The sequence below is a fragment of the Microcaecilia unicolor genome, chromosome 3 (genome assembly GCF_901765095.1).
Source record: "Microcaecilia unicolor chromosome 3, aMicUni1.1, whole genome shotgun sequence".
In the NCBI taxonomy this organism is placed as follows: Eukaryota; Metazoa; Chordata; class Amphibia; order Gymnophiona; family Siphonopidae; genus Microcaecilia; species Microcaecilia unicolor.
In genome coordinates, this window is record NC_044033.1 from 240,189,153 (window position 1) to 240,252,576 (window position 63,424).

Here is a 63,424-nt window from a genome sequence, read left to right on the forward strand (position 1 = left end):
GCAGCTAAGAAAGCAATTAGAATGTTAGGTATTATTAGGAAAGGAATGGAAAACAAAAATGAGGATGTTATAATGCCTTTGTATCGCTCCATGGTGCGACCGCACCTCGAATATTGGGTTCAATTCTGGTTGCCGCATCTCAAAAAAGATATAGTGGAATTAGAAAAGGTGCAGAGAAGAACAACGAAAATGATAAAGGGGATGGGACAACTTCCCTATGAGGAAAGGCTAAAGTGGCTAGGGCTCTTCAGCTTGGAGAAAAGGCGGCTGAGGGGGGAGATATGATAGAGGTCTATAAAATAATAGTGGAGTTGAACGGGTAGATGTGAAGCGTCTGTTTTCGCTTTCCAAAAATACTAAGACTAGGGGGCATGCGATGAAACTACAATGTAGTAAATTTAAAACGAATTGGAGAAAATATTTCTTCACTCAACGTGTAATTAAACTCTGGAATTCATTGCCAGAGAATGTGGTAAAGGCGGTTAGTTTAGCAGAGTTTTAAAAAGTGTTTATTTACACCTTATATGTATGTAAACAAATTGGCGACCGCGGAAGGACGCGGCTGCCGTTGTTCTGATTTAGTTTTTGGATTGGTAATCGTGTGACTTTCTTTCCTATGATCTCCAGAAATGGCCAGCCTGGATTGAGTAGGTTATAGACTGTCAATCAGCTGAACCGTGAGTATATCTTGAGGCAGTCTTTTGAAAATTTGCTTTTTTATTTTTATTCTTGTATCTTTCATTATCTATATTATTGTTTGCTGTGTATTTTGCTAGCTTAGGCATTGTTTGTTATTACATCATGAGACCTTTTCAGTCTAAGAAGGAACCATCCCCTCAACCCGCTGCAGAGGGTCAGGGAGAAACATCTATCACTCCTTATGTTTTGTATGTAGGTAGCCAAAAGAATTGCTCACCCCTTGTGCATGTTAAGGATACTTTTCCCTTTGAGGCACCCGTTATTCAAAAGGTTTGTGAGAAATGGGCAGGATATGCAACTAAGGACCCATTCCTGGCATGGCCAGGCACGGGCTCATTTGCTCGTCCCCAACTATTGTCAGTTCAAAAGTACATTCAACAGCACAAAAAGGGTAAATCCCTTCAGAAACATCTGCATGTTCTTAATCTCTTTATGGTAACGGCAGATTTGTTTCATTCTGACAAAATGAAAATGGATACACAGGCACGTGAAATTGCTCGTATGAGGGCGGATGAGGAGGCTCAGAAGCAACCCCCGCCATATCAGACTTCGCTAGGTCCTCACCTAACTTGTCCTAATTTAAATAGGGATCCTAAAGACCCTAAACCTGCGTTAGGATACTGTTCTATTTTTGGTGACCCTCCTCCCCAAGAGTTTCTTCAGGATTCGGTAGATCCAATGCCCTCATTTACACCTCATTCCACACCTAAGTCTACTTCCACTTCCCTATACCCGTCCACACAACTTTTAGAGAATTTCCGGTATGAAGCGCCCGACACTGAGAAACCTGCTTATAGTGTTTCAGGAGTTTTAAATATTCAGCCCTTGGACAGCCAAGGAAGCCCCTCCAAGAATCCCTTTGTTACCCCTTGCAAGGGCGCGGAAGGCACGACCAGTGTTCCCGCCACCCCTACTGCTACAATCTCTCAAACGCCCTCATCTTCTCTATCTCTTTATTCTCCTCTTTTACAACATATACAGAAAATCTATGTTGAAAAACATACAGAGCTTTATGGTTACAAGTGGTGGGATGAAGTCGTGGCTCAAATAGCTGCCCATGGGATTCAACTACCCTTTTTGTCAAATGGTCCAAATACTCTTTCAGATTTATTTGAAGTGGAAGGCATTCTTAGAACTAACCTATGTCAGGCCCCCGGTTTTAAGTTTTACATAGAGGGTCTTACAATGGCCAAAGATTGTTTACAGCATAACCCCCTTCAGATAACTGCCCCCATTTTAATAAAACACGATAATACCAGCGCTCCATTGGACACTTATAAGCCCTACACTCCCATTGACATTAGTACTATCATTACCAAATTGCCCAGTATCCAGAAAGGTAGCCGCATCTGGCTGGAAGCGGTTGACCAGAACACTTTGGGTACTAGGCTAGCAATTGGTGATTTTAAAGCTTTGTGTGCAGCTTCGGGAATTAGTCTCCCACAATTGGGGCAACAGGCTGAAATGCAGATGCTTACATTTCCTGATGCGGATGGTCACCCATTTGAAGGGCGCGCACGCACCGGGTTAAGTAATGCCCTAAATGTGCTTTATCCTATACCAGTAGATTTTTCTTCCATTACGTCCCTTAAATGGGATCATAAAGAACCATTCACCACACATTTAAGTAAATGTTTGTCATTATACAAGGCTCAGACAGGACAGGATGGTGATATACAGCCCGGATGCGCTGTTTTCATGCATCTTTTCTACCACACATTACCCACAAATATGAGATCCAATCTAGATGGTGTAGTTGCTCTCATGACAAAGCCATGGCCTGAGATTCGTGCTACTTTACTACATTTCAGCACAATTCACTGTAAGGTTGTTGAGGGCCCACAAAAAGACCAACAGAAACTGGCAACAAAATTACTTACTCTGCAGATCAAAGATCTAGAACAGAAGCACCTCGCTGATCCCGGTCAAGATCAGAAGGTCGCCAAAACACAGGAAACTATGCAAGACAACATTTCTGATCAAATTTTTTGGGTTTCTCCTACTCCCATAGTCCCCCGAGGTAGAGGTATGCGTTGAGGTCAAGTAACTAGGGGTCGCCCATATGGCCGCCCCTCACCCGATCGTAGACAGGTACAATGTTGGAATTGTGGCCTGTTTGGACATTTCGCTTCAGAATGCCGTAAGCCCCCACAACAGCAGTATAATTATCCAAATGTATCTCCTGATCAACAACAGCCCCCTCGCAATACACGTCCACCAGCTTTTCCTACCTGGCAGCCTCCGGCTGGCCAAGATCAAGGGCCAGCGGACCAGGGTATATATTGACTATCACAGCAGCAGCAGGGTCCTACTATCTTTTTAGGTAAAGCCGAACCATATATCACATTGGCTGTAGGTCCTAAGCAAGTTCCTATTAAATTTTTATTGGACACCGGAGCCACTACATCTGTCCTTAGCTATCGGCCTGATGGAATTCAGGTTTCTAAATCTGAAAGTGCTACCATTGGTTTTGATGGCCAATCCCGTAAAAGTATAATGACCACTGAGACGTCAGTAATTCTAAATTTACAGAATCATGAATCTCGCCAAGCCTTTACTGAATTCATTCTCGCCCCGCACTGCCCTGTAAATTTGTGTGGTAGAGATTTACTACAACAGTTAAATTTGAACTTGTCTTTTACTCCACCTTCCCTTCTTACAATGGTCCAGCAAATCGCAGATCCCCTTGACACTTTGCCCCAATCAATATGGAGTACTGACCAAAACCCTTATGGTCTTGCAAAGAATGCTTCAGCACATCACATTATATTAAAGGACCCTGAACAGGGAGGTCCTACTGTAGCGCCATACCCTGTCCACCGTTCTTTAATGGAGAAAGCACAACATCATATTCACAATCTACTTTTTCACCAAATTATTGAACCTTCTTTGTCACCCTATAATACGCCACTTTTTCCGGTGCCCAAGAATGAGACAGATGTTCGTATAGTACATGACTTACGAGCACTTAACGATTTGATTAAACCTTCTTTTCCGGTTTGCGCAAACCCTGCCACCCTTCTGCAAAGTCAACCTATACATGCTTTTCATTCTGTCATAGATTTATCTAATGCATTCTTTTCTATCCCTTTACATGAGGATTCTCGTGATCTTACCTCCTTTGTTTTTCAAAATCAAGCATACCGCTGGACGCGTATGCCTCAGGGTTTTACCGACAGCCCTACTGTCTTTTCCAAACAGCTCATGTCTGATCTCGCTGACTTCATTTCACTTTTACCTTCAAATGTTTCCCTGTTTGTCTATGTTGATGACATTCTATTATCTGCGCCAACTCGAGAATTGTGTATCAAATATACACTAGATCTTTTTCTTTTACTGTATTCTCTCGGGTATAAGTGCAACAGATCTAAATGTCAACTAGCCTCTCCAGTAGTTACTTTCCTCGGTCAACAAATTGGCAAAGATAGACACATGTTAGACAAAGAACTGTTAACTAATGTACAGGCTGTCACAATGCCCACTTGTCTCAAATCCCTACGATCCATTCTTGGTTTACTAAACTATTGCAGACATTGGATACCAAATTATTCAGCACAAATTATGCCTCTTTACTCTTATCTCCAAGTACCTGCCGGTTCCTGTTCACATACCCCAATTGTTCTTACCCCAGAACACCAATCTCTGTTATCCTCCATCATTGCCAATATTTCTGCTTGTGATCCCTTATCCACTGTTAATCCGTCTCAGCCCGTGCATGTCTGGGTTACTGACCATACAGATACTTGGGCTGCTTTCATAAATCAAGAAAATGATCTGACTTTCCCAGTATGCTTTTTGTCAGGGACTTTCTCAGCAATTAAAAGGGGTTTTCCACCCTTTTCCAAACATCTAGTTGCGGTTTGTGCAGCAATTTCCAAATGGAGATCTATTATGCCACATTCATCCATCATTCTTCACACCCAACATTCAGTTCATCATATGATGTCTGCTAGTCAGGCCGCACTCACTAGTACCCGGTACGGAAAATATCAGGCTATTTTACTAGGTCAAGATATTACAACGAAACCAGTAACAGAGCAACAGTCCAAACAATTAGCATTGTTGTTTCCCCCCTCAGTACTCTTAACTCATCCCGACTCTAAGCCACCGTGGCTCACTTTACAGTTTACCCCGGTGGAGGGAGGAGTTATATGGTTTACAGATGGTGCCAGCCATGAAGGTATTTCTGCACTTGCAGCATTACAAGTCAACACTGATTTAAAAATAATACAGAAACACCAACTATTGTGTCCACACCAGCACACAGCACAGCATCAGAATTACTAGCAGTTATAACCGCCATACAACACACGCCGCGGCAAACTTCAGCTACAATTTATTCTGACAGTTCTTATGTTATTAGCTCATTGCAGTACCATCTCCTGAAATGGCAACGTAGAGGTTTTATTACATCTAATGGTAAAACATTACAGCACCTCCGTTATTGGGAATTGCTTTTTGATCTACTTCAGGCCCGTGAGGCTTTAGGGGTTAAGACAGCTTTTATTTGGGTCCCCGCACATACAGGTGCTAACAGTTTTGAAGCCCGTGGTAATCATCTTGCTGATACAGTGGCTACGGAAGTTGTTAGTTCCCAGGCTATTCCCTTATGCATGGTTGTTACACGCACTGGTAAAAGTACTGCCCAGACTATTCTACCCCCCACACCAGTGGAGCAAGCAATCTGGAAAAATACAGGGTGTATCTCTACTTCTACCGGATGGATACATCCTTCCGGCAAAGCTTGTTTGTCCACAGCTGAAGCTATTACTAAACTTACTGCAATACATAGTGAGCACCATGACTCTATTTCAGCTTTGGTTGATTCTTTATCTTTACTGTATTGGAACCCCAATCTTAGGGAACTGGCGGAATCTATTGTTAAAACATGTCTTTCTTGTGCTGTGACCATTCCCCGTAGAGGTCCAGCCATACCCAAGGGATGTTTGCCTACTCCAACAGGACCAGGTATTGAATGGCATATTGACTTTACTGATATGATCCACCCCATACAAGGTAAATGCTATATCCTTTTATGGGTCGATGCTTTCTCAAGATGGGTGGAAGCATTTCCCTGTACTAAGGAGACAGCCCATGTGGTTGTACAATCTTTAATTCGACATATCATGCCAGCACATGGTTGTCCACATAAAATTGTTTCAGATAATGGTTCAAATTTTAACAATGTACTTATGCAGGAATTGCAGACTATCTTGAATATCACTCACCGCAAGGTGTCAGTATATAGCCCGACCTCTAATGGTCTGGTTGAACGATACAATGGTATACTGAAAACTAAATTGAGAACATTGTTGCATGACTTGGAGTCTGTGGCTCCACATAATAAGTACAATTGGTATGATTTACTTCTAGTGGCTTTAATGTCTATACGTAGCTCGCCACTGAGTAAATTAAAAATTTCACCTTTTCAATTGCAAACAGGCAGACATATGAGAACGCCTGTTGTTACTCCGTTGCATACGCCTCAAGTCTACTGGCAGCAATTGCAACCTGTTATGGAACTGGTTCAGTCTTTAGCTAAACCAACTCAGAAAGAGTCTTGTTGGGACAGAGGTGATGATCTTTCTCTTTCCTTTTCCATAGGACAGCAGGTCTTAAGAAAAAACTTCACTCACAAAACCTGGAAGGATCCAGTTTATGTGGGACCATACACTATCACTGATTTAACTCGCACAGCAGCAAAGTTGTCAGATCATACCACCTGGATACATTTATCTGATTTACGCAAGGCTCCTGATCCAGGACCACCTGAGCAAGTTGAAACCATCATTGTACCCCCAGAAGGCATTGGTTAACAACATTATCAGTACAAAAAAATTATGAAGGTTTTTGTAATCTGTCTGCTGGTAGGACTTACTTATGGACTCAATACATATGTTGAAAGAATTCAACATGCCTTAAAGACTCTTAATCTGACTAACTGTATTATTTGCACTCCGCTTGTCACTTCTGTAACTACCATTCCGGCACATGTCCACCCTTATTCTATGATTAAGTTGCAAGGTATTCATAACTGTTTTAGTGATGGTACCTGCCACTTAGGTCAGGGTCATGAGCAAAGGCAATATTGGATCAATGTTACTGCACAACGCCTGCCTTCCTTATTTGTTCATACTACTCCTGCATTAAACTATTGGTGTCTGATAAATTCTAGTTCGCTTCAGGGTGAGAAACCTAATGTTTTATGTAATTACACTTATGACATACTATCCCAGAATTGGACTGTATTACAGGGATCCTATGTCATAAATCAGACTGCAACGTCTGTGGCCTGTGCTAACAAACCAACTTGTAACCGGACAATGACTACCTCTTATGTTACCTCTACTAACCTTACTCTCACTAATTTGACTTTCTTCTTTTCATTATGTCAATTTAATGCCTCTTCCACGCAAGCCATTACTACTGTGCCTACTGCTTGTTCTTCAGATAAGGAACCAAATAATCCTATTTTTCCTTTTTCTCAAAAATTTGCTTTATATCATAACCTAACTTCTCTACGGTCTTTACGGTTAGGGAACTATTTGTTATGTGATAATATCCTGTACACTTATCTTCCATCATTTTATAAGTTCTGCACTCTTGTTCAATTAAATTTATTTGATTTGATCATTCCATTAAATGCCACATCACATGGTTCTAATAGTCAGAAACGACGTAAAAGAGATGTTTCCAGTACCTCCTTTAGTAATTTAACAGGAGATGATCAAGCTTTACAATTAGCATTAGATTATATTAACAGTACATATCCTATGACCAAGAAACGTCTAGATGCCTTATCAGCCACTGGATGGATTCCATTTGCAGGATCTGCCATTGCAGCTGAAATGGGTATGTCAATCAGACGCTTACAATCACTATTACATGTTGTAACACATGAATTAGACATAGCTATAACAGCAATTCAAGAGGAAATTGATGATACAGCAAGATATGCAATGCACACACGCATGGCAGTTGATTTTATGTTAGCACAATCTGGAGGAGTATGCAGAATAGTGAATGATACATCATGTTGTTCAGTTATTAGAAATCAATCAATAATAGTGAAAAATGCAATGCAGCGCATTCTTTCTCTAGCAAGAACTCAAGTAAGTGATTATGAAGGAATATTAGACACGTCATGGTGGGATACCATAAAAAATTGGTTTGGAGGATTAGGTCCATGGTTAAGAGGGATTGTGACTGGATGTATTGTTTTCATATGTGTTGCAGGACTCTTATTATGTTGTTTGCCTTGTTTGCTTAGCTGCTGCAGACGAGCATGTCAAAATTCATTGAAGATGACCATGGTAACTCAGATACAAAATGTAATGCCTGCTGAAACCAGTGACTATGAACCAAACTGTCCTGGGTTACTGATGACTCCCGAAAGTTCTATGGTTTGATAGAAAATGTTTGTCATTGCCATGACGGCCTGAGGTGTTACCTATTTATAGGATGATGCCCAGTCTAACAGTGATGAAAACTATAACCATGAAATTTTGGTGAACCTTGCTTTACAAGGTTCAAGGGAGGATTTGTTAAATATAATGAGGAAAAAAGAAAGTTCCTATGGTCAGTGGAATGCAAGCATTAAGGTAAAAAAGCTATAAGTCATAAACCTGTGAAAATAATAAGGGAGTCATAGAATCAGCCTTGAGCTGGGTAACCTTGTGTGAAGCAGAGAAAGTCTGTGCAAGGAGGCAGAAAGAATGTTTCTGGCATTTGTAGATAAGGAAGAAAAGAAAGAACAGGCAGGCTTCAAAGGAAAGGGTTGCTGACGTGCAGGTATTGGGTGCAGCACGAATGTAAGTGTATATAAACTGAGGAGAATATATGTATCTTAAGCAAGGCAAACATATATCTTTGTATTACTGCTGAGCAAACATATATCTCTGTAGTTTAGCAGAGTTTTAAAAAGGGTTTGGACGGCTTCCTAAAGGAAAAGTCCATAGACCATTATTAAATGGACTAGGGGAAAATCCACTATTTCTGGGATATGCAGTATAAAATGTTTTGTACTTTTTGGGAATCTTGCCAGGTATTTGTAACTTGGATTGGCCACTGTTGGAAACAGGAAGCTGGGCTTGATGGACCTTTGGTCTTTCCCAGTATGGCAATACTTATGTACTTATGTAAATGTAAAGTTTTGAGGGAAATTAAGTCTGCTTGTTTCTGTGTGGTTTAGTGTCCACATCCTGTTTCCTTAGTGACAGGAAAAAAATGTAAAACACTCCAAGATGTAATGAGCATAAAAGTTAAATTTCATTATATTGTGATTTTTATTCTGATTTGTGAGCTGAAATAAGGTATAGAACCTCTTACATAGGTATGACTATGCTCTGACACTGTAAATAATTGGAAATGTTGAATAGTGTCCTAACAGATGGAAAGTTGCAATAAGGGACAAATTAATTGACCAGACCAAAAATAACTGACTATTTCTGCTTCTGCATTATGCAATAGGATGGTGCACAAAAACCAAGGGTCCTGAACGCTTTTCCCAGGCTTTGAGGGATTTATAAGGACCCAGTCCCTCCATTCTGGTACAGTATGTAGATGATTTACTCGTGTTTGCTGATAGTTCACTGTGCTACATCCCTGGGCTCTGTACACTACCTTACGCCTAACTATTACCCGCTTTCTTATATAATACAGGATAATTATCTACGCTTTCCCATTGATCATAGGTCGCTTATGCATCCATTCTTTTATGCACTCCCTAGCCACACGGCTGTTATCTCTGAATGCATTCTATATCCTATTAACCCCCGTTCCTTCGCCTTCAACGTAGCACTGGTAATCTATTCCTTTGACATACCTTTCCTTTTTTTTGTCCGAGCACCCTACTATGGCCTCTTATTGATCACTATCTGTTTTCAATCTTTTTGTGTTTCACTCTCCTTATACTTTATTAAAGTGGGTTCGTTTCTTTTACTATTTTTTTCTTCACACACATTTCAAGAGTGTATTTTGTTTCCCAGTATTTTACAATTTGCTAATCATTCGCTATCATATTGTGTATTCAAGCGAACAAGGGATTACTTTAAGTATGGTGTTCAGGATGTGGTAACAGCGGTTAGCATATCTGGGTTTAAAAGGCTCAATGTGGCTTACATAGTACCGTGAAGTCCAGTAGAGGAACAAATACAAGGTGATGTTGTGGTCACTAAGGTAGATATGCTTCAGGTACAATTAGGGTCGAAGATAGGGAAGGTTATAAAGTGTCCGGTTCGATCTTTGGTGTTGCTGTGTTGCAGAGTTTGAGCCTTTATGTTGGGTTGGTGAGGTATGCCTTATTGAACAGGTTGGTTTTTAGTGATTTCCTGAAGTTTAGATGGTCGTAGATTGTTTTCACAGCTTTTGGCAATGCGTTCCATAGACATGTGCTTATGCATAGGTTGCTTTGTATTTGAGTCCTTTGCAGTTTGGGTAGTGGAGGTTTAGGTATGTTCGTGATGATCCGGTTCTGTTTCTGGTTGGTAGATCAATGAGGTCCGTCATGTATCCTGGGACTTCACCGTAGATAATCTTGTGGACCAGGGTGCAGATTTTGAAAGTAATACGTTCTTTGATTGGTAGCCAGTGCAGTTTTTCTCAGAGGGGTTTGGCACTTTCAAATCGTGATATACCGAATATCACCCTGGCTGCTGTGTTTTGGGCGGTCTGGAGTTTCTTTATGAGTTGTTCTTCACATCCCGTATAGATTCCATTGCAGTAGTCTACATGGCTTAGAACCATTGATTGTATTAGGTTACAGAAAATTTCCCTCGGGAAGAAAGGTTTTGCACGTTTAAGTTTCCACATTGAATGGGACATTTTCTTAGTAGTGGAGTTGGCTCTCAAGTGTAAGATTGTGGTTAATTGTGACGCCGAGTATTTTTAGGCTATCTGAAAAAGGAAGAATGTGGTCTGGGATGTTTATGGTTGTGGGCTTGTAGTTATTGTGTTGGCTTGAGAGGATGAGGCAGTGGGTTTTTTCAGTGTTCAGTTTCAGTTGAAATGAGTTTGCCCAAGAGTTCATGGTGTTCAGGCCGAGCTTGATTTCATTGGTAATATCTGTCAGATCGTGTCTGAAGGGAATGTAGATTGTGACATTGTCTGCATAGATGAACGGGTTGAGGCCTTGATTGGATAAGGACTTGCTCAGTGGGATCATCATTATGTTGAAGAGTGTTGGTGATAATGGTGATCCTTGAGGTACTACGCAGTCTGCTTTCCACGGTGATGATATGTTTGTCTTTGATTTTACTTGGTATATTCTGGTGGTTAGGAAACCCTTGATCCAGCTAAGTATATTTCCGCCAATCCCAAAGTGGTTTAGGAGCCATAGTAGTATATTGTGATTTACCATGTTGAATGCGCTTCACATGCTGAATTGGAGGAGAAGAATGTTTTTACTTGTGGCTATTTCATGTTTGAATTTGGCCAGGAGAGTGATTACTACAGTTTCAGTACTATGGAGGGGGCGGAATCCTGATTGTGATTCATGTAATATTGAGAACTTGTCCATGTAGTCAGTGAGCTGTTTGATCACCAGGCTCTCCATCAGTTTGACTACTAGTGGGATAGATGCAACTGGGCGGTAGTTGGTGAGATCATTCGTTTTTTTTCTTTGTGTCTTTTGGTATTGGGGTGAGTAGGATGTTGCCATGTTCCTCAGGGAAGACACCTTGTTGGAGCATGTAATTTAGGTAGGATGTAAGGTCTACTATAAAGAGATTGGGGGCGGATTTGAGTAGATGGCTGGGGCAGATGTCCAGTTTGCAGTGGGTATTGGAGAATCCATGAATCCCTTGGGTAACTGATTCAGCGATGAGGAGAGCAAATTTTGACCAGGTGCGATCTGCTGGGCATTCTCCCGAGGTTGAGTCCAATCCATTGATGAAGATTTTGATATCGGTGTTGTGCTGAGGAAGTGTGTTGCGTAATTTTATTATTTTTTCATTGAAGTATTTAGCAAGTTTATCTGCAGATGGGATATCCGTGTTGGTTGTGGTGACTGGGGTGGTGTCAAGTAACTTGTTCACAAGTTGAAATAGTTTCTTCAGGTCTTTATAATTTGGTCCTATTTTGGTTTTGTAATAAGTCCTTTTGGTCTGTCTTACAGCATATTTGTATTTTCTTTGTATTTGTTTCCATGCGTTGAATGTGTGTTCATCTTTTATCTTATTCCATGCTCGTTTTAGTTTCCTGGTTTGTGTTTTGAGTTTTTTTAGTTCGTCATTGAACCATGGGATCGAGCTATGTCTTCTTGTTATTCTTGTTCTTAAGGGTGCTATTTCGTCTAGTACGCTTCTGCATCTTTCGTCCCAGTCAGAGAGGTAGTGTATGGAGTCCGGTCGTGCTTTCCATTCATTGTCATATAACTGTTGCCAGAATACTTTTGGGTCTATTTGGCCTCTTGTGCTGTAAGTTGTTTGTTCTTGTGTACGGTATGATCTCTTTTTCCGCCATTGTAGGGATAGGTTTAGTTTGTAATGATCGGTCCAAGGAGTTTCTGATCATTTGATATCTGTTATTAGTATGTTTTGGTTTGTGGACAATTTGGATAGCTTGAAGGTGTGGCCATTTGAGATCCCATGAGTGGAGGAATTCCTTGCATTTTCGTGCGTTGGTAGAGTTTGAGTCTTCTAGGTGGAGGTTTATGTCACCTAGTATTAGTATGTTGGAGTTGGTTACGCAAGTGTTAGAGATGAAGTCCATGAAGCTAGACTGGTTTTCATTCCAATTACCGGGTGGTCTGTAGAACAGGACGCAGTTCAGGTGATCGAGCAGGGATTTGTTGTGGATTCTGATTGAGGCAATTTCAAGTTGGGTTGTTATAGACTCGGCAGTGGATTCAATGGTGAATTGGGAGTGATAAATTAGTGCTATGCCTCCACCTCTCTTTTCCTTTCTGGTACAATGAATGATTTTATAACCTGGGGGGCAAAGGTCAAGGACTATGGGATCCTTTTGATCGTGGATCCAGGTTTCATTGATGAAAAAAGTTGAGGTTTTCTGATGTGATCCAGTCTGTTATTGTTGTTGTTTTGTTTACTACGGATCTGGCGTTAATGTAGCCCACTTAAATGTTTTGGTGTGGGGCTTCTATAATTGGTGATGTGTGGATTATTGTCGTTTCTTAGTTAGTGTATGTTTATTGTACCCATTCTTTTCGTTTTGTTGATGTTGACCACATTTAGGTATTCTTCCTTTATTTTGGTGATTGTTGGTTTGATGAGGTGTGAGTGTCTGATCAGTCTATGGTGATTCTGTAGGATGGGTATGATATTGTTTTCTGCTAGCGGAAGGGATAGTGTTAGGTGAATCAAGGATAGGGAGTGAATTGTTAGGAATAATTTGACTGTATTCATATTGGTGTCAGTTTGGAGGTAGATAGAATACTCACAATCAGATGATCAGGGGTGATGTCCAAGGGTGTAAAGGCTCCGTGGATCTGGGCGCAGTGCTGCTGGTTGGAGGGAAAGACTGGGAAGTTTTAGGAGAGTTCTGTTGGTGAATGGAGGGGTAAGTTAATCACACTAGTTGCAGTGTCTCTCTGGTGCTAGGGAAGCCTGCAGAGCGGGCTGTCCTGGTCATCCACAGATGGTTCTCTTGTGGATCTTCTGCTGTGGTGTTTATGGGGTCCCACCTGCGATCTCTCCCCTCTCAGCAGCAGTCCCAACACAGATGGTTTGCCTGCAATAACCCTCTCCTCAGAACATGGGCAGGCCTCCTCCGACTCAGCCGCTGGCTGGTGTATGGGGGTACAGGTCCGAATGGGCCTGGTCCCTGCGCTCCCTCGTGGCGTGGTTCGCCTGCTGACACTGCAACCTGCCTTGCTCTCCTGCCCTCCACTGTCTTTGCCACCGCGTGTGAAACATTTATCACATTCTGAACACTTAAATGGTTTCTGGTTTCTCTCCTGTATGAATCCTTTCATGCTGTTTGAAATCAGACATCCTTTTGAAATATTTATTACATTCCAAACACTTAAATGGTTTCTCTGCTGTATGAATCCTTTCATGCCGTTTCAGCCCAGACATGGTTTTGAAACATTTATCACATTCTGAACATTTAAATGGTTTATCTTCTGTATGAATTCTTTCGTGGACTTTCAGGTGGGCGTTGCTGCTGAAATTTTTATCACATTCTGTACATTGAAATGGTTTCACTCCTGTATGAACCCTTTTGTGCTGTTTGAGCTCAGGCATACTTTTGAAACATTTATCACATTCTGTACATTTAAATGGTTTCTCTCCTCTATGGGTCAACTTGTGAATATTTAAGAGTTCTTTCCTTGTGAAACATTTATCACATTCTGTACATTTAAATGGTTTCAATCCTCTATGGCTCAACTTGTGAATATTTAAGAGTTCTTTCCTTGTGAAACATTTATCACATTCTGTACATTTAAATGGTTTCAATCCTCTATGGCTCAACTTGTGAATATTTAAGAGTTCTTTCCTTGTGAAACATTTATCACATTCTGAACATTTAAATGGTTTCTCTCCTGTATGAATCCTTTGATGCTCTTTGAGCTTAGACATTCTTGGGAACGTTTTATCACATTCTGAACATTTAAATAGCTTCTCTCCTTTATGAGTCATTTTGTACCTTTTCATCTGGAACATGCTCTTCAAACACTTAACACATTCTGAACACTTAAATGGTATCAATCTTGTATGAGTCCTTTCATGAAGTAATCTAAAGTGGTCTGGGGTTCACCAAAACTGGTTTCTTACAACGTTTTCACGAAACATACATTAGAAACCTAACTATATATAAATATCGTATAGAATCCTCTCCTTATAAATGCAAAATGATGTATAAATAACGTTCTTTTAGTGCTCAGATTGCAGTGTATATATTGCAGCTATGAAACAGCTTATAACATATCACTGGGACCCACCATCATAGCACTACCCTCCCTCCTTTCCAATAATAGTTAAGAATCAACAAAAGATGGTACTTAGCTTCAGATGTATGTTAGATCCCTGTGAATAATGAGGCTGCTTTGACACTAGCAATCTTGCTTCATTTTTTGTCTTTTTCTTCTACTGCTATCGGTGCAAATGTGTATATTAGTGTTCATGTGCTTAGTGATTTAAAAAGTTCATGTTCTCAACATGCTGCATGTTTTGCCAAACTGGCTTCTTCAGGAGAACAGAAATCTAAAATGAAATCAACCATAATCATATTATACATCATTGCTATAATCTTGTTCCTTCAATAAACATATTATGCTTCTATACTTTCTTAAAATTATGTTTGCCATGGCTACTCACAGGAAGGCAACAGCCCGCAATCCCATCATTTAAATGGTTTCTCTTCTGTATGAATTCTTTCGTGGACTTTCAGGTGAGCCTTGCTTCTGAAACATTTATCGCATTCTGAACATTTAAATGGTTTCACTCCTGTATGAACCCTTTCATGCTGTTTGAGCTTAGGCATGCTTTTGAAACATTTACCACATTCTGTACATTTAAATGGTTTCACTCCTGTATGAATCATTTCATGCTGTTCAAGCTCAGACATCCTTTTGAAACATTTATCACATTCAGAACAGTTAAATGGTTTCTTTCCTGTATGCCTCCTTTGATGCACATCCAGTTTGGTTTTCCTTCCTAGATATTTATCACATTTGGAACACTTAAATTGTTTGTGTACTGTGTGAGCTACTTGCAGGCTCCTTTTCTGACTGACACTATCACATTTGCAATATTTAAATGGCTTGTTTCCTGTGTGAGTTATTTCATACAATTGCACATAGTGTTTGCTTTTTAAACATTTATCACAATGAAAACATTTAAATAGCTTATGTCCCACACGAACCATTTTATGCAATTCTATGCTCCTTTTCTCACCGACAGAATTTTCACATTCAGAACTTTTAAATGGTTTTTCACAGTGTCCAGATAGGTTCGTTTTATTAGTACCTTCACAGTCATTAATTTCAGTCCTAAGACTGCTTCTGTGGCTTCTCTTTTCTCTGTCTAATTTTTCTCCTGGCTGAGCTCCTGCTTTCACACTGCTCAGTATCATGCTACTGATACCTCCCTGACAGTCAGCTGAAGGATCAATGTAGCCTCTGGAGGGGTCTCTGTGTTTCCATTCCTTTTTCTGCTGTTCATTGCACTTTCTCACTCTTTCCCTCTTATTCCTAAATCCATCATCTGTTGAATAAAAAAATAAGAGTATGATCCTTAATTTTACAGCTATGGAAAACAACATACTTAAACAAAGGAGGCTGCGTTCCTACTCTGGGACAGATGTAGACCCGGGGAAAGGGACGGAAAGGAGGGAGCTTTGTCAGGAGGGTGGGAGGGGGCTCAGGGGGTTCAAAAAATAATTATTTTTAAAGTGATGTGGGTGCCAGCCCAATACTCAGTAGCTCATGTCCTGTGAGAGCCAGCTGCTAAATGCAAATCCCTGGGCTCCTCCGAAATGCCACCCCCTGTACTGCCCCTGACCTGTCCACTTTTTCTGTGAGCAGAGGCAATATTCAGTGGTACTGCCTGCTTTAGTGCCAATTAATTTGGGGGGGTCAGGCAGTTCCAGGGGATTTAAATGGACAGGAGCCTCTGCTGCCCATTTCAGTTGCTTTCAAGATTGTAATTGTGAACCACCAAAGCCCAAACTCACTGCAAACATAAATGTCTTGAATGACATATCCCCCAATCTGTGTGTAAATGCCAATATTCTGACCATGCAATATTCTGAAAATATCCTCTTAACTTTCATAGGGAGACATTTGGTCTTCCCTGATCATTTTTCTTCCATTAGTTCCTCCAGAACAGTTCAGATGAGGGGGTTTTGCACTCCTACCAGCAGCTGAAGAGCATTTTCTGTAATCAAAACACTAGGTTAGTTCTGAACTGCTCTGAAGGAACTACAGAAAAGAAACCTAAGATCACGTCTCCTTCCTTAGCGTTCCTCCAGAGCAGTTCAGATGAGTGACAAATACCATACCAGTGACCTTCACAAGGGTGGGACAGTAAAATCCATGGACTACACTCTCTATCCAAAGACTGCATCCTGTCTTGCCTGCAAATCCAAATTATAATGCCTTAAAAATACAAAAGAATGCCCAGGACGCCTTACAAATTTCTAGAGGTGCCACCAGACCACTCCCTGCTCAGGAAGGAGCTTGTCCCCTCGTATCATGCACGTTTAGCACTTCTGACATGAGGCAACCTCTAAGGCAGCTGTTCCCAAACTGTGGGTCATTTGCAAAATCCTCATTTGGGTTAAGAAGCAGTTAGCACAACATTTGCATTCTCCTGTTTCCCACTACCATCACTGCCGGGCAGCTGCCTCTCAAGGTTGGCGGCAGCAGTGGTGAAAATAGCAGCAACCCACAGGGGTCCCTCTCCCTGCACTCAAGACTGATATTTCTGCTGGTCCTTCCCACAACTCTCAGCTTCACATGTAAGATGAGAGACCCACGTGGCCTGGTGAGTTGTTACGCTGCTCCTGCCGACTACAGAGGAAAACAGGTTGAGTGTTGAGCGGGATTGAGAGAAAAATGCATTAGTGAGAAGCAGAAACAAAGAGGAAGGGCTGCAGAACAGGGGGACAGAGAAAGAGAGTAAGAAGAGGCTGGATGGCAAAGGAGACAGAGAGAGTGAGACAGACAGAGAGAGAGGGTGAAGAGAGAGAGAGAGAGTGAAGAGGATCCATGGCAGTGGGGGAGGAGGAAGGGGAAATCCCGGTAGGGCAGTCCACAAATCTACATTTGCCTAGGGCCCGATATAATGTTAATCCGGCCCTGGTGGAATACCCAGGACAGCAAACAATTGAAGGGTGGAAGACTGTAGGTTGTGGTTTGGAATGGGATGTCCCATAAGAGGCCTGACTACTGCGGATCCTAAATTTCTGAGTGTTATTATCTTGTCAGATTCAATTGCTCTTCCTTTGCCTGGGGTTAGGTATCCTAATAACTTCAGGATTAGTTAATAGTGTGTGTTATCTTTAACTCACTCCCTTGACAGGTACTTAAGATATTTTACCATCATTCCGGGTGTTTTGCATAATACATCGTGTCTGAATTCATTTTTCATTGCTGCCAATTAGAGAATGACACAGGGAAAAATTTCTCCCCGTCCCCATGGGTTCTGTCTCCGTCATCACAGGCCCCATCTCCATTCCCGTCCCGCAAGGCCCTGTCCCCGTCTCGTGGGCTCTGTTCTCATCTGCAGAAGCCTCAAACACTTATCTAATATAATAATTCGCACCTCCAACGTTCTGAAGCTGACTCCGTGACAGTGTGGCAGTGAAGCCATGCAGTGTTCATAGGGTTCATAATCGCACTCCTGATCACTGCCCCACCCTCTGAGGGCAGGGAAGGCTGCATGGTAACGCGACATCAGAAGGAGAAGGGACCAACCATACGGAATCGCACTCACATAGCGCCCCTCCGAGTTCCACGCCCCCCCGCCTCCCTCCCTCGAAGTGCAAACAGGACCTGTCCTCCGGCAGCCCCTCGCCATCCTGCATGCTGGCTCTAATTTAAAAATTGTTACCTCGGTGTCCGGCATCAGCATTGAAGGTGAGCGGCACTACTGACTGCCTTCCCATCTGTCTGAGCTCTGCCTCTGGTCCCACCCTTCCGGAAACAGGAAATGAGGGCGGGACCAGAGGCAGAGCTCAGACAGATGGGAAGGCAGTCTGTAGCGCTGCTCACCTTCAATGCTGAAGCCGGACACCGAGGAAACAATTTTTCAATTAGAGCCGGCACGCAGGAAGGCGAGGGGCTGCCAGAGGCCAGGTCCTGCTTGCACTTCAAGGGAGGGAGGCGCAGGAGCGTTGAACTCGTAGGAGATGGGGGGCATGGAACTCGGAGGGCAGTGGAGGGAGGGAGGGCGAGAGGGAGGGGAGCGTGGAACCTTGCTAGCGCCCGTTTCATTCCTCTACGAAATGGGCCTCTTTTACTAATGATTTTATATTTAAATGTTTTCATTAAAGTATAAAAAGGAATAATATCCTGTGCAACTGTGGTTTATAAATCACAAATAGAAAACAATAATAACAACGAGCAACTACAATAACCCCACCATCACCACCTTCTACCCTTCCAACCCCAACAATAGCTGACTTCTGCTACCCCAAGGTGTCCTAATTCACCTTGTTAAAATGTTCAGGGGTACAAAATACAACCCATTCTGCGTGCCCTAGAGGGGAGAAATCTGCCCTATGAAGCAATGTTATGATTTTTTAATCTGTGGATGAATAAGAAGTTATCAACAATTTCAAGTTGTCCTGTCTTCCACAGTCCCTTCCTGCAATAGAAGATGTCTTCTTAGAAGATGTGCTGGTAGCAGGATCTACAGGATCCCACATGCAAATTTTGCTAGCTCTGGTCAGCATGTTTGCTTGTTTTTCCAAAAAATAAAAATATTGTTGTCTGCATCAATCAAACATAAATAACAGTCCACTTCATTACAAGGCTTCAAAGCAGAAAGTAACACGGGGACAAAGTTTGTCTCCGTCCTCACGGGCTCTCTCCCCATCCCCGTCCCGTGGGCTCTGTCCCCGTCCCCGCGGTTACTGCGGGTCCCTATCCCTGTGTCATTAACTACTGCCAATATTGTCCAATAAACAGCTTTTCTATTTTTATTAACTTCTGAGCCTTATGTCCGATCCTCTTAGTGTTTATGTTTTAGGACTGCGAGTGGGAAGTCTTGGTCTAATTCCCAGAGTACTAATTTACCATTATTTCTTTATTTTTGCTTCTCACTTGTTGCTGTTCCTCTCTTGGGGTTTGGCAAAACGTGATTTGTCCCCTAGTCAGTCAGATTTTCAGGAAATCCACAATGAATATTCATGAGAGAGATTTGCATGCACTGCCTCCACTGCATGCAAACCTCTCCAATGAACATTCATTGTGCATATCCTGAAAACCTGACTGGCTGGGGTACCTCCAGGACCAGGCTTGGGAACACTGGCACAGAGTGTTTATCTGGACTCCACAAGGCAGTTTTATAAAGATAAGAAACAAAATAAAAAAACTTGCCTGTTACAGGACAGTGAACCTGTTCAGATGTCTTTGATTCAGGAGGATCCATGAAGTGGAGATCTTCTTCTTGTTTAATGTTCAGTGAGAACACAGATGTTACAATTGGGAAGCCTGTGATAAGAAAATAAGGGTATTCAGCGAGCCCTGATAAAATCTGTTTTCTAATATAAGATTAAGTTTCCACATCTTTGATGTTGATGATCCATCTCCTGTGATCTGAAAATGCAAAGCCCTTTAACTCCAAAACATTCACTTACTTGTTCTGGGGTTCTTCATGTTTTCTTTTCCCTCCAGTTCAGTGTTGCACAAAATATTTCTAGGGGGTTCAAAAACGAACTGAATCTCCCCACTTTTGTACACCTTACACTATCTGCTTTATTTAAATTAATGTTGCTGGTTTTTAAAATACTAGGGATGGCCCCAGCAATGTTATCACTTTATATACTCCTTGAAGAGATTTGCATTCTTTGGATGACGTTCAATTTCAACTTCCACCAAGAAATGACATGTGTTCACGTGATACAAGAAAGAGAACGATTCCAGGACAGGGTCCAGTTAGACTGAACTTGTCACCAACTCAATTACGACGTCAACCTTTTTATAAGATCTTTGGAAATGCACTGGTGACTCAACATGCTTCGATTGAACGCAGACCCACATACAATGCAAACAGCTTGTGGACCTCAACTTATCGTTCAGCCTCTTCAGGGCTTATTGAGTTAAATTGGCAATTAACAAACAATAAACCGTCAGCTCTTCCCGTTCATGTGCAGAATATACTAAAGCATAGCACTAAGAAATGTCTTCTAAAAGTAAACAAAAAAAAATGGACAATCAAAGAAAAACTAAATGCACTGGATATGCTAAAGCCGAGCCTTACTCATGCAAATGTGTCTTGTAAGCTTGGTGTTAGAGAAGCAATTCTTCATGGCTGGATCAAGAAAGAGTCCAAGCTAAGGGAATCCATCTTGGATTTCGACGAGAGTGAGGGTTTGCAAAGGAAGAGATTAAAACTCAGCACAGACAATGATTTGGATAAGGCTGTGTTCACATGGTTCACACAGGAAAGGGCAGAAGGAATGCCAACTTCTAAGGCAAAGTCTCTGAAACAAAACCTTGACAGTGAGCAAGGAATTTCAAGGTATTTCAAAGCAAGCAATATAGATGGTTATGGTGTTTTAAACGTCGTCATGGGATTTGGCAACTTGCCATATCAGGTGAAATTCATCCAGCTGACATATTTCCTGCTAATGACTGTGCAGATAAACTATGCACCTTAATAATTTAAAATGGATATTCTCCAGAGCTAATCAAGCTATAATGCAGATGAAACGGGGTTCTGTTAATCGAAAGCTCTCAGACAAAACACTTGCCTACAAAACTGATGAACAAAAGGCAGAGGGCTTCAAGGAGATTAAGGATTATGTAACACTGCTTTTTTGTATGAAAAAAAGGGGTTCACACACACTGAAACTACTCTGCATTGGGAAGTCAAAATCCCTGCACTGCTTTCACCATAACAATATAAACACGCAAGTATTCAAAAACAACAACAGCAAAAATGCTTGGATGACGTTGGACATATTTCAAGAATGGTATCATAAGCATTTTGTGCCATCTGTTTGGGCTCATACAAGGCACATTAAACTTGAGCCAAAGGCAGTACTCCTTCTCGACAACTGTCCTGCGCGTTCTCCGGTGGAAACACTAACCAGCAAAAATGGAAAAATCAAGGTAAGCTGTCTTCCCAAGAACACCACCTCCAAAATACAACCGCTGGACCAGGGAATCATTTCTACTTTTCAGATGAAGTAGAATATTTGCAAAGGTTACTAAAGGCAATCTGATTACTGGGTTAGATTCAAAGGGCTTCCTTGAAGCAGTTTCCTTAGAATCCAAACTATATAGAGAGGAAAGGTCCCAATTAACTTTCTTTCTGAGACATTCTGAGAGAAGAGGACATTTCTCTGGGTAAGTGATGTGATTTTGCTCTGTGCTTGGTAACTTAAAGACCGGGTCTATAAGAGGAAATGTATGTTATTCATAAACACAGAATTAAAAAGAAAAAAAAAAAAGAAGCAAACTTTGTTAACTATTCTCCATACCCTTTAACCCATAGTTTTAAAATTTGAATTTTCCGCAAACAGCATTAACAGACAGACTCTAGAAGGCACAACAGGGCCTAGTTCAGTCCTTATTCCCAACCCCTACCCAGCTCCCACCCACCCTAGCTCAACATTTATAGTCAATTATTCTAATTAGGACAAGAGGAGGGGAGAGAATAGGACATGACATACCTCCTTTCTGTGGTTTTTGCAAGTACATTCAAAGTGGTTTACATAGTATATACAGGTACTTATTTGTATCTGGGACAATGGGGGGTTAAATGGAGGAGCTGCAGTGGGAATCGAACCCAGTTCCCCAGGATCTAAGTCTGTTGCACTAAGAGTTTATATTAGAGTACTGATAGAATTGAAAAATGAACTTGCAGAACTATTATTAGTAATATGTAATTTATCTTTAAACTCAAGCATAGTACCGGAAGATTGGAAGGAGGCCACTGTAATGAAATTTTAAAAAATGTTCCAGAGGAGATCTGGAAAATTATAGACCAGTGAGCCTGACGTCAGTGAAGGCCAAAATGATAGAGACTATTATAAAGAACATAATTACAGAGCATATTCAAAAGCATGGATTAATGAAACAAAGCCAACATGGATTTAGTTAAGGAAAATCTTGCCTCACCAATCTATTACATTTCTTTGAAGGGGTGAACAAACATGTGGATACAGGTGAGCTGGTCGATATTGTGTACCTGGATTTTCAAAACATTGTACAAGCCCACCTTTAAATGCTCCTGTAAACGACTTGAAAACTGTGCTGCCTACTAATACTACAGCATACTGAACGCTCCTTCAAATGATCTCAATGCTGTGCTAGATCAATAACACTGTAGCAATCTGATTTAAATGCCGTGCATGCTCAATAATACTGTAGCAATCTGATGCAAATACTGTGCTTGCTTAATAATATTGTAGCAGCCTGATTTAAATGCTGGGTTTACTTAATAACATCTTAGCAGACTGGTGAAAACAAAAATCTCCCTTTAAATGTTCTAAAACTTCCTTAAATGCTGTAAATCGTTATGTTGCTAGCACTGTTTCTATGCATGGCAGCGTAGTAGATGCCTAAACACTGTTTATACGCTTGGCAGCTATTAGATGTTTAAATGCCTATATCTGATGCAAAACGCTGTAAGGCCGCTAATGCCTCCGCCTACTCTGAGCTAAGTGCACTGTTTACCGAATATAATACACTGTTTCGAATATAATGCTTTACTGACCTAGATTCTGCCTCACACACAAACTAACGTGCATACAAACACTGATATGAACACCAGTAAAATACTCCTAACCATTAACTGCCTCACCCTACTCCTGCATGCACCTACAACCCCAGACACAGACAACCTCACAATTCACAAACCACAAACAAATCACGAACATAACATGTAGACCCAAAAAGACAAAGAAGACCACGAAAAACCTAGCATCCACGGACCCCAGCAAAGAATAGGAAAGAAAGAACGTTCCAAACCATTACATCAAGGAGAAAGACAACTAATAAATATTACCACAAACCCGAACCCAAAAGAACACCAACAAATACAAAAAGGTTACACTAATGCCAGATCAGTAATCAAGAAAACCACAACACTGACCGACTGGATCACGGATGACCACCTTGATTTCCTACTCATTAGCGAAACCTGGATCCATGATTCCAAAGACCCAATAATCTTAGAACTATGTCCACCAGGATACAAAATTACCCATTGGACAAGAGAAGGAAAAAGAGGAGGAGGCATAGCCATAATCTATAAATCACAATTTACAGTTACTACAACAGCAGAATCAATCCTACCCCAACTTGAAATAGCCTCAGTTAGAATTAACCACCCCGATCTACTTGATCAACTAAAACTAATCATTTTCTACAGGCCCCCGGGCAATTGGCAAGATTCACAAACACACTTTATGGACTTCATATCAAACACTTGCGTGTCTTCGCAGAACCTCCTCATAGCAGGGGACATCAACCTTCACCTTGAAGACACTAACATAAAGAACGTAAACGATTGCAAGGAATTTATCCAACTATGGGAACTCCACTGGCCTAATATGCAACCTACCCACAAAAAAGGACACACACTAGACATTATAACTTACAAATTTTCATCAGAGCCCATTTTCACTATCACAGACACGAAATGGACAATTACACCATGGTCAGACCACTACAAAGCAAATACCTCCCTCTACTGGAAAACAAAAGGGTCACAATGAAAACAAGAAAAAAGAACCTACACTACAAGAGGCAAAATAGACCCACTAATATTCTGGCAAGAACTATACACTGACGAATGGGTAACTCCTACAGACTCACCCCAATTTCTACAAGAATGGGACAACAGATGCACAGCAATACTAGACAATATAGCACCGCTCCAAACTAGATCCTCAAAAAGAAAAAACTCAATACCATGGTTTAACGAAGAAATGAAAGCCTTAAAAACACAGGTCAGAAAACTGGAAAGAATATGGAGCAAGAAAAAAGATGAACTCACTCTTAACGACTGGAAACAGTTGCAAAGAAAATACAAAATCAGACAAACCAAAAAAATGTACTACAAAACCATAATAGGACCAAACTACAAGGATACACATAAGCTATTCTCACTCGTGAACTAACTCCTAAACACTACACCGGTTACCTCTAACAATACAGACACCCCATCCGCAACCAACTTAGCGAAATATTTCAATGAAAAAATTATAAAACTCAGATGCATGTTACGTTCTAATCCCACCGATTACACAAGCATCCTTGAATGCCTAGATCCAAAACCAGGGGAATACCCAACAGATCGTTCTTGGACCAAATTCGACAAAATTTCAGTAGATGAACTCTCACAATGGCTTAAAAAATATGGCAAGTCTCAATGCAAACTAGACATTTGCCATGTTAGCCTAATAAGAGCCGCCCCCAAACAATTCAAGAAAGACCTTACGGACCAAGTAAACCACAGACTCCAAAACGGTTTATTCCCCACGAATAAAGGAAACATCCTACTCACTCCTCTGCCAAAAGACGCTAAGAAAAGCACAATGGACCTAACTAATTATCGACCAGTTGCATCTATTCCGCTCAACCCAAAATAATGGAGGGAATAGTTATGAAACAATTCACTGATTATCTAACCAAACACTCAATTCTACATGAGTCACAATCAGGATTTTGATCAAATCACAGCACCGAAACTTTACTAGTGGCGGCAATGAACTCATTCAAAAAACAATTGCAACCGGGAAGAACATACTCGTACTACAATTTGACATGTCATGCGCCTTCGACATAGTTGATCATGGCATATTACTTCATATACTAGAATACTTCGGAGTCGGAGGCCCAGTCCTCAAGTGGTTCGAGGGATTCCTCACCACCAGATCCTACCAAGTAATAACAGACGCCGAAAGATCACTTCCATGGACACCAGAATGCGGAGTCCCTCAAGGATCCCCCCTCTCACCAACTATCTTCAACCTAATGATGACACCTCTAGCTAAACTATTAGCCGATCAAAACTTCAATCCTTACATACACGCAGACGATGTCACGATCTACATCACGTTCAAACATAATCTAAACGAAATCACTAACGAGATCAACCAAAGCTTCAGAACCATGCACAGCTGGGCAGATTCATTCCAGCTAAAACTCAACACAGAAAAAACCCAATGCCTAGTACTCACTTCTCAATACAACACTAACAATTATTCCACTATAACCACACCATACTGCACCCTTCCTATATCAGAAAACTTGAAGATTCTTGGAATCATCGACCAAAACCTCACACTCGATACCCACGTGAAGAACATGATGTGGAAACTCAAAAGAGTTAAGCCTTTCTTTCCGAGAAACATTTTCCGCACCTTGGTACAATCTATGGTAATTAGTCACCTGGACTACTGTAACACTCTGTACGCTGGCTGCAAAGAACAGACTATTAAGAAACTCCAAACAGCCCAAAATACCGCAGCTAGACTCATATTTGGAAAGACCAAATACGAAAGTGCGAAACCCTTAAGAGAGAAACTTCACTGGCTACCACTCAAAGAACGGATCGAATTCAAGATCTGCACGATCGTACACAAGATCATTCACACAGACGCCCCGTTGAACATGCTTAACCTTGTGGACCTACCGCCCAAAAACGCCAAGAGATCAGCCCGCAAATTCCTCAATCTTAACTTCCCCAGTTGTAAAGGACTTAAATATAAGCAAGCATACGCCACTACCTTCTCCTACAGAAGAACACAGATATGGAATGGGTTACCCCCAGTCCTAAAAACTATGGACAATCTAACCAAATTTCGCAAATCTTTAAAGACGCATCTCTTCAATAGAGCCTACAAAAAGAACCCTTAAAGTCACAAGTCACCACTCAACCCACCCTAAACAGCTAAATAAAATACATCTCCTAAGCTATCCTATCTAACACCATCTTTTCTAACACCATCTTTTCTAATTCCTCATCCATCTTCTGCTTACTCTTGATTGTATCCAAGATCGTGTCATGACCTTGTCATAACAACACTCTGTAAGCAGGGCCGTGCCTAGGGTCTCCGGCGCCCCCCTGCAGTTGACTCTCCGGCGCCCCCCCCCCCGAAAACGAGCGCTACACTACCCGCGCTCTTCTCCCCAGATCCTTTTTTTTTTTGTTTAAATTTACCTCTCCGGCGCTTGCAGCGTAGGCAGCGTTAGTAAGAAGGAGGCGGCGCTCCCCCGCCCCGACGTGTCTTGCCTTCGCTGTGTCCCGCCTTCTTCTGACGTCAGAAATGACGTCAGAAGAAGGCGGAACCGAGCGAAGGGAAGACACGTCGGGGCGGCCGGGGGAGCGCCGCCTCCTTCTCACTTACGCTGCCGCGCGCCGGAGAGGTAAATTTAAACAAAAAAAAAAAGGATCTGGGGAGAAGAGGGCGAGGTAAGCACGGTGCGGCGGGGCGCCCTCCTGCCATGCTTACCTCGCTTACCGCATCGGCACGGCCCTGTCTGTAAGCCACATTGAGCCTGCAAATAGGTGGGAAAATGTGGGGTACAAATGCAATAAATAATAATAATAATAATAAAAGGTATTTGACAAAGTACCTCATGAAAGACTCCAGAGGAAATTGGAGAGTCATGGGATAGGAGATAGTGTTCTATTTTGGATTAAAAACTGGTTAAAATATAGAAAACAGAGAGTAGGGTTAAATGGTCAGTATTCTCAGTGGAGAAGGGAAAAGAGTGGGGTTAGCAAGGGGTCTGTGCTGGGACCGCTGCTTTTTAACATATTTATAAATGATCTAGAGATGGGAGTAACTAGTGAGGTAATTAAATTTGCTGATGACACAAAGAGGGGAATAATCGAAAGGGACGCCCACGTTTTTCTGAGGACATCCTCGCAGGATGTCCCCGTGAAGGGGTGGGGAAACCCGTATTATCGAAACAGGATGGACGTCCATCTTTTGTTTCGATAATATGGTCGGGGACGCCCATATCTTGAAATTTAGGTCGTCCTCAGAGATGGTTGTCCTTAGACTTGGTCATTTCTGATTTTCGGTTATAATGGAAACTGAGGACGCCCATCTCAGAAATGACCAAATCCAAGCCATTTAGTCATGGGAGGAGCTAGCATTCGTAGTGCACTGGTCCCCCTGACATGCCAGGACACCAATCGGGCACCCTAGGGGGCACTGCAGTGGCCTTCAAAAATTGCTCCCAGGTGCATAGCTCCCTTACCTTGTGTGCTGAGCCCCCAAAAATCCACTACCCACAACTGTACACCACAACCATAGCCCTTATGGGTGAAGCAGGCACCTAGATGTGGGTACAGTGGGTTTCTGGTGGGTTTTGGAGGGCTCACATTTACCACCACAAGTTTAAGAGGTGGGGGGGGATGGGCCTGGGTCTGCCTGTCTGAAGTGCACTGCACCCACTAAAACTGCTCCAGGGACCTGCATACTGCTGCGATGGACCCAAGTATGATATTTGAGGCTGGCATAGAGGCTGGCAAAAAATATTTTTAAAGATTTTTTTTAGGGTGAGAGGGGGTTAGTGACCACTGGGGGAGTAAAGGGAGGTCATCCCCAATTCCCTCCGGTAGTTATCTGGTCAGTTTGGTCACTTTTCATGACTTGGTCGTAACAAAAAAGGACCAAGTAAAGTCGTCCACATGCTTGTCAGGGACGCCCTTCTTTTTTTCGATTATGGGTCGAGGATGCCCATGTGTTAGGCATGCCCAAGTCCCGCCTTCGCTACGCCTCCAACATGCCCCCGGGGACTTTGGTCATCCCTGTGACGGAAAGCAGTTGGGGACACCCAAAATCGGCTTTCAATTATGCCGATTTGGGCGACCCTGGGAGAAGGACGCCAATCTTGTGATTTGTGTCGAAAGATGGGCGTCCTTCTCTTTCGAAAATAAGCCTTAAAGTTATTCAAAGTCGTTAAATCATGGGAGGATTGTGAAACATTACAAGAGGACCTTACGAGATTGGGAGACTGGGCGTCCAAATGGCAGATGACATTTAATGTGAGCAAGTGCAAAGTGAGGCATTTGGGAAAGAGGAACCCGAACTATAGTTTCATAATGCAAGGTTCCACATTAGGGAGTCACCTACCAAGAAAGGGATCTAGGTGTCATTGTTGATACGTTGAAACCCTTTGTTCAGTGTGTGGCGGCAGCTAAGAAAGAATGTTAAGCATTATTAGGAAAGGAATGGAAAACAAAAATGTTATAATGCTTTTGTATCGCTCCATAGTGCGACCGCACCTAGAATACTGTGTTCATTCTGGTCACCACATCTCAAAAAAGATATAGTGGAATTAGAAAAGATACAGAGAAAGGTGATAAAAATGACAAAGGGGATGGGACGACTTCCCTATGAAGAAAGGCTAAGGTGACTTGCCAGCTCATTTTTTAAAGTGATCGCCGGCCATCTTCCGACACAAATCGGGAGATGGCCGGCGATCTCGCAACGACGGCCAAATCGGTATAATCGAAAGCCGCTATTTTGACACCATCGCCGCTTTTCCATCACAGAGCCAGCGAAAGTTGAAGGGGGCGTGTTGGCAGCGACGCAAAGGCGGGACATGGGCGGGGTTACGAAATGGACAGCTTTAGCCCATAATGGAAAAAAAAAAGGGGACGATGAAGAGCATTTGGCCACTTTTACTTGGTCCCTTTTTTTTCAGGTCCAAGCTTCAAAAAGCTTCAAAAAGATTACCTCCCCGTACTCCCCCGGTGGTCACTAACCCCCTCCCACCAAAAAAAAAAACCCTTTAAACACTTTTTTTCCCAGCCTGTATGCCAGCCTCAAATGCCGTACCCACCTCCATGACAGCAGAATGTGTTCTGTCCTCCGACAGCCTTTTCCTGCTTGTGATGTGGCTCTGGGGTGAATGTGACACCTTTTCTGTTATTTGCACTGCAGAGTCACATCAGCAATGCATTGTGGTGGGTGTAGGTATTGGTAGTTGGTAGGCTCTACTCCCCTGGTGCTTTCCCCCTGCTTACTGGGTCAGAGTGTGCCCTGTTTTGTTTCCTGTTGTAGTCCATGCGGTAGTGGCCATTTTTGTAAGCCAGTTTTAGTTCCCTTTCCTGTGTTACACACGTTAGAGAACGTAGTTCTTACCTTGAATGGTGCTGAAAGAGGGCATTGTACACCATTGTGCCAGCTCTGACCTACTGCTAATCTTAGTACCAGGGGACTCTTTGCCAGTGGGGCACAACCTCTGATCTGCAGTTAACTGTGAGTAAACATGGTTATTTCACGAAAGGACTTTTTCAGAGAGATTAGTCTTCAGGTATGAACTGGTGTGCCAAAGTTATATAGCAGCAATAAGTCCTAGAGGCTGTATGCAGGTCCCTGGAGCAGTTTTAGTGGGTGCAGTACATTTGTGGGTAGTGGGTTTTGGGGGGGGGGGGGGGTTGGGGGGGCTCAGCTCCCAAAGTAAGGGAGCTATGCACTTGGGAGCTTTTCTGAAGTCCACCGCAGTGACCCCTAGGGAGCCCGGTTGATGTCCTGGCATGTCAGGGGGGCCAGTGCACTAAAAATGCTGGCTCCTCCCATGGCCAAATGTCTTGAATTTGGCCAGGGTTTGAGATGGCCGACATAACTTTCCATTATCGCTAAAAAACGAACCCGGCCATCTAAACCCCCGCCAAATCCAAGGCATTTGGCTGGCCGGAACCGTATTATCGAAACAAAAGATGGTCGGCCATCTTTTTCGGAAATACGGGTCTGGCCAGCTGTTTGCGGCGCCGCCAAAATACATCACCGGCCATGTATTTCGCCGGTGCCGTTCGATTATTCCCCTCTTGGGCTCTTCAGGTTGGAGAAAAGATGGCTGAGGGGAGATATGATAGAGGTCTATAAAATAATGACTGGAATGGAATGGGTAGACGTGAATCGTTTGTTTACTCTTTCCAAAAATACTAGGACTAGGGGCATGCAATGAAGCTACAACGTAGTAAATTTAAACAAATTGGAGAAAATATTTCTTCACTCAAAGTGTAATTAAACTCTGAAATGCCTCTTTGATCAGGAACCAGTTCAGGTCTGAAAACACAGCTGAAATCACTTCAGAACATCCTTCAAATTGGATTTTTTTTCCATATCATAAGGTCAGTTTGTATAGATTTTCTTTAGAAATGCCAATGCATCTGAACCTTGCAGATGTTTTTGTAACTAAAGTTCCAGCTTCTCCTGAAGCAATAGTATAACCAATAAAGATTAATATTAAGATATATCCCAAACTATTGATGAGATGGATTTGAATGTATGTGTAAAGAGAGAAACTTATTTATATTTAGGTAATGACTAAGAGGGGCATAATGGAACAGAAACGCCTATCTCCATGGGCGTTTATCTCCGAGAACGGGTCCGTGAAGGGGCGGGGCGGATCGTATTTTTTAAAAGAAAAAGACGCCCATGTTTTATTCGTCAAGGTGTGAGCTGGGCGTTTTTGCTTTTCAGCGATAATGGAATATGAAATCGCCCAGCTCAAAAACGAATAAATCCAAGGCATTTGTTCGTGGGAGGGGCCAGGATTCATAGTGCACTGGTCCCCCTCACATGCCAGGACACCAACCGGGCACCCTAGGGGGCACTTTTACAAAAACCAAATAAAAGGTAAAAGAGCTCCCAGGTGCATAGCACCCTTCCCTTGGGTGTTGAGCCCCCCAAATCCCCCTCAAAACCCACTGCCCACAAGTCTACATCATTACTATAGCCCTAAGAGGTGAAGGGGGGCACCTACATGTGGGTACAGTGGGTTTGGGGGGGTTGGACGACTAGTAGCATTAAGCAGCACAATTGTAACAGGTAGGGGGGGGATGGGCCTGGGTCCACCTGCCTGACGTCCACTGCACCCCCTAACAACTGCTCCAGGGACCTGCATACTGCTGCTTGGGAGGAGGGTATGACATTTGAGGGTGAAAGTAAAAAGTTGTGAAACATCATTTGTTGTGGTGGGAGGGGGTTAGTGACCACTGGGGGAGTCAGGGGAGGTCATCCCCGACTCCCTCTGGGGGTCATCTGGTCATTTAGGGCACTTTTGGGGGCCTTATTCGTCAAAAAACAGGGTCCAGGAAAAGTGTCCTAAATTCTAGCTCAAAACTGTTCCATTATCGGCGAAGGGCGCCCATCTCTGTTCGCCCGATAACCACGCCCCAGTTCCGCCTTCGACACGCCTTCGATACGCCCCCGTCAACTTTGTCCGCATCCGCGACGGAGTGCAGTTGAAAGCGTCCAAAGTTCGGCTTTCGATTATACCGCTTTATTTGTTTTTGTGAGAAGAACGCCCATCTCCCGATTTAGGTCGGAACTTGGGCGTTATTCTCGTTCGATTATAAGCTGGTAAATATACCAAGGCATTTTCTTAAGGTATAACCACACTTGAAACTTCAACTAGTTATTTCCAAAACTGAGTAAGAAATCATCTCCCTCCCCCCCCCCCCCTTTTACAAAAACGTGATAGCAGGGCTGTGTCAGAATTACCACACCAGCAGTCGCTAGCTCGGCTTCGTATAAGTGGGCCCATATATGCGATGATCTGAATTTTCCACTCAGAATGAGGAAAGGATACATAATTCAAACATACTAACTCAAATGATATGGCCATTCCTTAAACACTTCTTCACAAAAGGGTAGTAAATTCGTGGAACGGCCTCCTGGTGGAGATGAACACTGTATCTGAATTCCAGAAAGCTTGGGACAAGTATATAGGATCTGTAAGGGATGGAAAGGGAGAGCAGATGGCATGGATGGGCAGGCAGACTGGGTTTGCAGGTGATCTTTTGATACCAGGGGCGGACTGAGAGTGCTCTGGGCCCCCCCCCCCCCCCCCACTCATGCCCACACACACACGCAGATGCTACCACTGCACCCCCACACACACATAACACCGCCACTCCTGCAGCCATTACCTTGAAGGGGTGGTCTAGTAGCTTGTTCGGGGCAGAGATACCAAGGGTGGCCCATCCCAATGCTGAAGATTGAAGGCTAAATGAGTGAGATTTTTCTCACAGGTCCCTGCCAAGTCTTAAACCAGCTCTAGCATATGTACATTCTTAAAACTGACATATTCTAATTAATAAATAGTAAATAATTGCTTTTTTATTCAAAAATTTATTATACATACTTAAAGAGATTGACAAACATCACAAAATCTACATCAATGCGGAGAAGAGCAAACCAAACATTAATCTAAGGAACACAACAACATAACCTCTCTCCAGCAGCAGGCATATTATGAATTTATACAAAACCCTACAAAAGTCACTTGGGACCTGAATGACCAAATCTACCATTCCATAAAAGCACCAACGAGGACCTTCCTAGGAAAAGGCAGCATTGGAAATATCACAGTGAGGCCAGAGCATCAATACACTTATCAGGAAAATTGAACAAGCAGGATTACTACTACTACAGGTCCCCACAATCAACATGGTCACACCTACAGACACAAATACAGGATAAGTGACCACAAACTAAGGGGCATTTCACTAAATATTAGCGAGTACTAATGGAATTCGCTGTGCTAAATGCTGCATGTCCTATTTTATACCTATGGGCCACAGGGCACTTAATGCACACTAATTTTTAGTAAAAGGACCCCTAAGAGTAGAAATATGTAAACAACAATTAGCGTGAAAGCTCAAGACGCCAGACTCTACATGCAGCACAACACCAGAGAAATAGAAAATGTTGCATTTCCTCATGTACAGTGCAAAATATAAAGATAATTCCCAAAACTGACACATTGCAGTCAATAAATGGAAAATAAAATTATTTTTCTACCTTTATGGTTCCAGTATCTGCTCCTTCTTATCTCTTAAATCACTGTCCAGAGCCTCTTGTCCATTTGTCATGTTTTTCTCTCCTCCTATCTTCTTAATTTCTTCCACGCATTGATTTTTTCATTCTCTGCATGTCACCCTAATATTCCTTTCCACCCTTCTCCATGCCCAGCATGACCCCCCCCCCCATTTCCCCTCCCACATTCCTCCATGCCCAGCACATCCCACGATCTCCGCTTCCACCATGTCCCCCTGATCTCCCTTACCACCCCCTCCATACCTAGGCCAGAATGTTCCCCAGTCTCTCCTCCCCCATTCCTCTGTGCCCAGCACTCCCTTCAAACTCCCCTTCCACCATATGCAGCAAAAGATTATTAGAAATAATGGACTGCCTATGCGTGGTCCATCTGTAAAAACTCTAAAGCTGTTCCCTATTTCCATTCTTAATTCTGATGTTAAAATTATAGCTAAGGTCCTAGCGAATCGACTAGCGAAAGTCCTTCCTGATCTAATCCGTTCCCCAAAGATAAGATAAAGATAACGTTTGCCATATGGTTAACTTGCTGCATGTGGCTAACAAGTTAAAAACCCCCTTGTGTCTTTTAGGATTAGATGCCAAAAAGGCATTTGACCGGGTTCATTGGCCTTTCATGATTAATGTTATGTAGCAATTGGGATTTGGATATTATTTCTGCGCCCTCGGTTTTCTAAGTTGTCCACTTTGTATTGCAGATCTTCATAATACTCAAAAAGCTTAAATAATTGTAATTCAGCCCCGCTCAGCTGCTCATCCGTACACGCCTCCAAGTCCACCACACGCCCGCCCAACTCTCGCAGATCAATGCACAGGATATCCATGCACTCTAGAATTTCCTCTTTGGAGGATTTGATCTCCTCCTGAATCTCTGTTAAGCATTTGGTTATGTCTTTTGAAAGGCCCCGTTTAGAAGAAGCTTTACCTGCCTCATTAAGGAACATAGTGGAGTCAGAGTCTGAGTGCGAGGCACGAGCCGACGACAACACATGGCGCCACGGGGCCTTGGCAGCTTGCCTTACCGGTTGGCGCTCGCTCTCCTTCCGAGCTGTTGACATAGCTTCCATACGACCAGAAAAGCCCTCACTCAAATCAAAAACGTTGCCCCGATGAAAAGATTTTTCAAATTAGGGGTGGGTGGTTGCTGATATTGCTTAAAGAAGGCAGGGACGCGTCGGAGCTACAGACTCAGGCAGCCATTCAGGTCCTAAGTGTCCAAATTGTTATGTTTCTGCTAGCAGGTAGAGAAGAGGCTGGAACCCACTCTGCTATGGGCTGGGGAGGGGCTGGAAACCTCTCTGCTAGGGTAGCTGGGTGGGACTTGCTTGCTATTGGTCAGCTGAGTAGTAGCTGACATCTGCAGCTCAGTCAGTAGCCAGGATCTATTTTTACCTGCAGTTTCTGGTAAATTGCTGTAAGCCTCTTATCTTATCCCTGCTGGTTGTCAGCAATTGTTCTGTGTTCAGTTTTGTGTTTGTTTTCCCAGGGTGTGGTTAATTGGCTTCCCTCTGCAGCTGGGCTGTGGTCTATGGTTGACAGTCAGGTCAGTGTGTGTCTTTTCAACTTGTTTGTTTTAAGTTCTGTCTGTTGTGGTTCCACCTCTTTCTCTGGGGTTAGTGTGCTGTGTTAACCCTTTGGTTTCTGTGTCTGGCTGTGTGGGTTTTGTGCCCAGAAGTCTTTGCTCTGGCCAGTACTCCTTTTGCTTATAGTGCTGGGTTCTGTCTGGTCTGTCCTGCCTGTCAGTTTGGTTCAGCTTTACCTGTTACTACTGCTGCTTCCTGTTGGCCCTAAGTCCTGCCGGCCGCTTGCACCCAGGGGCTCAACTCCTGGGGAATGGTGGCCAAGTGCAGGTGAAGTCTGGGGAAGCTGTTCCGGTATCTTTGTTCCTGTTTTTCCCCGGGGAGTACCTGTTGTTGCCAGTCCGTTCCTGTGGCCCCGCTTCCGCTATCTGGGTGCAACCTAGCCTGTTAGTGCAGGCCGTGCGTATCCTGAAGTTCTCTACCTTTGAAGAGTTCTGCACCTCTCCTCGGGAGATGGAGTCCTGGGTGAGTACCCTGTGGGCTATTTCTTTTATGAGTTGTGGTTCGGTCTACCTCAGGCCTCTCCTAGATTTCCTTTCTGTCTGTGGCCTGGGCTCAAGGGCTCACAAGCTGGGTACGAGTGACACAAATGTTTGATGTTTTACACCATCTCCTGTGATCTAAAAATGCAAAGCCCATTAAATCCAAAACATTTACTTACTGTTGGAGTCATTTGGATTTTCTTTTCCCTCCCACTTAGATTGTTGAGTGAAATATTTCTCATCTTCATTTTTAATCTTGAATACAACATCAGGATTAACAATTGAATAACCTGCCAATAAAAAGTAGGAAAATTACTGGAGCGGTTCCGTCTCTGATGGAGCAGTGTGTGATGTGTGCATGGAGGTGTGTGTATATGTGTATATACAGAGATCTTGGGGTGTGTGTATTTGTCTGGCAAAGCTTGGAGAGAAGAGGCAGCAGTGGCCTGACACTTGGTTAGATTATATCATAGAGTTTTCCTGGTACAGAGATTTCTCTTCATAGTCCTCCTAGGTGGAAGCATTGCAGGTGCCAATCTTCTGGTTATCATTTGGAGAGGTTATATGTTGTACACTATAGTTGACTCGTGTGCAGCTGATATGTCATGGCCTTATGCAGAAGTCTCGGAAGAAATCTTTGAGGTAAATCCTAAATCTTACTGCACAGATTGTGTGTTTTTAGGTTTCATTGGACATTCAGGCAAACACTTCACTGGTAAATGCTGTCAAGTGATGGATGTAATCATCTGTGCAATAGAGGGTTGCACTGAGCTTCAGCACAAAATGCTTTAATGCAAGTGCAGAACGTTACTCTTGATACAGTAAACTAATGACAAGTAAACTACTGATGTACTAGAAAATGTGCAATGATAGAAAAACAGCACAAATTACGGATTGACTTTGGAATACAAAAAATGGTTCCATGTCGGGAACGGTATAGGAATTCAGAAGAAGTGTTTGCTCTCACGTTGTCAAGCATTTAACACTGGATTGCAAATTGGACTGTTTTTGAGTGATTACCCAGAACCTAACAACAGTAAGACATTTGATTACTGGAGGAGAATTTAAAAGTGCAGGTCATTTATATATTTAAATCATTTTTATTGGCAGAAACAGAATTACAACAGTTCCCAATGAAAAGGCAAGCGCATTATTCCAACCGTTGATCTAAGATCACTAGACAGTTTCCCCCCCTCCTCCCCCCACCCTCCCCCCCTCTATTATCCACCCCGCAACAATACTAGAATTCCAACACTTTATGGCGTAACTTAGTATACACTAAATGTGAAGCATTACATTACCCAACATGGTAAGTACATCAAACAAGCTCAGCTTTAGCCGTTTATTCCCTCCCCACCCCCCATCCACCCCCTCTCTGCCTACCTCCTCCCGCTCCAAAGTATGGCTCAGCAATTTAATATGTGGCTTTTTCCCTTATGTGGTAGGGTATTCCACTTGGGTTCCCATCTGGCCTTGAATCGAAGACCAGGAACACTATCCCATTGACGAAATCCACATCTGTCCACCCTCATTTGCTGTATCATTTGAATTCTCCACATTTGAAGAGAGGGGCACAACGGGGAGAGCCAGGCCCTCAAAATGGTAGCGATGCCAAAATAATTGGCCATTCCTAGAAATCCCTTAAAACCCACCGGAGGATCCGAGGTAAACTTAAATTGGTGAAAAAGAAGCAGCGGGTCATACACCAACGAACAGTCCCACATTTCATCCACCCTCTTTAGTAGGTTCTGCCAGAAGCGACGCACCAAGGGACAGTGCCAAAACATATGCCCCAAGGAGGCCATTCCGGCTCCACATTTCAGACACGCACCAGTACCACCAATGTTTGCCATCTTTGCCCGTTTAGGTGATATATACAGTCGCATGATAAATCGATACAATTTTTCTCGTTGAAACACCGAAAGTCTCAACGAGTATATACCCTTAAGATATGAGCGACAAAGGTCTGTATTAATCTCACACCTCAAATCATTCTTCCAACTCAAGGCCAGCCGTGTGTAATTTATTTCGGCCATAGTATCCTTTAGTTGCTGATGATGAAACCTCAGAGGGACCGACAATTGTGACCCTAAAGAGTAACTCTCTGTTAGAATGTCAGTTACATCTTCAGTTAGATTGGTCCAAAGCAGTGAGGAGATACAATGATGCAATTGGAAGTAGGCAAAGTAATGCCCAGGGGGAATCTGTGCAGGTCATTTATAAGAATAACAGCAGAACCACTTAAGCAGATAAGTTAATGTTTTTAGTATCTTTGGATGAGTGACCCACATTGGACACTTGTATACACATGAGAAAAACAACCAGTAAGACAATAGTGGACAGTACAAATAATATACATAAAGGCATATTTTCAAAGCACTTAGCCTCCCAAAGTTCCATAGAAACCTATGGAACTTAGCCTCCCAAAGTGCTTTGAAAATAAGCCTGATAGTAACATAGTAACATAGTAGATGACGGCAGAAAAAGACCTGCACGGTCCATCTAGTCTGCCCACGATAAACTCATATGTGTATACCTTACCTTGATTTGTACCTGTCTTTTTCAGGGCACAGACTGTATAAATCTGTGCAGCAGTATTTCCCACCTCCCAACCACCAGTCCCGCCTCCCATCACCGGCTCCGGCACAGACCCCGTATAAAAGTCTGCCCTCCCCCATCCTAGCCTCTCAACCACCAACCCCTCTTCCCCCTGCCACCCAATTTCAGCTAAGCTTCTGTGGATCCATTCCTTCTGCACAGGATTCCTTTATGCCTGTCCCACGCATGCTTGAATTCCGTTACCGTTTTCATCTCCACCACTTCCCGCGGGAGGGCATTCCAAGCGTTCACCACCCTCTCTGTGAAGAAATACTTCCTGACATCTTTCCTGAGTCTGCCCCCCTTCAATCTCATTTCATGTCCTCTCGTTCTACCACCTTCCCATCTCCGGAAAAGATTCGTTTGCGGATTAATACCTTTCAAATATTTGAACGTCTGTATCATATCACCCCTGTTCCTCCTTTCCTCCAGAGTATACATGTTCAGGTCAGCAAGTCTCTCTTCATACGTCTTGGAACGCAACTCCCATACCATCCTCGTAGCTTTTCTTTGCACCGCTTCCATTTTTTTAACATCCTTCGCAAGGTACGGCCTCCAAAACTGAACACAATACTCCAGGTGGGGCCTCACCAACGTCTTATACAGGGGCATTAAAACCTCCTTTCTTCTGCTGGTCACACCTCTCTCTATACAGCCTAGCAACCTTCTCGCTATGGCCACCGCCTTGTCGCACTGTTTCATCGCCTTCAGGTCCTCAGATACTATCACCCCAAGATCCCTCTCCCCGTCCGTGTCTATCAGGCTCTCCCCACCTAACACATACGCCTCCCTTGGATTTCTACTCCCTAAGTGCATCACTTTGCATTTTTTCGCATTGAATTTTAATTGCCAAACGTTAGACCATTTTTCCAGCTTCTTCAGATCTTTTTTCATGTTTTCCACTCCCTCCGGGGTGTCCACTCTGTTGCAAATCTTGGTGTCATCCGCAAAAAGGCAAACTTTACCTTGTAACCCTTCGGCAATGTCACTCACAAATATATTGAACAGAATGGGCCCCAGCACCGATCCCTGAGGCACTCCACTACTCACCTTTCCCTCCTCCGAGCGAACTCCATTCACTACCACCCTCTGGCGTCTGCCCGTCAACCAGTTCCTAATCCAGTTCACCACTTCGGGTCCTATCTTCAGCCCTTCTAGTTTATTCAAGAGCCTCCTGTGGGGAACCGTGTCAAAAGCCTTGCTGAAATCTAAGTAGATGACGTCCATAGCATGTCCTTGATTTAATTCTCCTGTCACCCAGTCAAAGAATTCAATGAGATTCGTTTGGCACGACTTCCCTTTGGTGAAACCATGTTGTCTCGGATCTTGCAACTTATTGGCTTCCAGGAAATTCACTATCCTTTCCTTCAGCATGGCTTCCATTACTTTTCCAATAACCGAAGTGAGGCTTACCGGCCTGTAGTTTCCAGCTTCTTCCCTATCCCCACTTTTGTGAAGAGGGACCACCTCCGCCGTTCTCCAATCCCTCGGAACCTCTCCCGTCTCCAAGGATTTATTAAACAAATCTTTAAGAGGACCCGCCAGAACCTCTCCGAGTTCCCTCAGTATTCTGGGGTGGATCCCGTCTGGCCCCATGGCTTTGTCCACTTTTAGCTTTCCAAGTTGTTCATATACACTCTCTTCCGTGAACGGTGCTCTATCCAGTTCGTTTTCAGGTGTACTTTTGCCAGTCCCTCTCGGTCCTTCCCCAGGATTTTCTTCAGTAAAAACAGAACAAAAGTATCTATTTAGCAAATTGGCTTTTTCTTCATCATTTTCTACATAGAGTTTTGCTGTATCTTTTAGTCTCACAATCCCCTTTTTAGTCTTTCTCCTTTCACTAATATACCTGAAGAAGTTTTTGTCTCCCCTCCGTACATTTCTAGCCATTTGTTCTTCCGCTTGCGCCTTCGCCAGACGTACCTCTCTCTTGGCTTCTTTCAGTTTCATCCGGTATTCCTCCCTGTGTTCCCTGTAATGCTTTAAAAGGATTAAGAACTATTACAAAACTGTTGGAATAGGTTGCGTGATTTTTTGAAGCCAATGAGCAACCAGTGAACCAGTAGGGAAATATTTGTCATTTGGAACTTAACAGTAGTATTGGGGGAGGGGGTATATTTAATAAAAAATATGAGAAGAAATAAAGTTGATTTTTTTTTAATTAGTTTCCTAGTAATTTTGAAAAATTTGGGGGGGGGGGGGGTTGGAAAATGGACTTTAATAGGTACCCCAGTGTGATTAAATTTTAACTGCCAGACCTTTTGACCATGGGTTCTCTCTTTCTCTACATTTAAGTCTGACTTGTACTCTTTCTATCTTGTACGAGTACTTCAGTGAAGATTTAGGTGGGCCTTCCTTATGAAACTCGCTCCAGCCTCAAACCATCCCAGGTCTCATCCAGGACATCTATGAGAATTTAGTATAAGAATTTCTTTTAGCTCTGTTCTCCCAACGATGCTTTCGAATATGAAAAATGGTTTCATGTCGGGAACAGTAGAGGAATTCAGAAGAATTGTTTGCTCTCATGTTGTCAAGCATTTAACAATGGACTGCAGATTGGACTGTTTTTGAGTGATTACCCAGAACCTAACAACAGTAAGACATTTGATACTGGAGGAGAATTTAAAAGTGCTGGTCATTTATAAGAATAACAGCAGAGTCACTGCAGATAAGTTTGTGTCTTTCATATCTTTGGATGAGTGACAAACATTGGACATTTGTATACACATGAGAAAAACAACCAGTAAAACAATAGTGGACAATACAAATAATACTTTAAAAGGATTAAGAACTATTAAGAAACTGTTGGAATAGGTTACATGATTTTTTTGAAGCCAATTAGCAACTAGGGAAATATTTGTCATTCGGAACTTAATAGAAGTATTTTGGGGGGATATAATGAAAATATGAGAAGAAATAAAGTTGATTTTTTTTTTTTTTTTAAATTAGGTTTCCTAGTAATTTTGAACAAAAAATTTTTTTTTTTAAACTGGACTTTAATAGGTAAACCAGTGTGTATTAGATTGATTAAATTTTAACTGCCAGATTTTTTGACCATTCTTCTACTTTTTGGAGATCTTATCTCATAGTTTCTACTCCCTCGGGGTTATCCACTCTATTGGCTATCTTTGTGTCATCCTCAAAAAGGCAAACTTTTATTTATTTATTAGGATTTATTTACCGCCTGTTTGAAGGAATTCAGTAAGAATAGATAAAAACATGAGCAATAGGCAATTACAGCAGTAAGAATATTCAAATAACAATAAAAAGGTAAAATTATGTATAATCATACCTGATAATTTTCTTTCCATTAATCATAGCTGATCAATCCATAGACTGGTGGGTTGTGTCCATCTACCAGCAGGTGGAGATAGAGAGCAAACTTTTGCCTCCCTATATGTGGTCATGTGCTGCCGGAAACTCCTCAGTATGTCGATATCAAAGCTCCATCCGCAGGACTCAGCACTTAGAGAATTACACCCACGAAGGGACACTCTGCCCAGCTCACCACCGCCGAAACGGGGGAGGGGAATTAACCCAGCTCATCCCCACACAAGTGGGGGAGGGGAATCCGTCCAGCTCATCCCCGCGGAGCGGGGGAGGGACACCACACCCGCCGATGCGGGGGGATCTGGCTTATCCTGCAACCGCAACCGCGGGAGGAGCTGAATGACCCTAACACCGCCGAAGCGGGAGGGGTACAAAGCTGCCCTACAGCCGCACGAAGCGGGAGGGAGTGCCGGCAGAATTTATGTCTCAATCCAGCCCCATAAAACGGGGGGGAGAGGAATGCAGCAGCTCACTGTAACACAAACTCGTCTCAACTCTTGAAGAATCCAAGTGAAAAAACTTGAACACGAAGTCTTTCTGAAGTAACTGAAAACCAAACTTGAACCTGAAATGCAACCAGAATAAAAACAGTACAGATATCTGGGAGGGGCTATGGATTGATCAGCTATGATTAATGGAAAGAAAATTATCAGGTATGATTATACATAATTTTACCTTCCATATCATCAAGCTGATCAATCCATAGACTGGTGGGATGTACCGAAGCAGTACTCACCCAGGGCGGGACATTGAAATCCCTGACCTCAACACTGAAGCTCCAAACCGGGCCTCCGCCCGTGCAGCCACCGCCAAACGGAAAGCTTGGAGAATGTATGAGCCGAAGCCCAAGTTGCCGCCTTGCATATCTCTTCCAAGGAGACGGATCCGGCCTCTGCCATCGAGGCCGCCTGAGCTCTCGTGGAGTGAGCCTTCAGCTGGATAGGCGGCACCTTCCTTGCGGCCACATAAGCCGCTGCAATGGCTTCCTTGACCCATCTTGCCACTGTAGGCTTAGCAGCCTGCAGACCCTTACAAGGACCTGCAAACAGGACAAACAGATGATCCGATTTCCGGAAATCCTTGGTCACTTCCAAGTATCTGATGATGACTCGCCTCACATCCAGATATTTAAGAGCAGAGTACTCCTCTGGGTAGTCCTCCCTACGAAAGGAAGGGAGACAGAGCTGCTGAATCACATGGAAGCGAGAAACAATCTTGGGCAGAAAGGAAGGCACTGTGCGAATAGTCACTCCTGCCTCAGTGAACTGCAGAAAAGGCTCTCGACATGAGAGCGCCTGGAGCTCGGAAACTCTTCTGGCTGAAGATTCTGTTTTTGTGTTATTTCTGAGGTCTGCTTTGTGTATCTTTTTGAGTTATTGAGGGCGATGTGATTCTGTCTCCTGGCTTGTCTTTCTGTAGTTAATTGGTATTGGTAGGTGCACCTTGGAATAGTCTATTTAGGTTTTGAAAGTTTACTCCTATGCAGTTGACCGCCCTTGGTTTTGTTGAGTGTCTACTGCCCTGCCAAAGCTGAATGTAAGGAGTGTGTTTGGTTTCTGGTTGCATTTCCCCAATTTCTGTTTTCACAATATTCATGCTAAGCCAGAACAGTGTTGAAATGCATAGCTTAGTCATAGTAATACTTTTCCCTACTGAAGAAGCTTATTATAATCTAAGATAGTATGTTAGATCATTTTACTATTGCTTGCTGTTAACAAAATTGTGTTATGTTAAACTCTACCTCCTGTGCATCACCTTGGGTGAATCTCTTCATAAAGGTGATTATTAAATCCCAATCAATCAATGAAATAAAATATTTGCATTATTTTTATAATACTTTGTTGTGGAGTTAATTCTTTCTATTATTTGGGTGTAGGAGATTGGATCTAAGGATAAGGGGATCACATTTGCTTTTGACATTTAACTCACTAATGTTGGGCTTGTTATAGATCCATTTCTTAGAATTTATACTGTCAGGTACCCCAATGACACCCCAAAATGTGTTATCTGTAGTGTACCTACAAACTGTACGTTCCACCAAGATCTAGATGTGATTAGATTAATATCTAGATAGGATAATAACTAACCTGCACCCCGGTATTAATTTCTTAGGATCCGAGGTTTCAGTTAACTTTACTTTTTTAGTTCAGGCTGTGTTCGCATAGCTACTGGAACTCTTCTTGGGCTATGTTGTCTTTGTTTATGTTTTACTGAGTACATGCTTTGTTTAATTCAATGTAGAAGAACTATAAGACATACCATGCCAATGTTAAAAGAGTAATTAATTGTAGTGATTACAGTCACATTAATTAGTACTAGTATGCATCAAGAATACTAAGTTATAGCAGTAAGAGGGCTCATTTGTAAGTTGTCCCGTGATTAGTAAAGTGTCAGTGTCACATAGTTAAGGTAGAGACAGATGATGTTTCCTTGTTGACAGAGTGTGCTGAGTCCAGGAAGGGTGTGGTACATCTGTTCAAGAGGATAGTGTGGCTCCTGGTATTAACCATGATCCCTTCTCCTCGGAATACTGGAGAGGCCCTGCTAGCCATGTTCACCTCTTCTCAGAAGCCTGGAGAGGCCCCTATGCTTACTGATCCTGCGGAGGTAAAAGGCCAGGCCAGGAACAGACTGCTTACCTATGCAACTGGTAGTAGTGAAGCATACGAGGAGACCTTAGCCCTGCTAGAAAGGGGTATAACTCCTGATGATGTGTTATCTATGTGAGCTCCTCAACTCCGTGACTAGGGGGATGATGGAACAAAGGAAGTTTGTCACCATGACAGCCATGAACAGAATTTGTGTTGGCCTACATGTAGCAACAGACCAGTTAGTGGATGAATTGAGAACACTACTACTATTACTTATCATTTCTATAGTGCTACTAGATGTACGCAGTGCTGTACCCTGGAACATGAAGAGACAGTCCCTGTTCGATAAAGCTTACAATCTAATTAGGACAAATAAAGATGCTGTGGACGACTTGCAGCCCATCTGCATATCCTCACAGCCTTCTCCGAGGTGACTCCCAGGTCCACCCCAATCATCCCAGGGCCTTCGCTCCAGGTGCCCAGCGCTCCCACCAGCTGCCTTCCAGGTGCTGTGGAGGACTTGCAGCCCACCTGCATATCCTCATAGCCTTCTCCGGGGTGACTCCCAGGTCCACAAGGATCCTCCCAGGACCTTTGCTCCAGGTGCCATGCATCATCATTTTCTCTAGACACTTTGTATTTTCTCCAAGTTACTATTTATGGATCCTGTACACTTTCTCTTCTTGGTACTGCCCCTTCCCAATCTCCTTCTCCATTTCAAACCACTGTATACAGCAGGAACACATTGCCCACCTTCTGCTTTCATAATCTCACCATCTGTCTTCTCCCTTTCTCTCAGCTCTCAACCTTCAACATTTCCTTCCTTCCATTCAACCATCTCTATTCTATATACTACTACTACTTATCATTTCTATAGCGCTACTAGACGTACGCAGCACTGTACACTTGAACATTAAGAGACAGACCCTGCTCGACAGAGCTTACAATCTAATTAGGACAGACAAACAGGACAAATAAGAGATAAGGGAATTACTAAGTTGAGGATGATAAAATAAGGGTACTGAACAAGTGAGTAAGGGTTAGGAATTAAAAGCAGCATCCAAAAGGTGGGCTTTTAACCTAGATTTGAAGACAGCCAGAGATGGAGCTTGATGTCTATATGAGCACATTTCAACTTTGTCACTGTCATTTTTTTTGTTACATTTGTACCCTGCGCTTTCCCACTCATGGCAGGCTCAATGCGGCTTACATGGGGCAATGGAGGGTTAAGTGACTTGCCCAGAGTCACAAGGAGCTGTCTGTGCCTAAAGTGGGAATCGAACTCAGTTCCTCAGGACCAAAGTCCACCTCCCTAACCACTAGGCCACTCCTACTGTTTTCTGTACTTTCTTGCTCCTTCTCCTTCTGTCCACTGGGGATATCAATCCCAATCCTGGTCCTCCACATCAGCTCTCATCTTATTCGTGCAGATCAAATCGTGATGTCTCCAATCTAATTTCTGTTCGTCTCTTTCCCCCTTCTTCCCTGCTTTTCTCATGTGCTCTGTGGAATGCCTGCTCTGTCTACAACAAACTTTCCCACATCCATGATCTCTTTATCTCTCATACTCGCCATCTGCTTGCCCAGAGACTTGGATTTGCCCTGAAGACTATGCTTTAGCCATGGCCCTGTGTCATGGAGGTTACTTTTTCTCCCATACTCCTCACCCGGTTGGCCGCAGAGGTGGTGTTGGGCTACTTCTTTCACCCTCCTGTAGATTTCAACCTCTTCTTCCACCTCAGTCTCACTGCTTTTCTTCCTTCGAAGTCCACTCCGTCTATTCAATCCTCTGCCTCTCCAAGTAGCAGTCATTTATAGACCCCCTGATAAGTCCCTTTTTTCTTTTCTCACTGACTTTGATGCCTGGCTTTTCTTCTTTTTTGAACCTTCATCTCCTTCCTTCATTCTTGGGGATTTTAAAATTCCTGCTAATGATCCTCCTGACTCTTATACTTCTCAGTTTCTCGCTATAACATCCTCTTTCAATCTTCAACTGTGCTCCACTAACCCCACTCATCACAATGGCCACTGCTCAGGATGCAGGAACTGCTCAGTCTCCAGTTCCTGCATCTCAGCTCTTCCCCTCTCTGACCATCATCTGATAACTTTCACACTTAAATCCCCCCCCCCCCCCCAGTCTTGTCCAATCTCAACCAATACATTTAGGAATCTTCAGGCTATTGACTCTTCTACTCTGTCCTCCAGTGTTTCAAATCTCTTCTCAAACACTATGTTATCCAAGTCTGTCAATGAGGCTGTCTCTTCCTATAATACTATTCTCTCCTCTGCTCTGGATACTCTCGCTCTGCCCATTCCCCACGCTGTCAGGCGTATCAAACCCCAGCCTTGGCTGATCTCTAGAATCCGCTGTCTACATTCCAGTGCTTGCTCTGCCGAACGCCTTTGGCTGAAATCCCATGCACATGCTGAATTCATACATTTCAGATTCTTGCTGACCTCCTTCCAATCTTCTCTTTCACTTGCCAAACAGGACTAGTACATCCACTTAACAAATTCTCTTGGCTCAAACCCTCAACGTCTCTTTGCCACACTAAACTCTCTCCTCAAAGTGCCTTCACCTCCAACTCCCCCTTCACTTTCTCCCCAGACTCTGGCTGAATATTTTCATGATAAGGTTCACAAGATTAACATTGAATTGTCAACCAAGTCACATCCAACTCTTCTTCCTTTAGTCCATTCTCTCAACCCCCCTTCAACCTCTGCCTCCTTTTCTTCCTTTTCTGAAATCACTGAAGAGGAAACTGCACATTTTCTTTCCTCCTAGAAACTAACTATCCGTTCCTCTGATCCTATTCCCACCCATCTACTTAGCACTATCTCTTCTACTGTCATCCCTTTTATCTGTCATATCCTCAATCTTTCACTTTCCACTGCAACTGTACCTGATGCCTTCAAACATGCCATAGGTACACCACTCCTCAAAAAACCTTCATTGGACTCAACCTTTCCTTCCAACTATCACCCTATCTCCCTCCTCCCTTTCCTATCCAAGATACTGGAACATGATGTTCACCGCCGTTGTCTTTCTTTCATCTCAAGCTATTCTTGATCCACTTCAATCTGGCTTTTGCCCTCTACATTCAACTGAAATAGCCCTTGCTAAAGTCTCCAATGACCTGTTCCTGGCCAGATCCAAAGGTCTCTATTCTATCCTCATCCTTCTAGATCTATCTGATACCTTTGACACTGTTGATCACAGCCTACTCCTTGATACGCTGTCCTCACTTGGATTTCAGGGCTCTGTTCTTTCCTGGTTCTCTTCTTATCTCTCCCATCGTACTTTTAGTGTGTACTATGGTGGATCCTCCTCCACGTCTATCCCACTATCAGTTGGTGTACCTCAGGGATCTGTCCTGGAACTTCTTCTTTCTCCATCTATACTTCTTCCCTTGTTAACTGAATGCCATGGGATGAGATCAGAGTATCACCTTTATGCTGATGACTCCCAGATCTACCTTTCCACACCAGAAATTTCAGGCCAAAGTATCAGCCTGCCTTTCTGACATTGTTGCCTGGATGTCTCACCGCCATCTGAAACTAAACATGACCAAGACTGAGCTTGTTATCTTTCCCCCTAAACCAACCTCTTTAGCTGTTCCATCCCCTCTACCATTTTGGTTGCTCTTCTTTGAACCTTTTCTAACTCCGCTATATCTTTTTTGAGATACGGAGACTAGAATTGAACACAATACTCAAGGTGAGGTCGCACCATGGAGCAACAGAGGCATTATAATACTTTTGGTCTTATTTTCCATCCCTCTCCTAATAATTACTAGCATCCTATTTGCTTTTTTGGCTGCCGAAGCACACTGAACAGAAGATTTCAGTGTGTATTGTCTAGAATGACATCTAGGTTTTATTCTTGCGTGCTGACTCCTAAAGTGGATCCTAGCATCAGATAACTATGATTCAGATTCTTCCCAATATGCATCACTTTGCATTTGTCTACAATAAATGTCATCTGTCATTTGGATGCCCAGTCTTCTAGTTTCCTAAGGTCTTCCTGCAATTTTTCACAAACCACAAGTGTTTTGCCAACTTTTAATAGTTTCCTCTCATCTGCATATTTTAATCACCTCACTTACTTGCTACAGAAGGGTGAGTCTGTTCAGACATCTCTGACTCAGGATGATCCATGAAGGGGAGATCTTCCTCTTGTTTAATGCTCAGTGAGAACACAGATGTTACGACTGGAAGGCCTGTGAGAGAAAACACATTTACAAGGATCCACCAAGGATCTGATACTAAATTAGAAAACCAATTTGAAGTAACCAAATGTTTGATGCTAATGACCCAACTCCTGTGATCTAAAAATGCAAAGCTGAATAAATCCAAAACATTTACTTACTGTTGGTGGAGTCATTTGGATTTTCTTTTCCCTCCCACTCAGATTGTTGAGTGAAATATTTCTCATCTTCATTTTTAATCTTGAATATAACATCAGGATTAATAATTGAATAACCTGTCAATAAGAAGGAAAATTAAATTTCAATTGTATTTGTAGAATCCCACAGGAGGTTCCATCTGCTTCATGTATATGATGTGTGCATGAAGGTGTGTGTATATGTGTATGTACAGATATCTTGGGGTATATGTATTTATCTGAAAAAGCTTAAAGAGAGGCAGCATCAGTGGCCTGCCATTTGATTAAGATTATATCATAGAGGGTTTATGGCACAGAAAATTCTCTTCATAGCCCTCCTAGGTGGTGACATTGCAGGTGCCAATCTTCTGGTTATCATTTGGAGAGGTTATATGTTGTACAATATAATTGACTAGTGTGCAGCTGATACGTCATGACCTTGTGCAGAAGTGTCAGATGAAATCTGAGAGGTCTTCTGCATCAAGCTATTTTGTATAGGAATGGGAGAGAATCCAGCTGGTGCTGTGTGAAGCCTCTAGTTTAATGTATCATTTTATCTTACAACTGAGAGCAGCATCTTTTGTAGAGCCTGTAGCAGTGGTGTCTTCACAGGCTCCTATTGAATATGGGATGGTATCAGAAGCCAGGTTCTAAATTTCAGGTGCCCATGGTATCTAGTTCCTGTGATTTTTACACCACTGATTCCATAATGTGCTTGTGTGGTAGATGACAGAGAAACATATTTACCTCGTGACATGAGGATGTCATGAATCTCCTTGATGACCTTCTTGTACAAATCCTTCTGCCTTTCTCCCAGAATGTCCCAGTCCACTTCCAAGAAATAAGCAGCAACACCCTTGAATATGACCAAAGCCTAGAACAGCAAACAGAACACCTTACATCAAACTTTTATTTTTTCATTTCATTTTATTAAATATACACTCACTTATCAACATACTTCTAGATGGTTTACAATGAACATATATAATAGTTCACTTATAAATAAAAAATGGATACCAAAAACATAGGAGAGTGTAGGAGGGAAGTCCTGGAAGCCAAATTTAGGTTCTTAGATAAAAAACTGAAAACTAAAAGAACCAGAGTAACAGTCTCAGAAATACTCCCTGTTTCACATGCAGGAGCCAAGAGATTTTCAATGTTTGGGTGAGCCAATGACACAGGGAAAAAGGATTTAGATTTGTTAGGAACTGGACAACATTCTGGGGAAGGGGAAGCATGTTTCAAAAAGATGTGTTGAACCTTAACCAGGGCAGAATCAAATGTTTAAAAGGAGATACAACAACTTTTAAACTACAACTTGGGAGAAAGTCGACAGTCGCTCAGGAGCAGATGAATTGGGGTTAGGTATCTTTAAAAAATTCTGTCAGAACAGGGAAGTAAGGGCAACCTGATCGGGAAGTTGCAACAAAGGGAGGAGTAGGCCGGACATTTTAAGAGCAGATGGAGAGTAAAGACTGCTAACTATCCCTGTCAACTAGTAAGCATGCAGTAAATAAGACAAAAAACACACTTTGAAATGTCTGTATACAAATCCTAGAAGCTTGAAAAATAAGATGGGAGAGAAATAGTATACTGCACATAGGGGCCCTTTTACTAGGCCTCGATAGGCTACGGGGGAAACGGCACATGGCGATCCAGCAGTAGTTCTGGCTCACACTGAGCGCCATTTCTGGAACAGAATTTTTTTTTTGGGGGGGGGGGGGTGGATCTGTGGAAGGAAGACAACCAAATGGAACACTGTGCTATCAAGTATAAATTATATCACCATGATAGGGTGGATTAAACTGGAGGGTGGTAGCGCAATATGTTAAAGAGGATATTGAGTGGAACAGAATAAAAATTCAGCAGGAAACAGATTGCAAAGTGGATAGAGGGAGGTCAGAAATAGTGAGAGATACAGGGAAAATGACAAAACTTGATAAAGGATGAATGACAGTAGCAACTAAAGAAGATAAAAGGAAGAGAAAGAATGACATGGGATAATGGTGGGGGAGAAAAGAAAATGAACTGACAATGAAAAGAGAAAGGTAAATATATATATATATATATATATATATATATATATATATATATATATATATATATATATATATATATATATAAATAAATAATACACACACATTATCTATAAAACAAAGGATAGAAGTCAGAGGCTGTGATTATAACACCTCATTCACTATCCCTGGTCCAGAGGAGGCATCTTCCCTGTAGAAAAAGTTTGTATCACCTCATTACTAGCTTTAATCCAAGCTTCATCTCATGCTTCAAGCAGTTCCTCACATGTGCCTGTGGTGGTCAGATTTCCTCTTTCCTTACACCCCTGAGGCTTAGTCCTGAATCCATCTTGCTCAAACTGGATTAAAATGTCAGGTTTGACACTGTAGGAGCCTATTACAAGAAAAAGAAAGCATTATAAGTTGGGGGGGGGGGGGGTTAAGTTACCACAGAGTCATTAAGTTCCCAGAATTATGTACAGAACCAAAAAACAGAATAAGGGTACTGCTGTACTGATCATCATCAGAATGTTATTCTAGAAATACCCAGATATTTCATAATATGATGAGCAACTCCTTTCTCAACAGCTACAAACAGCTCTGTGGTAAATATCTGTCATCAGGAGGGGTTTTGTTTTGGGGTTTTTTTGACACAGACTGTTTTCCATCTAATTTCTGTAGATCAGAAATCAGATTCTGCTGACCACCCACAACTGGAAAACTGTTAAATCATTTTAGGGTAGATTTTTAGCTTGAAGCAGTCAGCGGGTTTTAGTTGCTTATAACCACAAGCTGAATTAACCCCAGAGAGTCAATATCAGGTCAGCATTCAATATACAGGTAAGAATGGTCACACAGAAGTTAATAGGGCACTGGCCAATATTCATACCAGCACCCGGTAATCTAAGCAGATAAAGTTATCCATATTTGTAACTGGTTAGTGAACTGAATATCAGTGCAACCAGTGAAGTGCTGGATCTGTCTAAGCTCAACCCTAATACTATCCAATTAATACACTGGCAGTCAGAGGGATATTCAGTGACACTATCCAGTTAAGGTCCACTGAATATATGGGAATGACCAGCTCATTGGGGTTTAACTGGTCAGGAGTCTCTCCTGCTCATTTAAACCCTTTTGAATACCAGGCCTAAGATTTTATAAGTCAGAGTGAAAGAGGTCTTCAGCCCCCACTAGAGGGCACTGGTGACAAATAATTCCTAGAATTGGAGTGATTGAAACGGCAATGATGACATAAAATGCCCCCATCCCCACATACTAAGAGGCAGGTATTGCCAGTTAACCCCCTAGATCACCTTATGCCTCTATTTCAACACTTAGAAGAAGGCTGAGGGGTTAGATTAAGGACATTGAGGTAGTCTGCACTGGTCTGCATTTTACGTGATCACCTACCCAAAATGGTAGAGAACTGACGAAGAAGACAACTGGGCCTTGCAGAAGGCATCATATAATTTCTATTCTCCTCCTGCTCTACAATTAGCCCCTTCCCACAATAAATGTTAACTCCCTAATAGGGACTGTCTCATGTCTGTGTATAGCGCTATGTACGTCTAGTTCTGCTGCAGAAATGTTAAGTAGTAATATTAGTAGTATTAGCGCTGCTGCTCAATCACACACCCCGACAGTATCTGTTTTACAGAGAGGATAAGTTTCTTATCTCACCAGCTCTCAATTCCTAAATAATCCTGGTGGAGTTTATTAAGATGTGCAGGAGGAGTGTTATTCTTACTTGTTACAGGAGGGTGAGTCTGTTCAGGCACCTCTGATTTAGGAGGATCCATCAAGGGGAGATCTTCCTCTTGTTTAACACTCAACGAGAACACAGACGTTACAATCGGAAAGCCTGTTAAGAGAAAACACATTACAAGGATTAGGAAATGGATTTTAAGTCTCCAAATGTCTGGAGACTTTAATCTGGAAATTCAAAGCCCTTCAAATCTAAAACATCTACTTACTCTTATTCGGGTTTTCTTTTCCCTCCCATTCAAAATATTGAGTCAAATATTTCTCATCTTCCTTTTTTATATTGAATATAACATCAGGATTAACAATTGAATAACCTGTAAGTAAGTAGGAAAATGGCATTAAAATTTATATGTAGAGCCCCTGGGAAACTTCCTTCTGTGTCCTGTTCTGAACAAGCAGCATTTTGCGCCGGGATCTACAACTACTACTACTACTTGACATTTCTAGAGCGCTACTAGGGATCTGCGCCCAATTTTAGGTGTGAGGATTTACACCTACTGAAACCTGGTCTAAATTCTCACAAATCTTCGTTATTCTGTAACACTATCCAGCTTATTTTCAAAAGAGACGGACGCCCATCTTCCGACACAAATCGGGAGATGGACGTCCGTCTCAAAAACAGGTATAATCGAAAGCTGAATTTGGACGGCCCCAACTGCTTTCCGTCACGGGGACGGGCGAAATTCTCGGGGGCGTGGCCAAATGGTAGCGAAGGCGGGACAGGGGCGTTCCGGGGCGTGGTTAACAGATGGACCTCCGCGCCTGATAATGGAAAGAAGCAAGACGTCCCCAACGAGCATTTAGTCCACACAAAGTTGGTCCTGTTTTTTTCACGACCAAGCTTCCAAAAAGTGCCCAAACTGACCAGATGACCACCGGAGGGAATCGGGGATGATCTCCCCTGTCTCCCCCAGTGGTCACTAACCCCCTCCCACCCTAAAAAACAAACTGTTTAAATATTTTTCCAGCCTCTATGTCAGCCTCAAATACCATACCTAGCTCCATGACAGCAGTATGCAGGTCCCCCGAGCAATTTTAGTTTAGTTGGTGCTGCGCAGGACCCATGCAGAGAGCAAAAATCGGAAGAAAAAGAAACATGCAAGTGCAGTCAGGGACGTCCAAAAAAAAACATGCAAGTGCAGTCAGGGACGTCCAAATTAAAACAATAGTAATAGGGGGATTCAAACCAGCCACCTTCTGATTACAAGACTTGTGCTCTAACCACTGCACCACTTATTTAGACATTCCTTCCCTTTCCATTAAGTCCCTCCAAGTTTCTGTCAGCCAATCACAGCTCATTTACCTTACATCGGTGTCAGCTAAATGAGCTGTGATTGGCTGACAGAAAATTAGAGGGACTTAATGGAAAGGGAAGGAATGTTTAAGCAGCTGAATAAGTGGTGCAGTGGTTAGAGCACCGGTCTTGTAATCAGAAGGTGGCTGGTTCAAATCCCACTATTACTATTGTTTTAATTTGGACGTCCCTGACTGCACTTGCATGTTTTTTTTTTCTTCCGATTTTTGCTCTCTGCATGGGTCCCGCACAGCATCAACTAAACTAAAATTGCTCTGGGGACCTGCATACTGCTGTCATGGAGCTAGGTATGATATTTGATGCTGGCATAGAGGCATCTCAGGGGGACCAGTGCACTACGAATGCTGGCCCCCTCCCATGACCAAATGGCTTGGATTAGGTCCGCTTTTGAGATGGGCGGCAGCGGTTTCGATTATCGCTGAAAACCGCGGGCGGCCATCTCTAGGTCCAGCGATCTCACCATTTGTGTCGTCTATCTCTAGAGTCGACACAAATGATGGGATTTCAGCGGGCCGAACCGTATAATCGAAACCTAAGATGGACGGCCATCTCGTTTCGATTTTACGGTTCGCTCCGCCTCTTCGCGGAGCCGTCTCCGGTGATGGACGTTTTTACACATGGGCGTTCGCATTCGATTATGCCCCTCCATGTGAAAATTCCAGGAACGCCCCTGATCCACCCATGTCACTCCTGTGTCTGCACCCCCTTTCTAGATCCACGAGTAAGTTTAATGCCAATCAGCATAATTAGCACCCATGTATCAGTGCTAATTGGCTCATTATGCAAATAAATTGCACATACACACTTTTGAGGACCATATATAGAATTAAATCAACACTCTAAATCTTGGGCTGTTTGTATTGGCCTGACAAGGTTTGGAGAGAAGAGGGAGTTGTAATTTGCTGCCTGATTTATATTAAAAGTTGGAGGTTATCTGGTGCCTCATTTCTATTCGTGAACCTCTAAGCTGAAGTCACGGCAGGTGTCAAACTTCTCTGTGCTATCTGGTTACCATCTGAAGGGGTTACACACTTTATGGGGTAACTGACTAGTGAGCAGCTGACAGTCAGGCCCCTTATACAGAAGTTGTAGTTCTCAGCAAGAACGGTCAAAATGTTGTTGTACAGAAAAGGGAGACACATTTATCTCACAGCACAGAGCAGCATCTTTTGCATCAGAAGCCAGATCTCAATTTCAGGTGCCCATGGGACCTGGGATCTTTCCAGCTCCTCTGATAGAATAACAGCACCCATTCCATAATGCGCCATTTTTGCAAAAACTTAATTGGCTACCAGTATAATACAGGGCTAAACTTAAAACTCAATGTCTGATCGTCAAGGCTGTCAAAGGAAATGGCCCTGAGTACCTGGGATGATCCTCAACACACCGCCAAGGACACTAAGGTCCTCCCAAGGAGTTTCACTAACCACACCCTCTCCAAAAGGCATTACACAATGTGATACCTGCAAGCGAGCCTTCTCCGGAGTAGCCCCCACACTCTGGAATGCACCGCCTGAAAGGCTCCGCTTAACACAAGACTACCTCTACTTCAGGAAGCAGGTGAAAGCTTGGCTCTTCCACCCGGCCTTTAATGGAAGAAGTAACTAACTTGTTAATCTCACTCACACACGCAAGGAGTGACACAGGCTGCACATACTGCAGCAGGACATGTTTATGCACTCCTACCTTAGCTGAGATAATATTTAACCATCTCTCTAACCTCATGTGCACCTTTCTTTAAATTAGTCACCATATTTTCTAACTCCTGTTACTCTCTTACCTGTCTATATGCTCTTTTATTATGCCCTACACTGTCAATTAAAATGTTTTATTACATATTGTGTTGACATTGTAAGTAGTAGACTATGCCATACTTTGTATTGTTATTTGAATATTTTTACTGCTGTAATTGTCTACTGTTCATGTTTGATTTATTCTTACTGTACACCGCCTTGAGTGAATTCCTTCAAAATGGCGGTAAATAAATCCTAATAAATAGAGAAGGCATATTTACCTTTTGATGTGAGGATTTCATGAATCTCCTTGACGACCTTGTTGTAAAGCTCTTTCTCCCATTCTTCCAGAATGTCCCACTCCGCTTCCAAGAAATAAGCAGAAACATCTTTGAATGTGACCAATGCCTTGAGCAACAGACAGAACATCGTCAATCACAGTTTCATTATCCTGTCTTTTAATAGACTTTGTTATATGATCTCTGTCAGTAAGAAGGGCAGACAATGCAGTGGCACCGGAGATCGGTGCTGGAATTTAGCTGGCGGGGGTTGAGGACCCCCGTCAACCAAGGTATTTGCTGCAGCAGTGGGTGGGGAGTGGCAGGGTGGGGGGGGGGCGGTGTGGTGGAGGCAGCAGAACAAAATGTGCCCCCCACCTCGGACTCTGGCCCCCTCCCACCACGAAGTCTGGCTGCACCCGATTAGAGCAGTGCCCTAACATGAATTATGTAAAAATTTGCATTAAATTAGACCCCCAAATACTCAACTTAGAACTAATTTGCATAAAGCTAGAGCACAAATAAAGCCATGGCAGACGTATGCAAGCTTCCCACACCTGAATACTTCCATTAAAACTCTTACATACACTTTTGAACGTTAATATTTATTTATTTTATGTTCTAGGTGTCAGTGCAGGTATCCAGTGACCTCACTGCACCTGGGCGATTTTTTTGTGTCATTTAAGGGTCACCCTAGTAACCAAAAAGCCCTTAAGCATCCCCCTCCTTTCCCAGCAACCATTGGGCTTTCTTTAATTAAAACTGCGCCATATAGGGGCATGCGCAATCGCTCAAACACCCCGATTTCAGCCAAAGTAATAGTTCCATAATTAGACCCTTCTCAGGTCACAAGTCCCCCCTCACTCAAATTATTGAATAAAATTGATGGTACAGTGGTTCCTGAGGCTCTGGAGCCATCGGCATCTCTTTCTACCGCAAATGCTTGGGTGATGTCACTGATGATGTCAGCGCATTTCCCCAATGTTGTGCTCACATGCCCAGTGATTCCCAGGCCCCAGCAAATATGTGACTCTTCCTGCCAGCCATGCCTGGTTCCCTTTACCTCAGCGGCGTTTCCCGCAGCAGACCCGCCACTGGCAGCAGACAAACCCTCAGAGCCTTTTCCCAGAGCTCCCAAGGCCGGGTAAATATAAAAATATATATGTATTATACTGGCTGCTTTAAGCTAAGTGCTTATACAGATTTATTTTAAATTCTTTTTATTATGAAAATGAAAAATGAAGATAGTTTGAAAATATATCTTACATAGTAACATAGTAGATGACGGCAGAAAAAGACCGCACGGTCCATCCAGTCTGCCCAACAAGATAACTCATATTTGCTGCTTTTTGTGTATACCCTAATTTGATTTGTACCTCTGCTCTTCAGGGCACAGACCGTATAAGTCTGCCCAGCACTATCCCCGCCTCCCAACCACCAGCCCCGCCTCCCGATCTTGACTAAGCTCCTGAAGATCCATTCCTTCAGCACAGGATTCCTTTATGCTTATCCCACGCATGTTTGAATTCCGTTACCGTTTTCATTTCCACCACCTCCCGCGGGAGGGCATTCCAAGCATCCACTACTCTCTCCGTGAAAAAATACTTCCTGACATTTTTCTTGAGTCTGCCCCCCTTCAATCTCATTTCATGTCCTCTCGTTCTATCATCTTCCCATCTCCGGAAGACTTCTTGAATGGAAGACTTGGCCTTTCCCTCCCTCCCTCCACCGAAGACTAGGCCTTTTCGGCCCCCCCCCCCCTCCCCCAACAACTCTGCAGAGTTGTACTGCAGTCTAGTAATCCCCAATATAATGAAGGATTACGTTAGTGATAGTGAATAATATAAATTTTTAATAAAATAAAATCTTATATCTCGCTGCACCCTACGCCTGGAATAAACTTCCTGAGCCCCTACGTCTTGCCCCATCCTTGATCATCTTTAAATCTAGATTGAAAGCCCACCTCTTCAACATTGCTTTTGACTTGTAACCACTTATACCTCTCGCTTCTACCTACCCTCCTCTCCTCTTTCCTCTACACATTAATTGATTTGCTTGCTTTATTATTATTGTGTATTAGATTGTAAGCTCTTTGAGCAGGGATTGTCTTTCTTCTATGTTTGTGCAGCGCTGCGTACGCTTTGTAGCGCTACATAAATGCTAAATAGTAGTAGTAGTAGTAGTAGAGTTGGGAGTATAAAATGTTTCGTACTTTTTGGGATCTTGCCAGTTGTGACCTGGATTGGCCACTGTTGGAAACAGGATGCTGGGTTTGATGGACCTTTGCTCGTCCCAGTACGGCAATACTTATGCACTTATATTCTAATTTTCTGTGTGTTTTAAGTTTACTGTAAACCTCTTTTATCTTAAGTGGAACTAGACCAACTGCTTCACTCCAACACAGACAAATAAAGAAAGAGAAGAGAAAGCTGGAAGAGCTGCACTTTGATCTTTTGTCTTCAGTAGAAAAAAGGCCCCTTTCTGTGACAAATGAAACGGGCGCTAGCAAGGTTTTCCTCACTTTGTATGCCTCTGTATGTTGCTCATACCTTCCTGCTGCAGGGTTGCCAGGTGGAAAATTTTTTTCCCACCCAATCCAGCCTAAAAACAGCCCAAAACCCGCCCAAACTCAAACCCCGCCACTGACACCCCCACCCCCGCCGTCATCAACCCCGCCCCCGCCGTCATCGGCCCCGCCTACCCTGTCACCGGCCCCGCCCAAAACGTCACTAACCCCGCCCAAAACGTCACTAACCCCGCCCCCTGCGGCCGTAAAACCCGCCTGAAAACCGCCCAAAAGAAAAAAAAGAAGCCCAAAAAACAGCAACCCGCCACGGGCAAAAATTTCCCGTGGCGGGTCACGGAAAACCGCCCAATTGGGCGGTAAAACCGCCCACCTGGCAACACTGTCCTGCTGTTTCCTTCTGTGTGAGACAGAGCTGTTTGGGTTGTCTGTGTGAGGCTCTGTGTGAATGGGCTGTCCCTTCCTGGGTATGTCTGTGTAGGTTTCCTCCCTTCACAGTTCCTGCATGCTGTCTGGGAAGCTGGGAGGAGTAACACTGCAGCCCATTGCACTCATGGGAGAACACCGGGCTACACAACTACAGAAGTGGGTGGAGCTCCAGGCTTCATTAGAACGTTGGGGTTGTGAATTATGTCTGGATGGGGCGTGGCTGAGGGCGGGTCTATGACTGAGAGTCACAGTGAGTGGTGCTGACAGCCTAGAACAGTACAGGGCTTCAGTGTTTCCCTGCCACACAGTGCGCTTCAGAATTGGAGGTGAGAATTATTTATATAGATGTTCAAGTGTACAGCGCTGCGTACGTCTAGTAGCGCTTTAGAAATAAGTAGTACTTGAAGTAGTAGCTAAGCTACTACTACTATTTAGCATTTATATAGCGCTACAAAGCGTAAGCAGCGCTGCACAAACATAAGCAGTATATTAACCCCCTGTTTACTAAAGCTTAGCTCAAGTTATCTGCAACAGGGCTCATTTTATTCCTATGGGCCCTACTGCAGATAATTCCAGCTAAGTTTAGTAAACCCCCTAAATGTTTTAAACATAAACTAGACCTACTGCTTCTTTCCAACAAAGACAAACAAGGAAAGAGAAGAGAAAGCTGGAAAAGCTGTGCACAGAAATGTTTTCCTTATAGTGCTGGAACCCTGTGTACAAGAGGGGAGAGAATAATTTCTTACCTGATCAGAAACTAATGCAGATATGTCCCTGCTGTTTTCCCTTTGAATTTTGCTGCTGCTGGGATGGATTCAAGCTGGAGATTTCCCTTTTTCTGGACAGATGAATAAAACAGGAAGAAGTTGAGCTGGTTCCAGGTCAGGGATAAATTCCCTCCTCTCTCCCTCTGCAGATCTGAGATGGGTCTTGCAGGGATTTCCAGACCCAAAAGACAGAAAGTTTCTGCTTTAGTTCTAAATATTTTCCCTCTTTGCAGCTCTGCAGACACTAAACAAAGAAAATGGAGAGCACCTAAGTGCTCCAGCTGCTCCCTCCTCCCTTATGAGCTCCCTCCTCCCCCTTCCTCTGAGCTCCTCCCCTCTGCTAAGGTCATTTTAGGATTTCCCACCTACTTAAGGTGGATCTGTGTAGAAAACAGCTAACAGATCAGGAAAATGAGTTATTCCTGTTGCATCTATGTCCTTGAGGCTCTTGAGACCTGAATCGTTCTGAAAATTCTGGATCTCTCTCTATGTAGTATTACATTTCCCTGAGGAACATGGCAACATCTCCTACTCACCCCAATACCAAAAGATGCCAAGAAAAGCAAAAACGATATCACCAATTACCGCCCAGTTGCGTCTATCCCATTAGTAGTAAAAATGATGGAGAGCTTCGTGACTAAACAGCTTACGGAATACCTGGACCAGTTCTCAATACTACATAATTCACAATCAGGATTCCGATCCCACCATAGCACCGAAACTGTCCTAGTCACCCTCCTGGCCAAATTCAAGCAGGAGATTGCCACAGGCAAAAGCATACTCCTCCTCCAGTTCGACATGTCGAGCACATTCGACATGGTAAACCACAACATACTACTAAGAATACTAGGCCACTTCTGGATTGAAGGAAACGTACTTAACTGGATCAAGAGCTTTCTAATCACCAGAACTTATCAAGTAAAATCAAAGTCAAACATATCACCACTGTGGAAAGCAGTCTGCGGAGTACCTCAAGGATCACCATTATCACCAATACTCTTCAACATGATGATGATTCCACTGGCACAGTCCTTATCCAACCGAGGCCTTAACCCATTCATTTACGCTGATGATATTACAATATACATCCCCTTCAGACATGATCTGACAGAAATAACCAACAAAATCACCATATTGCCTCATCCTCTCCTCTCCATATAACAAATACAAGCCCAAAACCATAAATACTCCAGGACATACCCTCCCTACCCCGGACAGGTTGAAAATATTTGGTGTCACACTTGATCGCAACCTTACACTCGAGAGCCAAGTAAACTCTGTAACAAAGAAAATGTTCTATTCAATGTGGAAGCTCAAACGATTAAAACCTTTCTTCCCAAGAGCAACTTTTCGATACCTAATACAATCAATGGTCCTAAGCCATGCAGATTATTGCAACGGAATCTACCCGGGCTGCAAAGAACAACTCATAAAAAAACTCCAGACCGCCCAAAATACAGCAGCCAGGCTGATATTCAGCAAAACATGCTTCGAAAGTGCCAAACCCCTCCAAGAAAGGTTGCATTGGCTCCCAATCAAAGAATGGATCATCTTCAAAATCTGCACCTTAATCCACAAAATCATATACAGCGTAGCCCCAGAATACATGACAGACCTCATAGACTTACCAATAAGAAACAAAGTCAGATCATCAAGATCCTACCTAAACCTACACTACCCAAATTGCAAAGGACTGAAATACAAAACAAATTATGCAGTGGCGTACCAAGGGCGGGGCGGTGGGGGTGGTCCGCCCCGGGTGCACGCTGTGGAGGGGTGCAGAGAGCAGCCGCGCACCTGTCGGCTCTGCTGGTTCCCTGCTCCCTCTGCCCCGGAACAGGTTACTTCCTGTTCCGGGACAGAGGGAGCCAGCGGAGCCAACAGCCGCGCGGCTGCTCCCAACACCACTCCAGCAGTGTGTGTTGATGCAGGTATGTTGATGCGCCAGGGGAGGGGGGTGTTGATGCGCCGGGGGGGCGGTGTTGGTGCACCAGGGGAGGTGTTGATGCTGGGGGGGGGGGGGGGGTGCGCAGTGGCGATCCGCCCCGGGTGGTAGCTGACCTAGGAACGCCACTGAACTTATGCAGCTGGCTTCTCCTACATAAGCCCACAACTATGGAATGTGCTCCCAAAAGCTGTGAAAACAATCCATGACCACTTGAACTTCAGGAAATCACTAAAAACCAACCTCTTCAAAAAGGCCTACCCCAACGACCCCACGTAACCCTCCTCACCTACCAACACAGCATGACTATGATCGAACAGGACAACATGCAATCTTCAACCATTCCGACCCTCCACTTATACCTCATACGATCATTATACAACTTTGTATTTGTTATCCACCGACTGGGCAAACGCCTTTGATGGTACTATGTAAGCCACATTGAGCCTGCAAATAGGTGGGAAAATGTGGGGTGCAAATGCAATAAATAAATAAATAAATTTATATCTTGTTAATGTTTATTTGGGCACTTCAATGAATGTTATTTTTGTGCAAAGTGCTTCATGAAATTGCATTAAGACAGCAAATGCAGTGCAGTGATTGGATGGTAAAAGATCTCAGCTTCTGGATCTGTGTCTAACTCCTGGTTTTAAGGAGGGTTGAAACAGTGTTGCCAGATCTGAAATACATAGGGTTACCATACCTCCGGATTTACCCACAGAAGTCTTGCAAGGTCACAGCCAGAGCTGACAAGGGGTCTGGATTTTTGAGAGGGAGGTTTTAGTACACGCCCCAGCTCCTTCCACTCTACCTTGGCTCCGCTCACTCTATCTCATGTCATCTTTTTTCTTTTCCATAAGAAAGCAAAAAGATTTTAAATGTTCCCAGATTTCAACCCAATTCATGTTTAATGTGGGATATAAATGATATACATAAGTAAATAAATAAATAGATAGAGACTCTAAATATTGAGCACCTGATTCTCATGATGTCTGTTTTAGAGGCCCTTTATATTGAGAAAAAATAAAATCTTTGCACAAATATAACTGTCCTACGGTGTCCCCATAAGCAGCCTCTCCAAATGACACACTGATTACGATTTATAACACATTACTACTCTACCTATGAAAAGTTATTCCCTTATTATACTTCCTATATGTACATCTGTATACTGCACAAGCCAGCATGTTTGAAAATATAAGTGAGATTCAATTTTAAAAATGCTACCAACAATTAAGAATGACAACGTGGTAAAGCAGCTCATAGGTTTGCTTGCTTCGTTTTGAAGGGGAAACAGAAAAAACTAACCTGTTGGCTTTAACTTTCATTTCATCCCGTCTCCCTCCTGTTTCCATGCAACCTCTGCGGCAGCAGCGACAAAAAGAAAAAAAGCGCGGGGCCGCAGCAGCCTTCAGGCATGCGCTGTCGCTCTGCCGGTCCTGTGTCCCCACTGACGTCAACTTTGAGTTTCAGGGGAAGAAGACGGCAGAACTGACAGCACAATGTCTGAAAACTATTGCAGCTCTGCACTTGCTTTTTTCATGTTGTGGTTATTTTGCCATTGCTGCTGCATTGGGAGAACCAGCAGCGGCGATGAAAAAATAAAACAGTGATTCCTCATCTCAGTGGGAGACTGTCCCGCTTTGGCGGGAGATGACCCACCAAAGCGGGAGTCTCTCGTTGAATGCAGGAGACTTGGCAGGTCTGCACTGCTTAAACTCTGGGCAGCAATTTTGAATCGGCGTTGGGAGCAAGAGAGGTGTACAGCAGGGCTGCTGAGAGACTGAGCCGGGCCCTGCCGCTCCCCCCCCCCCCCCCCCCCCCCCAGATCACTGCTGCTGCCACCCCCAACTCCAAATACCTTGACTGGCGGGGATCCTGAGGCCCTGCCATCAGAAGAAATCTTTCTCCAGTGCTGGTCTTCACTCTGCCGCATCGCCTGCCCTGCTCCTGTGGATGCTTTTTCTCTCTCGTCATGTCAGTTTCAAAACCATCACGTGCAGCCTATATATATATATATATAGAGAGAGAGAGAGAGAGAGAGAGAGAGAGGGGCTGGTAAGTAATGAGGTCAATGCAAAAAAGGTTAGAAGACAGATGTGAAATCTATCTCAGTATTCAGACCTTTAGGTGCAAGAGTGTTTAAGGTATATATCAAATGTTGCTCCTCACGCAAGAGTTTGATATCAATATTACCACCAAGCCATGTTAGTTGTATTTTCTTTATTACAAAAAACTTTATGTCATCAATGCGTCACTAAAGGTGACACCCTCAAGTGAATTTTCGAAAGAGAAGGGCGCCCATCTTTCGACACAAATCCCAAGATGGGAGTCCTTCTCGCAAGGTTGCCCAAATCAGCATAATTGAAAGCCGATTTTGGGCGCCCTCAACTGCTTTCCGTCGCAGGGACGACCAAAGTTCACAGGGGCGTGTCGGCAGTGTAGCGAAGGTGGGACTGGGGCGTGCTTAGGAGATGGGCATCCTTGACCGATAATGGAAAAAAGAAGGGAGTCCCTGACGAACACTTAGGCGACTTTACTTGGT

General features: G+C 43.2%; 1 protein-coding gene across 1 annotated transcript; it reads right to left on the reverse strand.

The window, feature by feature from the left end:
* Positions 1–15,000: 15,000 nt before the first annotated feature.
* LOC115464487 (gastrula zinc finger protein XlCGF7.1-like) lies at positions 15,001–59,166 on the reverse strand. Its single transcript, XM_030194859.1, has 4 exons — positions 58,914–59,166; positions 55,218–55,301; positions 19,703–19,816; positions 15,001–15,863 (listed from the first exon to the last, which is right to left on the reverse strand). Exons 3-4 carry the CDS (start codon positions 19,752–19,754, stop codon positions 15,001–15,003), a joined length of 915 nt encoding a protein of 304 aa, XP_030050719.1. The 5' UTR covers positions 19,755–19,816; positions 55,218–55,301; positions 58,914–59,166.
* Between the last annotated feature and the right edge of the window lie 4,258 nt (positions 59,167–63,424).

Excerpts from the sequence above, each read along its gene's own strand:
- LOC115464487 (XM_030194859.1), bottom strand. The coding sequence starts at position 19,754 with ATGGATCCTCCTGAATCAAAGACATCTGAACAGGTTCACTGTCCTGTA. Across the intron at positions 15,864-19,702 it reads GGTTCACTGTCCTGTAACAG|ATGATGGATTTAGGAATAAG; the intron begins GCAAGTTTTTTT and ends TTTATTCAACAG.